The 72089-nt window shown below is 37.5% G+C and overlaps 2 protein-coding genes, 1 long non-coding RNA gene and 1 pseudogene across 3 annotated transcripts; 3 read left to right on the top strand and 1 right to left on the bottom strand.

The window, feature by feature from the left end:
• Nucleotides 1-36307: 36307 nt before the first annotated feature.
• Nucleotides 36308-37525, top strand: LOC127135425 (uncharacterized). The gene is made up of 3 exons (XR_007808548.1): nucleotides 36308-36370; nucleotides 37047-37269; nucleotides 37434-37525. It is a non-coding gene; the product is annotated as an uncharacterized LOC127135425 (long non-coding RNA).
• A 4228-nt stretch (nucleotides 37526-41753) lies between these two features.
• Nucleotides 41754-44971, top strand: LOC127136971 (uncharacterized). The gene is made up of 11 exons (XM_051063471.1): nucleotides 41754-42041; nucleotides 42136-42453; nucleotides 42537-42653; nucleotides 42755-43072; nucleotides 43166-43423; nucleotides 43668-43963; nucleotides 44056-44238; nucleotides 44326-44436; nucleotides 44511-44592; nucleotides 44682-44728; nucleotides 44878-44971. Exons 1-11 carry the CDS (start codon nucleotides 41754-41756, stop codon nucleotides 44969-44971), a joined length of 2112 nt encoding a protein of 703 aa, XP_050919428.1.
• Nucleotides 44972-52563: 7592 nt separating this feature from the next.
• LOC127135424 (UDP-glycosyltransferase 91A1) lies at nucleotides 52564-54293 on the bottom strand. The gene has a single exon (XM_051062140.1). It carries the CDS (start codon nucleotides 54278-54280, stop codon nucleotides 52871-52873), a length of 1410 nt encoding a protein of 469 aa, XP_050918097.1. The 5' UTR covers nucleotides 54281-54293; the 3' UTR covers nucleotides 52564-52870.
• Nucleotides 54294-55796: 1503 nt separating this feature from the next.
• Nucleotides 55797-58242, top strand: LOC127136970 (uncharacterized; annotated as a pseudogene).
• Nucleotides 58243-72089: the final 13847 nt, after the last annotated feature.

Genomic DNA, 72089 nt, shown 5'->3' with positions numbered 1-72089 from the left:
GTTAGAACAAGATCTACAACTTTCATGTTGAACAAATTTTCATTTGAAACTTCCTTGGACATGTAATTTTGAGGTCAAAAACTTTCCATTTTTGGAAACTTCCATTACAAGTCACTTTCTATTTTTGGCAGTTTTTGTCCTGACTTGACTTTCTTCATTCTTGAGCTTTGACATGTCAAATAACACTTGTTACAACATGAATGAAGTGTATCCAACTCATTTTCACCTCCAAATCCATTAAATCATGCACAGTTGACCACAATTGTCTTTTTCAACTGATAGATGAATTTGGCAATGCATAGATCAAACTGAGTCCCAATCCTCTAATGAAATGACTCAAGGGTGAAACCCTAGCCTCAATAATCTCCATACAACCAAATAATGATCTCCATATCCATCATAAACCCCATCTCCTGATCATGCCCTGATTGGCCCAATGCAACTGATTAGGGTTGACCAATGGTCAAAACCCTAATCTCAAGGAATCCTGATCCAACACTTGATTCTGCTGATGATAACAAACCATGATGATGATGATGTATCACTTCAATCAAGATGAAGACCAGTCTCCTTTGAGAACTATGAAACCCTAATTTGAACCACCACATCCTCAGATGATCAATGACCAGTCCAATGAAACCCTAGCTTGCACTTAACCTTCTCATCTTCTGATCAAGACTTGGGAGAATGGCTTGCACCATGTAACCACATGATATGCAATATGCAATGCCTAATGACCTAGAAATGATATGCAATATGCTATGCTAGTCCCAAGAGAGGAGGGCAAATTTTGAGGTGTTACCATTGCCTTAATTTTGAGGTGTTACCTTGCACTGTAGCGGATCAAACTGGAAAAATTTCCAGAATTCTCATCGTCTTCCTCGCGTGGCTCAACCTCCATGTCTAACAATGATTTCGCTCAAACTTCAACCAAAACTCACAAACTCATACTCGTTGGAAAGGTCTAAGTCTCAGGATCTCAAATATGTAACTAATTCCACCTAACTCCTAACACAGCTCACGGATCGATCGAATTAGGTTTTGCTCTCAAATCTTTGAATCAACATAACTCGAGCCACAGTTCACTATTTCTAAAACTAATTATATCACGATGCTCTACGATAAATGATCTATACAACGCACATAAGCATTAAGGCAATGGTGAGATTCGATTTCTAACCTTGATTTGAAGGCAGTGTTGGAATTGATGTTCTTTGCGCGTTTTGATCTCAAACAGATGGAGAATGATGATGTGTGAGGTGTCTGGAATGCTCAGGTTCGATTGAAACAGCTTCTAATGGAAGAATTCTTCAAAAGCCATGGATGCACCTTGTTTGGACAGTTGCGAATTGTGAGGATTTGGAGGTTGATCTACCAAAACAGTCCAAGAAGAAGTTGAATAGAGATGGCAGCAAAAGGAATTTTCGAGTTTGATGAAGAATTGGAAGAGATTGAAGGATTTTTGCTCTTTGTGTTCTTGAGGGATTTTGATGAATTTGGAGGGAAAAGATTGTGATTTTGGTGAATTGTGAATTCTGTTACAAGTTAGTTATGATTAGGCTTTTGTATCTCATCTTAATCAAGCTCTAATCACCTTAATTAGCATAATGCAAAGTGTTTAGCCAAAGTGTCACTTTCAAAGCAAGGGCAAAAATGCCATTTCACCACAGGCCAATGACAGCTGTATTGACAGCTCATACACTCTCAAAATATCTGTCATGAGCTGTTGCAACTTGTCTCATCTTCATTGGATGTGTATTTCTCATTTTCCACATGTCATGGCACTTTTATGCATTTTCAAGTCCATTTCAAAAGTGAATCCTTCAACCATGAGGCCTTGACATGTTATGATGATTCAAACCATTTCCAAATAGCATTTGTGAGGTGTTGTAAAAATCCCCATTCCAAAATTCCCATTATTTCCCAAGTTGGACCATTTTGCCCCTGGTTTTTTAACTGTACACTCGAAATTTGACTTTTTGCATTGACCATTTTTGAAGAATTCCAATTATGCACCATGAAAGTACATGTCAAATGGAGTTTGTGCATAAAAAGATCACTCAATTTGGACACTCCATGTGGAAGTTATGCCCCTCTGATTATGGGTCATTTTTGAAATTGACTGGACCATAACTTGCCAACCATACATGGGATTTTCAAGTTCTTGGACTTTTTGGAAAGGTTAGACCAAGATCTACAACTTTCATGTTGAACAAATTTTCATTTGAAGCTTTTTTGGACACGTAATTTTGAAGTCAAAAACTTTCCATTTTTGGAAACTTCTATTACAAGTCACTTTCTATTTTTGGCAGTTTTTGTTCTGACTTGATTTTCTTTATTCTTGAGCTTTGACATGTCAAATAACACTTGTTCCAACATGAATGAAGTGTATCCAACTCATTTTCACCTCCAAATCCATTAAATCATGCACAGTTGACCACAGTTGACTTTTTCAACTGATAGATGAATTTGGCAATGCACTGATCAATCTGAGCCCCAATTCTCTGATGAAATGGCTCAAGGGTGAAACCCTAGCCTCAATTATCTCAATAAAACCATAAAATTATCCTCATATCCATCATAAACCCCATCTCCTGATCATGCCCTGATTGGCCCAATGCAACTAATTAGGGTTGACTAGTGGTCAAAACCCTAATCTCAAAGAATATGCTCCCACACTTGATGAAACCAAATCATGATGACGATGATGAATCATTTCAAACAAGATGAAGACCAATATCCTTTGAGAATCATGAAACCCTAATTTGGACCCCCACATCCTCAGATGATTAATGATCCAGTCCAATGAAACCCCAGCATGCACATGACCTCTTCATTTTCTGACCAAGACTTGGGAGGATGACTTGCACAATGTAACCACATGATATGCAATATGCAATGCCTAATGACCTAAAATGATATGCAAATATGTTATGCTAGTCCCAAGAGAAGAGGGCAAATTTTGAGGTGTTACACTTTGGTCTGGGCTGCTCGCCGGCTAAGGCAGTACATGTTGGTTCATACCACTTTGTTGATTTCCAAGATGGATCCAATCAAGTACATTTTTGAAAAGCCAGCATTGACCGGACGGGTTGCGAGGTGGCAAATGATTTTGACGGAATATGATATTCAGTATACCTCTCAGAAGGCGATCAAGGGGAGTGTATTGTCTGATTACCTCGCTCAGCAACCTATTGATGATTATCAACCGATGAAGTTTGAATTCCCTGATGAGGACATCATGTTTCTCAAATCGAAAGATTGTGAGGAACCAATCCCGGAGGAGGGGCCTGACCCTGAATCCGAATGGATTTTGATGTTTGATGGGGCCGTTAACGTGAATGGAAGCGGTGTTGGTGCTGTTTTGGTTACGCCGAAAGGATCCCATATTCCTTTTGCTGCCCGGCTAACATTTGAGTGCACCAACAACGTGGCTGAATATGAAGCTTGCATATTGGGGATTGAGGAGGCGATTGATTTGAGGATCAAGAACCTTGTCATATATGGAGATTCAGCTCTGGTGATAAATCAGGTTAACGGAAAATGGTATACGCATCAATCTCATTTAGTTCCGTATCGAGATTATACGAGGAGATTGTTGACGTTTTTCACCAAGGTAAAGTTGCATCATGTGCCTAGAGAGGAGAATCTGTTGGCAGATGCTTTGGCTACACTGGCCGCCTTGATTAAGGTGCAGTGGTGGAATCAGTTCCCCAGTGTTGAAGTAGGTCGTCTAGATAGACCGGCTTATGTGTTTGCTGTTGATACAGCGCCTGGTGATGAGAAGCCGTGGTATTATGATATCAAGCGCTATCTAGAGACTCAAGCGTATCCTGAGGGAGCATCGAAGAAAGACCGAAAGACTCTGCGGAGGTTGGCTATGGTGTTCTACCTGAATAAGGATGGGGTTTTGTATAAGCGGAATTTTGATTGGGTCTTGCTCAGATGTGTTGATGATAGAGAAGCAAGCCAATTGATGAAAGAGGCTCACGAAGGATCGTTCGGTACCCATGCCAGTGGGAATGCGATGGTGAAGAAGCTGCTGAGAGCAGGTTATTATTGGATGACAATGGAGGCTCAATGTTTTAATTACGTGCGGAAGTGTCATAAATGCCAGATTTATGCTGATAAGGTGCACGTGCCTCCAAATCCGTTGAGTTTAATGTCGTCTCCATGGCCGTTTGCTATGTGGGGCATTGATATGATCGGAAAGATCGAGCCTACAGCTTCGAATGGGCACAGATTCATATTAGTGGCTATCGATTACTTCACCAAGTGGGTAGAAGCAGCCTCTTATACGAACGTGACGAAGCAAGTCGTTGCCCGATTTCTCAAGAGAGACATCATTTGCCGATATGGGGTTCCCGAGAGAATCATTACTGATAATGGTTCTAATTTGAACAATAAGATGATGGCAGAATTGTGCCGGGAATTCAAGATTGAGCATCACAATTCTTCTCCCTATCGTCCGAAGATGAATGGGGCGGTTGAGGCAGCCAACAAGAATATAAAGAAGATTGTGCAGAAAATGGTGGTAACCTATAAAGATTGGCATGAGATGTTGCCGTTTGCGTTGCATGGGTATCGAACGTCGGTGCGTACATCTACTAGGGCAACTCCTTTTTCATTGGTATATGGAATGGAGGCTGTATTACCTGTTGAAGTTCAGATTCCCTCTTTGAGAGTCCTGATGGATGTCAAGTTGCAAGAGGCTGAATGGGTAAGGACCCGGTACGAAGAATTAAGCCTGATCGAGGAAAAGAGGCTAGCAGCCATCTGTCATGGGCAGTTATACCAGCAAAGGATGAAGCGTGCTTTTGACAAGAAGGTGCGACCTCGGGTATATCACGTGGGTGATATGGTGCTGAAAAGGATCCTTCCTCCTCAAAACGATCGAAGGGGCAAATGGACACCCAATTATGAAGGTCCATTCATGGTCAAGAAGGTTTTCTCTGGCGGAGCCTTGTTGTTAACGACCATGGATGGCGAGGATTTTCCATCCCCTGTGAATGCGGACGCAGTTAAAAAATACTTCGTGTAAAGAGACCCGCTGGACGAAAAGAATAAAATAGTCCAGGCAAAAATGGGCATCCCGGCGAACCGAAAAGAAAGAGAAAAGGTTCGGGCAAAAATTAGGGATAAAATATAAAAAATTGTACACCCGGCAAGTCGAAAACCTGAGAAGGCGACTTGGGCAAAAAAGGGTATCCCGGTGGACTGAAAACCCGAAAGGGCGGTCCAGGCAAAAGAGGGATTGAAACGAACAACTGTGTCTGGCATGATCGTTTGCGCTTTGGTTAAAGCATCATGGACAATACCCGGTAGGGATCAGTCAGAAGCGTCTTGTTCAGAAGGCAGAAAGCACGGAGAGTCGGAGGACATATGGGGTGTAACTGAGTTGGAACTCGATGAGATCACGGGTTTCACATTGCCATTAGGATAGATTTTTTTCTTTTGTGCGCAATTACCTCTTTTCAGGAACTGCTTCCTTTGTATTGCTCATTTGAGCCACACTTTTTTTTCAATCAATAAAATGCATATTCAGTCAAATAATTTTGTTTTTGTTTTTCATTACCGCTTTGATTGCAAAAACATCCAGATTATTGTGATAAAGAATTTTGCATTTTTAAGACATACAGGTCCCTTCCAATGCATGTTTATAAGGTTGAAAACTTGAAATCTTATTTGGAAGGTGGAGTGACCCAAGTGTTGAAATCTTGACACGCCTGGGGCACGGTTTTATCTAACGATCTGTTTTGCAGGAACTGTTAGATGTTGTCACTCACTTGCAGGTTGTGATGTGGAAGCTGTTGCAAAGCCAATCCCCATGGAGTCCGATCAGGGACGAATGAATGGGTAGAGAAGCGATGAGAGACGTCGAGACGTACGACGATCCTTGAATGATATCAAGAAAACTCTTCAAAATCGGAAAATTGGAAAGTCTGTAGAAATTCCCCGCAGGGTCCAATCAGGGACGAATGATGGGTAGAGAAGCGACGAAGAGACGTTGAGACGTCCGACGACCCTTGGAATTAATCAAGAAGACTCTTCAAAGTCGGAAAATTGAAAAGTCTGTATAGTCCCCAGGAGTTCGCTCTCCGTCGAGCACGGAGCGATTGGGAATACAAGATGATGGAGCAGAAAAGGTCCAGACGGGTCTGGGAGTTCTCAAAAGTGGAAAACTGATGCGAGATTGGGAGGTGGATACCAGGGTTCGACGAGTCGACGGGTGTTCTGTACCAACTTTTCTCATTTCCCCTGCGAGATCCCCAAGCAGAGTTGCGAGGACTGAATCCCCAGCAGATCCAAGGTCTGCATCCCTAGCTGAGTCAGGATGGTTATCCCCGGCAGGTTTAAAACGGTGTTTCCTCAGCAGCCAGGCCTGGAGGTTGCTATTCCCCGAGTGGAGCGGGTTTCAATGAAATATATCTCCAGCAGTGTTCATTCTACCAGTGGATTGGATGAGTTTTTGTAGCGGACTGATATTTGCATCCCCAGCTGAGTTGATTCTACCTATGGATTGCATGGGTTGTCCCCAGCGGAGTGGCATTTGCTTCCCTAGCAGGGTCAGGATGGTTATCCCCAGCAGGTGTCAGATCGATGCTTCCCCAGTCACCAGGCCTGAAGGTGGCTGTTTCCCGGCAGAGTATCTGTGAGCATTTTCCCAGTGAAGTCGACAGGTATCTGTGAGGGTTCTCCAAGCAGAGTCGGGATTGATATCCTCAGCAAGTCTAAGACTGTTGTATCCCCACAGGGTGTTGGTGGTTGTTATCCCCGGCAGTTTCCCGAGCGGATTGGGTGCAAAGGAGATTTTCCCCAGCAAGGGTTGCCTTATCCCAGCAGCAGTATTATTCCCCCAACGGGGTGGAGAGCGGAGTGTTGACGAGTTCCTCAGCAGAGTGTCTCGTGCTCCCCAGCAGAATCCCTTGAGGGGGATGCCTTTTATGCATTCATCATGTAGAGTAAGCATAGCATATTGCATAGAAAAATAATAAATCGCGTAGCATTTCCATAATTATGGAGCATTACGCAGAAAAATCAATCATGCATCATATTGCAAGCATGAAGCTAGTCTCAAGCTGTGGTTATTGTTTAAGAGGTGGGTTCGACAGAAGTTGGAAGATGTTACTCTGATGGGTTTAGCATCATGATGTCAGATCAGCAATATTCCCCAGTAGTGCGATGCTGGAGGAAACTTTTCCGTCGGACAGAGATAGAAATGTTACGCGATCAGCGCGACTCGAGCCGTGGTTACCGCTTGAGATTTGGTTTTGCCGGACAGTGAAGACGATACTCCGAGGAGTTCAACATTGTGAGTTTGGAGCAACAGTATTTCCCAGTCATCAGTTACTGTCTGGTCGAGCTTTCTTTGGTGTCAGTAAACATCATCATTCGATGTCCAGTAAACGTCGAGTTATTTCCCAGTCATTGTTTAATGTCTGGTCGATCCTTGTTTGATGCCTGTCAACATCATTGTTTGATGCCTGTAAACATCATTGTTTGATGTCTGGTCGATCCTTGTTTGATGCCTGTCAACATCATTGTTTGATGCCTGTCAACATCATTGTTTGATGCCTATAAACATCATTGTTTGATGCCTGTAAACATCATTGCGTGATGCCTGTAAACATCATTGTTCGATGTCCTGTCAACATCCTTGTTCGATGTCCCGTCAACATCATTGTTCGATGTCCAGTAAACATCGAGTTTTCTCCCAGTCATTGTTTAATGTTTGGTCGAGTTTTCTTTGGTGTCCTGTAAAACATCATCGTTCGATGTCCAGTAAACGTCAAAATTTGCCCTCCTCTCTTGGGACTAGCTAGCATATTGCATATCATTTTTAGGTCATTAGGCATTGCATATTGCATATCATGTGGTCACATTGTGCAAGCCATTCTCCCAAGTCTTGATCAGAAGATAAGAGGTCATGGTGCAAGCTAGGGTTTCATTGGACTGGTCATTGATCATCTGAGGATGTGGAGGTCCAAATTAGGGTTTTGTGATTCTCAAAGGAGATTGGTCTTCATCTTGATTGAAATGATTCATCATCATCATCATGGTTTGTCATCATCAGGTGTTGGAGCACATTCTTTGAGATTAGGGTTTTGACCACTGGTCAACCCTAATTAGTTGCATTGGGCCAATCAGGGCATGGCAAGGAGATGGGGTCTACAATGGATATGGGGATCATAATATGATTTTATTAAGCTTATTGAGGCTAGGGTTTCATCCTTGAGCCATTTCATCAGAAGATTGGGGCTCAGATTGATCAGTGCATGGCCAAATTCATCTATTAGTTGAAAAGTCAACTGTGGTCAACTGTGCTTGATTTAATGGATTTGGAGGTGGGAGAGAGTTGGATACACTTCATTCATGTTGGAACAAGTGTTATTTGACATTGCAAAGCTCAAGAATGGAGAAAATAAAGTCAGAACAAAAATTGCCAAAAATAGAAAGTGACTTGTAATGGAAGTTTCCAAAAATGGAAAGTTTTTCACATCAAAATTACATGTCCAAAAAAGCTTCAAATGAAAATTTGTTCAACATGAAAGTTGTAGATCTTGGTCTCACCTTTCCAAAAAGTCCAAGAACTTGAAATTCCCATGTATGGTTGACAAGTTATGGTCCATTCAATTTCAAAAAAGACCTATAATCAAAGGGGCATAACTTTTACATGGAGTGTCCAAAATGAGTGATCTTTTTATGAGCAAACTCCATTTGACATGTATTTTCATGGTGCATAATCAAAATTCTTCAAAAATGGTCAATGCAAAAGGTCAATTTTCAAGTGCACTAATTAAAATCCAAGGGCAAAATGGTCCAAGTTGAGGAATAATGGGAATTTTGGAATGGGAGTTTTTGCAACACATCACATATGCCAAATAGAAGTGGTTTGAACTGTCATGAGTTTTCAAGGATCAATATTTGGCTAGGCTATTTTTGAACCTTCACTTAAAATGCATTTTTGGCATGACATAGTGAAAATGAGAAATACAAAGCCAATTAACATGAGACCAAAGCCAACACACTCCAAATGGCATTTAGAAGGTGTCTGAGCTGTCACATTGCTGTCATATAGCCTAATGTGAAAAGTCATTTTTGCCCTTGCCTTAAGTTTAACATTATGCTAATCAAATGCATTTTTTGCTAATTGGTGATTAAGAGGTGATTAAGGCATGAGTATTTAATCCTAATTGTAACTGAATTGCAAAGGTTAATCACAATTCTCAAGATCCATAACAGAATTTCATCAAATTCTCTCAAACTCTCCAAATTTTCATCAAACTTTTTTTCACCAAAACTTCATCAATTCTTGATCAAATTGGAAAATTCTTTTTGATTCATCTTCTATGAACTAGGATCTCCAACTGTTTCATCAAATCCATTGCTAAAGGCATCAAAATCGTGACTGTTCGTCATGAGCTCATCCATGGCATTTTGCTGGTTCGTGTAATTGGAGCATCCTTGAGCTAGTGAATCCTTTCCATTCAACTTCTTCATCAATAAACTACTTCTGTTTTGGCAATTGGAGCGAAAAGCATCAAGAACAACAACTGTCTTCAACTTAAGGTGCAAAATCGAATCTCACCTTTTCTTAAATTGTTACATGCTTATTGTAGATCATTCAATGTAGATCAACGTGATATGTGTAGTTTTTGGAATGATTGACTGTAGAGAGAGATATCGCGATTTGAAGATTTGTGTTCATAACTTTAATCGATCGATCCCGTTTGTATGTTAGGAATTAGGTTAAAATAGTTAGGTATTCATCATGTACATGTTGAGACGGTTCTATTGACTATAATTTTGTTGATTTTGGTTGAGTTTCATTGTTCTTCATTTTTCTGAAATTTTCTGGAAATCGTTTGCTCAACTTCGTTAATATTACAACACTGCCATTGCTTCATTTAATTTATTATTATTTCATTTTTGTTTTTCATTTCATTTTCAATTTTGTTACATGATCTTCAATAAATCATAGAGGCTTCATAATTCATCCAATTTTTGTGAAATTTTTTGTGCCATGCTCATGAGGATGTGTGGAATTTTATGATGATTTTTGTGAAATTTTTGCACGTGTGGAAATTTAATTGGCCTATTGATTTTGTTCATGTGTACATTTTGTATACACCTGGCCAAAACCTTCATGAAATCCTTATACTTGCAAAGAAATGAATGAAAATTTTTGTGCTTATTCTGGACATGTTGATGATGATTTTCATGTAAAGTTTGTGATTTTTGGATACTTGGTTGATTAGATATGATTTTTTGAAGTAAGGTGTGACAATTTGTGTCACACCAAGCTAGGTCAACTTCATGATTTTATTTGCCTGGCCTAGGATTGTTTGATTGAGCTAATTTTTGGTGTGAATGAACATTGATATGTCAAGATTACATGTGATTTTTTCTGGAATTTTTGATGTTATTTTCTAATTGATTGATAATTTTATTCTCTGTGTGCTTATTTTGTGACATTGTGTGATACATGTTGGCATTTTGTTTGTGAAATTCTCATATGGTATTGGATGAAGGTGAAATTTGACATGAGCATTCTAGACACATGGTAGGACATCATGGTTTTGATCCCATTCATTTCTAATATGTTGTCACTGTTTTATGATTTTTGGAATTTGATGCTTGTGTTGTTGCCTTGTATTGGCTTGTATAATTGTGTCTGGATTTCTTGATTTTCATTGACCTACTTTCTTTTGTCCAATTGAGCTGAAAATTGACATGCTATACATTGAATGTGTCCTGTTTAGGTGAGAATTTTTATGGATTTAATTGAATGGTTTTGATATACTTTTGATTGAGATAGTTCTGTTTGGTCTTTTGAAGTTGCAAATTGCATGATTGATGCTAAATTGTGCATGAAATGATAATGGTGAATGGTATGAGCATGGGACCAATTGCATTTGCTTTTGATTTGTTTGAATGTGATTTTGGTTGGTTTGCACTTGCTGTTTAGAACTTTTTATCCCCTTTGGACCCTAGGCTTGGCCTAGTGGTCTAGTTTCTCACATTTGGTTTGGATTTTCAGGTTGAAATGCAAAAGGCTTAAGGGAAAAAGTGCAAGTTGATTAAATTGAGTTTTGTTTGATGTTGTGAACTAACATTGGCTTTGTGTTGTAGGTTTGATGCTTAAGCTTGAGCTCATGGCTTGCACTTATGTGCATTAATTTGTGTTGTCTGTATAGATTGACTTTTGCTGTTTACTGTTGGTTTGTCTGAGTACTGATGATACTTGATTGATTTCAGGTACATTAAGTTGCTTACAGTTCTTTAAGAACTTGCTTGCTGCTGCTTGGTTTTTAAACCACTTGAGGTAGGACTTCTATTCTCCATGTAGTCTGGAAGACCTGGCCTGTTACTTGGCCAGGCAACTGTCTGAAGTCCTCCTTAAGAGGCGATGTTTGTGGTTGTTTACATTTGTGCCCAAGCAGGTAAAGACCTCTATGAGGCAATTGGCGGATCATAGGGATATGCAATCTATCCCCCGCTATTCTGTTGAGTCGTCCCTCTGCTCACACGGCTGTGTGTTGATGCATTGGGACATAAACCCAAGATCTTGTGCTGTTGCACAATCGAGTCAGAGTCTTGAGCGTAGAAGGGTCCCTCCATTCTGGACCCACGCTCCTTTGTCTGAAGCTCTCCCTGGTCAGTGATAAGAGCTGTGAAGTCTAATCTTCACTCACCTTTCATCTGCTTCACCTTAGCCCCGCAATGGCAAGGTTAAGAGCGAATACTACCCATGTACAAATGACTTGCTTCGGCAGTCAAACCCATTGTTTGAGCCTCACTTGACTGGTTATAGTGTGTGCTTTGTGAATACTTGTTTGCTCTGTTTGCTTGTATGCTTGTTTTCCTGGATAGGATTAGCTTGTAGTTGTGCAAGTAGGTAGAAACCATAACGTAAGGCAATGATGCATGATAACACTAGGCTCGAGTCCAGCTCCCTGGTAGTGTGTCTTCCCTTGGTTTCTGGCTAGATTTTCTTTCCCTTTCAGGGGAACTACATCGCCCTGATCCTCGTTCCAGACGAGGTATGTAGGCAGGAGACCGTGCGAGGTCTCTCCGGGCACTTTTTTTCTTTTTATGTGTGTTTACCTGTTATCTTCTTGTGTGTCAGGATATGGACGTAAGCCCAGCGATTGGCTGTACGTATCCTGATTGTGTTTGTTTGGTTCGGAAGCTGACGTAATTCCATCGAGTGGTTGTCGGGTTCCAGGTTTGCCTGTGGGTGTGTGTGTCTTGTTTGGCGTGCGTGAGCCGAACTACAGCAGCTCTGATTCTCGTTCCAGACGAGATATGTAGGCATAGGATGCGATGTCCTATCGAGCTCCCTTCTCTTAACCCCACCTGCGTTCCCTGTGTGTGTGTGTGTGGTGTTTTAGAAACCTTTTCTTTTCTTAGAGCGTGGATCCCGTCGAGTACGACGGACGTGAGGGGTGCTAATACCTTCCCCTTGCGTAACCGACTCCCGTACCCTTTCTCTTTGGTCGCGAGACCATGCTTTTTCCAGGTTTCTCTGAGCGTTTCCTTTCCCTATTTTGGGATAAATAACGCGCAGTGGCGGCTCTGTTTGTTTGTTTTGTTTTAGCCCGCCGGTTGTTTTTCGCGGATGCGACACATGGCGTAAAGCAAATTGACAATTCTACTAATCCTAATGGCATCGTTGGGACTAGTAAAATTACTCGAAGTGGAAGGATCTTCTCTCCAGAAATCTCACCTCCTGTCCTTGAAACTCGGGGAAAGGAACCAGTCAATCCTTCTCAGTCAGAGGCACCGGTCGAAGTTACTCCCGAAGATGTTGCCAAACAGGAAATGGAAAAAGTGCTGAAAATCATCCGCAAGAGTGATTTCGATGTGGTAGAACAGTTGGGGCATACCCCGTCTAAGATCTCGATGTTATCCTTGTTGTTATCTTCTGAACCTCATGCCAATGCATTGATAAAATTCTTGAAGACCGCTCATGTACCTCACGAGACATCTGTCGATCAGTTCGAACATTATGTTGCTCACTTGGCTGTTGACAATGGCCTAGGTTTTTTCGACGCTGACCTGACACCAGCAGGAAAGAATCACAATAAAGCCCTGCATATCTCCATTGAGTGTAGGGGAATCACTTTGTCTCATGTGTTGATCGATAATGGCTCTTCCTTGAATGTGCTGCCGACAACTGTGCTGGATAAGCTGGATTGTAAAAGCATTGAACTGAAACCTAGTGACATTGTGGTACGTGCTTACGATGGTGCGAAGAGTGTTGTCCATGGCGAAGTAGTCCTTCCTATCAAGATAGGACCTCAAGTCTTCAACACTACCTTCCATGTAATGAACATTCGTCCTGCCTATTCCTGCTTACTGGGACGCCCTTGGATTCATGGGGCAGGCGCTGTAGCCTCGTCTCTCCATCAAAAGTTGAGGTATCCCACAAAGGGCAAAATTGTCACCGTGTGTGGAGAAGAAGAGTACATTGTCAGTAGTGTGCATACCTTCAGATACGTCGAGATGGATGGTGAATTCATTGAGACTCCTTGTCAGTCATTTGAAGTAGTTCCTCCGACCAATCCTGTCCTTAAGCCAACTTCCTGTGTACCCAAGGTTATTCGTGCTCCTCCTGCTATGATTTCTCTGAAGGACGCTCAAGCTGTGGTTGAAGATGGTGGCTGTACTGGCTGGGGTCAACTGATCGACGTACCGTACAAGTCTGACAAATTTGGCCTGGGGTTTAGCTCTGAGAAGGTAGCCAAGAGTCAAATTAATGCTGTAGAAGACGCTGACAGCGATTGCGACCTGGATAGCTGGATTTTCCCAACAATTGGCGACGGACTCAATAATTGGAAGGCTGAAGACACTATCCCGATTTCCTTTAGTCAGGAGTAATTGTTATTGTCTATTTTGGTGTTGCAAATTTTTGTTTTTTACAATTGAACTTCTCCAAGCGTTGTGTCTATGCCCGGGGCACAATAGCTAATTTGTTAAGGGTTTTGTCATTTCCATAAGCATATTCATATTCAATAAATCAATGGACTTTTTGCATTCAAATATTGCGCTCTTTATCTTTTCTGTCATCTTCCAAACGAGCTATGTTTTCTTACACACACTCACGTAACGAGTTGCAGATCCATACCCACTCTGGATCCTGTTGACAATAGTTCTACTACTGTTCATTATGACTTTGAAAATCCGATCTACCAAGCCGAGGATGGAAGTGAGGAAGATTGTGAAGTACCTGGAGAACTTGCCAGACTGTCACTGCAGGAAGAAAGGACTATACAGCCACACGAGGAGTCAGTTGAGATTGTAAATCTGGGTACTGAAGTCAAAATAGGAGCAGGCTTGGAAAACAGTGTCAAGAGAAGGTTGGTTCAGATGTTGCATGACTATGTAGAGATTTTTGCTTGGTCTTATGAAGACATGCCAGGACTGGATACCGATATAGTAGTGCATCGACTGCCAACGAGGGAAGAATGTCGTCCTGTTAAGCAAAAGGTTCGTCGCATGCGTCCTGAAATGTCTGAGAAAATCAAAGCCGAGGTGATGAAACAATTTGATGCAGGTTTTCTGGCTGTTACTTCTTATCCTCAATGGGTTGCTAATGTGGTACCAGTGCCAAAGGAGGATGGTAAGGTGCGAATGTGTGTAGATTACCGAGACCTGAATAAAGCGAGTCCCAAGGATGACTTTCCGCTCCCGCACATTGATGTTCTGGTAGATAACACCGCTCAACACAAGGTGTTCTCATTCATGGATGGATTCTCAGGTTACAACCAGATTAAGATGGCGCCTGAGGACATGGAGAAAACTACGTTTGTGACGCAATGGGGCACGTTCTGTTATAAAGTAATGCCATTTGGTTTAAAGAATGCAGGGGCAACGTACCAGCGTGCTATGGTGGTTTTGTTCCATGATATGATCCATCATGAAATAGAAGTATATGTGGATGACATGATAGCCAGATCTCATACTGAGGAGGAACATCTCGATCATTTATACAAACTGTTCGAGAGGTTGAAGAAATACAAGTTGAGGTTGAACCCGAACAAATGCACCTTTGGGGTAAGGTCCGGCAAACTCCTGGGCTTTATTGTCAGTGGTAAAGGGATTGAGGTTGACCCGGCCAAGGTGAGAGCTATTCAAGAAATGCCAGTTCCCAGTACAGATAAAGAAGTCAGAGGTTTCTTGGGACGCTTGAATTACATTGCCCGATTTATCTCCCATTTGACCGCCACCTGCAAACCCCTCTTCAAGTTACTGAGGAAAAATCAAGAGATGATATGGAATGAGGAATGTCAAGAAGCTTTTGACAAAATCAAGAAGTATCTTCAAGAACCTCCAATTCTGATGCCACCAGTTGAAGGAAGACCTCTAATCATGTATTTAACCGTGTTAGAAAATTCAATGGGGTGCGTGTTGGGACAACATGACGAGTCTGGTCGAAAAGAGCATGCCATATACTACCTTAGCAAAAAGTTTACCGACTGTGAAACAAGATACTCACTGCTCGAGAAAACTTGTTGTGCTTTGGCCTGGGCTGCTTGCCGACTGAGACAGTATATGTTGAATCACACCACTTTATTGATTTCTAAGATGGATCCTATCAAATACATATTTGAGAAACCCGCTCTCTCCGGAAGAATAGCAAGATGGAAGATGATCTTAACAGAGTATGACATCCAGTATACTACTCAGAAAGCAATCAAAGGAAGCGTGCTAGCTGATCATTTGGCTCATCAAGCGGTGGATGATTACCAATCTATGAATTTTGAGTTTCCAGATGAAGATGTCATGTTTGTTACCAATCATGAGGAACATGGACCGGATGAAGGACCCGCACCGGGATCCCGATGGACTATGGTTTTTGATGGATCTTCTAATGCGTTGGGCAACGGTGTTGGTGTCGTAATTATTTCTCCCAGGGGTTGCCATACGCCTTTCACTGCTAGACTATGTTTTGATTGTACCAATAATATGGCTGAGTATGAAGCATGTATTTTGGGACTCAGAGCTGCCATAGACCTAAGGATCAAGTTTTTGAGTGTGTACGGAGACTCAGCATTAGTAATCAGTCAGATCAAAGGAGAATGGGACACTAAACATCCGAATCTCATCCCTTATCGAGAGAAGGTGTTGTCACTAATCCCATACTTTGGAGAGATTACATTCGAACATATCCCATGAGAAGAGAATCAGTTGGCAGACGCATTGGCTACCATGTCATCTATGTTCAGAGTCAGATGGGACAACGAAGCTCCCATGATCACCATTGAGCGATTGGATGAACCAGCACATTGTTATAAGCTTAATACTGATGAAGTGGAAGAGAAACCTTGGTTCCACGAAGTAAAAAGATATTTAGAAACTCAGGAGTACCCTGAGGGGGCATCTATCAATGACATAAAATTCCTGAGGAAGTTCTCTGCTAAATTCTTTTTGAGTAATGGAGTATTATACAAACGTAACCACGATTCGACTTTGCTTCGCTGTGTGGATAAAAAGGAAGCAGAAAAGATTATGGGAGATATGCACGACGGTATTTTTGGGACTCATTCTAGTGGACATACGATGGCCAAGAAGATTCTGAGATCAGGGTATTATTGGTCTACCATGGAAGCTGATTGCCACCATCACTCCAGAACCTGTCACAAGTGCCAGATATATGCGGATAAAGTACATGCACCTCCTGCTCCATTGAACGTGTTGACCGCACCTTGGCCCTTTGCAATGTGGGGCATTGATATGATTGGGGAGATTAAACCTACTGCTTCTAATGGACATCGCTTCATCCTTGTCGCTATTGATTACTTTACAAAGTGGGTAGAGGCCGCCTCATTTGCTTCTGTCACCAAGAATGTGGTGGCACGGTTCATCAAGAATAGTCTTATTTGTCGGTATGGTATCCCTGAAAGGATTATCACCGACAATGGTACTAATTTGAACAACAAGATGATTACTGAACTCTGCACGCAGTTCAACGTAAAGCACCATAACTCTTCTCCGTACCGACCAAAGATGAATGGCGCTGTAGAAGCTGCTAATAAGAATATCAAGAAGATCATACAAAAGATGACGGTGACATACAAAGACTGGCATGAGATGTTACCGTTTGCTCTTCACGGTTATCGCACTTCAGTACGCACTTCGAAAGGAGAAACTCCTTTCTCTTTAGTCTACGGAATGGAAGCCGTTTTACCAGTGGAAGTTCAGATTCCCTCTCTAAGAATCATGAAAGAGGCGGGCTTAGATGAAGAGGAATGGATTCAGACTCGACTCGATCAGATAAACTTGATTGATGAGAAGAGACTTGCGGCTGTTTGTCATGGACAGATATATCAGAAGCGCATGACCCAGGCATTTAACAAAAGAGTCAAGAGACAGGTGTATCAAATTGGCGACTTGGTGGTAAAGCGCATCACTCTACCACAAGGTGATCCCAGAGGCAAATGGATTCCCACGTACGAAGGGCCGTTTGTAGTTAAGAAGGTATTCTCTGGTGGAGCCATGATACTTGCTACAATGGATGGCGAAGACTTCCCACATCCTGTGAACGCAGACATAGTTAAAAAATACTACGCATAAAAGAGACCCGCTAGGTCGACGTACCTAGGAAAAAATAAGGGCATCCCGGCGAACCAAAAGGGTTCGGGCAAAAATTAGGGATAAACATATAAAAATGTACACCCGGCAAGTCGAAAACCTGAAAAGGCGGCTTGGGCAAAAAAGGGTATTCTGGTGGACTGAAAACCTGAAAAGGCGGTCCAGGCAAAATTAGGGATTAAAGCGTATGACTATGTCCCGTTCTCTGTCAGCTTCAACCAAGTTCAAGGGACCGAACAAGCCAATCACTTCTATCCGACAGCAGGAGATGCGATGCTTGAAGATATAATGACAGTAGTGGAATTAGAATCGATAGGACTTTTTCTGCATAGCTTTCTCTTTGTTTGCCTGACAATTTCCTCTTACTAGGATTTCTGTCTCCTTGTACACAAATTGCCTGTTTATAGGCCCTCTTTCAAAATCAATACAATTTTATTTCCAAAAAAGATGCTTTTGTTTACTTTCTCTGTTTTGTTTGCGTAAACGTCCATTGATTTAATTTGAATTGATTTATGCATTTGAATATGATCAAGGTTTACAAAAAAAATTGCATGCCTAAAATAGAAATAGCAATCACTACAAGACTTCAGGATCGAGGAAAAGGTCTAATCATGCTTTCCAATGAATCCGTTGCTAATCCTATTCCCCAGCAAAGCCAGTCATTCCCAGAAGAGAGTGGCATTACTAGACAAATGGGTCATCTCTTCCACCCCCAGCCGGGCTTCTGTTGAACATTTCTACCATCAGACAGAAATCAAGCATCCCCGGCTAAGAAAGGGTCATCGATACCAGTATCTCCCAACCAGAAGATTGAGATTTATTTTCCCCAGTAGAGTCCTCAGGAAGAACTTTTCAGATGCATAATTCATTCATTACATCATTTCACAGCATACGCATGCATACATCGTTCGCAGTTATTTTCGAAAGCATAAAACATCTCATGCATCATGACATGGCATGAAGCTAACTTTATTTTTCAGGTTAATTATCTTCCTGATACAGTCAAAATAGAGAGCCATTCAGACGGACATCCTCATCAATTACGTTCAGGATTCAACTACATCTTTCAGATATACTCCATGTCAACATTCATTCTGACATCTTCCTAACGATGGCATCTATAAGTCCATCCCAGACATTTATTGCAAATACAACATATACAAATACTATCAGATATAGCCTAGCGTACGGTTCATTCTAATTCAGCTCTACATATGACTCTTTCAACTCAGATGCGATCTAACGTACGATCCATTCCGACCTTCAACAACTCCAATACGGTCTAGCATACGACCCAGTTGGACCTTCAAGGCCTCAAATGCTACCTAGCGTACGGTACATTCTGAAGTGTAGTCTGGCGTATGACTACCCCCTTCATCATCAGGTACAGCCCAACGGACGGCTCGTTCCGCAACTCAGATACGATCTAGCGTACGATCCATTCTGATCCTTTATCCCCAGCAGTGTATGACTCATTCGGATTCTTATCTCATTTTGATTCGGCACAACATATTACTCCTCCAACAATACGGTCTAGCGTACGACCCATTCGGATCTTCATTCCTCAGATACTACCTAGCGTACAGTACATCCCGAGGTGTAGTCTAGCGTACGACTACTTTTCGTCAGATACAGCCTAACAGACGGCCCATTCTGCAACTCAGATACGATCTAGCGTATGATCCATTCTGATCTGTTATCCCCAGCGGCGTATGACCCATTCTAACTCCCCAGTGAAGTCGACGGCCTAATGAATGACTCACTATACGGTCTAGCGTATGACCCAGTGACACCCATGACTTCAGATATCTTCTAACGGACGACGTACTCTGAAGCTCTCATCATCAAACTTCCTAGATGGCATCTTTAAACCCATCTCCATCAAGACTAACTAATTGACAAGTGCAAAATTTTGGGGCGTTCTAAGTGTTCAATAATCTTCCACCTCCAGACCACGAATGGCGTACATACCATTCTGACTCTCTCGGTTCAAGAATATTGAACAGGGGCAGCTGTCATACCCCAAAATTTGCCCATTAATATTTTAAGACATTTTTCAGGGCACTCCGACTCATTTTTATGACACTGATCTTAAAGGAACAAAGGCCCAGCTCACGAATGGCCCAATCCAGAAAATGGCCCAAACTGGCCTGCTCGCTAGGCGAGCAAATCCTTCGCCTAGCGAACGTTCGCTACACGCTCGCCTAGCGAAGCTGACAGATAACAGAAAATTCGGGGCTTCACTCTGAGCCCATTAGGTCATGAAAAAAAGGCATTATAAATACCACAACTCCAGTCAGAAAGGGGACGAAAAAGGACGGAAGGAGAACCCTAGCAAGCAAACCCTAGCGCTCACAGACGGCAAACCCTGGAGGCTAACCCTGAGAATTCCGAGTAACCCTAAAGGAAACCCTGAAGGAAAGCCGGCGGCAGCAAGGTCACTTCCGCTCAATTCGATCCGATCGGCCAATTCAAGGTTACAATTCGATTACAAACAGGTTGGCATTGCTATTACTATCTTATGTTCTTAATATAAATATGGTATCATGATTGAATTTATGAAACTATCTTAAGTTTTACACATGAATTTAAGTATGCATGAACATCTGAATGTCTAACCACATAATCTCTGTAATGGATGCTATAAGGTGTGAAGCTTGCTGACATTATGCTGTTATCAAAACCAGAATCCGCAGCCGCTCGCTAGCACATCGCTAAGCGAGCATGCAGCGAGTATTCGCTAAGCCTTCGCTAGGCGAGGCAGCGGCGACCGGGACAGTCGCTGATTTTTCTGTTCTGTCCTTTGCTAACTTGTCATGTTTTTATCATAGCCATGCATTGTTTATCTGACCCTACTGCTGTTCTGGTTTCTTTTGCGGTGCAATCCTTGATTGCATCCTGACTTGGTACTCTAACCCGTTTGCTGAATTTTGTAAAGGTTCACCTTTCCCAGGAAAAGATTGCTGTCTAGGTCTTCCACTTTATTTGTGGGATACCCTTGTGGAGTTTCACCCTAAATTACCTAATTAATTTTAATGTATTAATTTTAATGTATTAATTTTAATGTGGAGATTCATCCTAATTACCTAATCGATTGTAAAATACGGCCTCTAAATATGTGATCCTGGACCTCTCTTTTGCCTTACGATATTACGGTACCACGGTCATGTCGCGCGAATGTGGGGATACACTTAGCAATGGCCCTTCGATTAAATCATCATAAAATAAATCATAGTCCCTCGGATGTTGCCTTCGAATATATGATTTCGTCCCTCGATGACCCTTCGGTGTAGCCTACGGTTAAATGATGATCGTCCCTTCGAATGCTAAGGTATCCTTACAACTGTTGCCTTCAATGACCTATCGATGACCCTACGATGACCCTTAAACCTCCAAAGGGTAAAATTACTTACTTCTCAATAGTAAGGACAATTTTACCCTCATAAGGATAGGAAACGTTCATAACTACCTTAGGAAGGTATAACTCTCAATTGCTGGATCATAATCTAAAACATTTCCCACCCCTCACACTTTGCAAATCCTAGAAAATCACCACTTGGTATACATTCATACTAGAATCATTACCAAGTTACATTTTTCTAAACCGTTTTCAAAATCAAACGAGATAAATACTTTGTATACATTCATACGAGAATCATTACAAAGATAAACTCTCTTTTCGAAACATTTTTTAAACAATTCACGAACACTTTTCAGACAAAAATATAAGTGATCCAGCAATTAAGAGCCCATGGATAACCATGGATACAAAGGGTGCTAACACCTTCCCTTTGTATAATGTACCTCCCGAACCCAAAATCTATTGAGATCTTTCCTGTTCTTTTCCACCTTTCCTTATTGGATAAAAGAAAAGTCGGTGGCGACTCTTGCTATCCGCGACATTGCGATAAAAAGCAAAACACCCCAAGTCAGTTCACCGTATGACAATAGGATCAGTCTCTTCATCTCCTCCCCATTTCTTTAATTTCAAAATCTCTCCCTCCTTTTAAAAACTTCTTTGCTTGAACTTGTTATTTTCTAAATTTTGATCACTTTGCAAAAGATAGAAACTTTGGCCTTATGCTATTGCATTTTCAAACTTCTTTTCTCAATCAAACTTGTAAATACACTTAACTATACTTGACCTAAACTTTCAAAAGCAAAAAAAGAACTAACTCATGCAAACCATTTTCAGGCCTTTACGCCTTTCAAACTTAATTTTGTTAAAAGCAATGCATCCACTTTGAAATTTGTATCACGAACTACGAGGTTTTGAACCCTCATTTTTGTATTGGTACGTAGGTACAAGTCCGAAGGTCTTGTCAAATATAAAAATATAATTAATGAATTCTTTTCTCATCCCCTCACTCTATTTGTTTATAAACATCAGTTTGTACAAAATACATATGCACACAAAAAAGGGCTCCCTAGGAGTACGTAGGAAACTTTGGATGCTAACACCTTCCCTCTATGTAACCAACCCCCTTACCTATAATCTCTGACATTTTATTAGTTTTGATTTGAAAACATCTTACTTTTGGGTTTTGTTCGCACTTTTTCCCTTTTCCTTTTGGAAACAATAAAAGTGCGGTGGCGACTCTTGTTATTTGATGTCTTGCTTATCCATAGCTTGATGATCATGAATTTACCGCTACAGATACCACTGAAGGAGAATAGCGGTCCAAAATGCAGTGGAAATAAAAACAATTTTGTCCTTTAGTGATCCTTATGAGTGGGCATGATCAGTGATAAAATCGTTACCTCTTATGGCGATTGAAACCTTTGAGGCAGATCCAAGGAGTGATCACGAACGTTGAATGGTGACAACGCCTCTACTCAGTCCACACGAAAAAATTCCTTCAATCTCAGTGCTAGCTGCTATGAATGAAGGCTTTGAGTGTGAGAGAGAGAGAGAGAGAGAGAAACGAAATTTTCAATTACACAAGGGTTCTATTTATAGAACCACTTGTGTGGGCTGCAAGCTAAAAAGTCCACTTAAGTGTATGTGGACCATATCTTATGATATGCCAAAATCACTTAAGTGAGTGGTGTCTTACCATATTTCGTATTCTACTTAAGTACACCGTACCTTACGATATTCTACAATTCACTTAAGTGCATCATACCTTACAGTGTTCCTTCTTTACTCTATCTCTCATCAATCCGCCCTTTTGTGTGTGACCCTGTAGGTTTTTGTGACATTAACAATTATATTAAATCACGTATTAACATAATAAACAGTGAGGGGTATCTAGCAACACATCACTGCTACCCAAGACACGAAAATGTCATGTGATCTGACAAATCCTTTTGTGATAATACTTATGTGTATAATTACCCTTTTGCCCCTATTTCTATATTGAACACAAGGCATAAACCGTGTCATCCTTGTCCAGTTCAATATTGGGCCCGTAGACATTTATCCTGTTACGCAGGATGGGCAAATCCCATCTAGGTCACTCATGTCCCTCAGCATGCTTCGTGGAGTACCCATCAACTGTCTTTATGGTCATCCAGTTACAGATAATGTTTGATCAACAATAAATCACTCGACTCTACATCTAGGGTCCATAGTGGTTTCAGGTCGAAGGGTGGTATACATCACTATCACCATGAGAATAACTTATGACACTTTACATAACATTCTATATGGTATTCTCATAGCGGGTCAATCTAGTAAAAAATATTACTCCTAATGTTCATACCTATGTTTAAGACTTGATAACTCCTTATCCATGATCCATGAGATGTGATCATCAGTCTATATACATAATAGTCTTAATGCTTTAATGTTATCCCACTTCACAATAAAGCTCGACTACGGATACTTTTAAGAATAGTGTTCTTATGTTTAATAGGATCTCATGATTAAGTCACACTTGATACATTAAACGAACTATCTATTCTAGGGACTTTATTAAACAAACATAATAAAGAAAAAGCCTTTTATTATTAATAAATAATTTGATACAAGTACCAAATGTATTGGCCTCTAGGGCTTACACCAACAATATCGTCTTTAGAGAATTTATAATTTGATGGATCAGTTAGTTGGTGCTTGCGTGTTCAGTAAGAATGGTTTGAGATCGGGTTATCATCAGATTCGTGTGAAGCCAGAAGATATCTCGAAGACTGTGTTTAGAACTCAATATGGTCACTATGAGTTCTTAGTGACATCGTTCGGTGTGTCTAATATGCCAAGTGTATTCATGGAGTATATGAATAGGATCCTCCATATTTACTTGGATTAGTGTGTGGTTGTGTTCATCGATGATATCTTAGTGTATTCCAAGATAGATGAAGAACACATTGAACATCTGAGAGTTATGCTACAAACCTTGCAAGAGAAGAAGTTGTATGCAAAGTTGTCCAAGTGTGAGTTCTGGTTGCGATAAGCGAGTTTCCTTGGTCATGTGATTTCTAGTGGTGGAATATAAGTTAATCTGTCAAAGGTTGACATTGTGTTGCAGTGGGAGGCTCTGATGTCTGTCACAAAAATCAGAAGTTTTCTGGGTTTGGATGGTTACTAGAGAAGGTTTATAGAAGGTTTTTCGAAGTTAGCTTTCCCTTTGACTCAGTTGACTTGAAAAAGTCAAGCTTATGTATGGGAAGATCATTGTGAAGATAGTATTCAAGATTTCAAGAAGAAATTGACGTCGGTTCCAATTTTGATTTTTTGGAGTCCAGGTGAATCATTTCTTGTTTATTGTGATGCTTCGAAGATGGGTTTAAGTGGTGTGATTATTCATAATGGTCAGGTTGTGGCTTATGCTTTGAGATAACTAAAGGTTCATAAGAGGAATTATCCAACCATGATTTAGAGTTGGCAGTTGTGGTGTTCGTGTTTAAAGTTTGTAGACATTATCTGTTTGGCTATAGATTTGAAGTGTTAAGTGATCATAAGAGTTTGAAGTATTTGTATGATTAGAAGAAAATAAATATGAGGTAAAGGAGAAAGCTTGAATTTCTGAAGGATTATGATTTTGGTTGAGTTACCATCCGGGTAGAGAAAATGTTGTAGCAGATGCGCTGAGCAGGAAGTCCTTGCATGTGTTGACAATGATGGTTAGAGAATTAGATTTGATTGAATAGTTTCGAGATCTTAGTTTGGTATGTGATATGACTCTTAATAATGTGAAGTTGGGTATACTAAAGTTTACTAGTGGTATTCTTCAAGAGAACATAGAAGGTCATAAAGTCGACTTGGGATTGCTTTACCGGTTGGTGTTGATCAATCAAGGGAAAAGGTAGATTTAAGAAGTGATGAGAATTATGTTATGAGATTCTGAGATAGAGTTTGTGTTCCATATGTGCCAGAGCTTAAGTAGAGAATTCTTAGAAAGCTCATATGAGTGGTTTGAGTATTCATTCTGGTGCTAGCAGGATGTATCAAGATCTGAAGAAGATATTTTAGTGGCCTGGTATGAAGAAGGATGTCGTTGAGTTTGTTTATTCTTGTTTTACTTGTCAGAAGTCGAAGATTGAGCATTAGAAGTCATATGGACTGATGCAACCATTGGGTATTCCTAAGTGGAAATGGGATAACATTTCTATGGATTTTGTGACAAGTTTGCCTAAGACTTTTATGGGAAGTGATAAAATTTAGGTTGTTGTGGATAAATTAACTAAATCAGCTAATTTCATTATGATAAAGATTAATTATTCATTGCAAAAGTTAGTGAGGTGTATATTGAGAGATTTAAGGTTCACTTTAAGGTTCTGGGAGAGTTTGCAGGAAGCCTTGGGACTAATTTGCAGTTGAGTTTTGCTTATCATTCACAAACGAGCAGTCAAATAGAGAGGACCTTCCAATCATTGGAATATTTGTTGAGAGCTTGCCTGTAGGAGAAATGAGGTAGTTAGGATACTTACTTTCCGCTGATAGAGTTTACCCACAATAAGAATTTCCATTCTATCATTGGAATGACCCCTTTTAAAGGGCTGTATCGCAGAAGGTGTATGTCACCTCTGTGTTGGAATGATTCTGGTGAAAGTGTGGTGCTTGGGCCAGAAACCATTCAACAGACTACTAAGAAGATCAAGATGATTTAGAAGAAGATGAAAGCACCGCATATCGACAGAAGAGCTACCATGATAAAAGGAGAAAAACACTTGAATTCTGATAGGGAAATCATGTGTTCTTAAGAGTCACTCTTGTGACTGGTGTTGGTCATGCGTTGGAATCTCGAAAGCTCACGCTGTATTTTATTGGTCCTTATCATGTTTTGAAGAGAGTTGGAGAAGTTTCCTACAAAGTTTCTTTACCATCATATTTTTTGAATCTTCACAAAGTGTTTCATGTGTCTCAACTTTGAAAGTACGTTCTAGATCCGTCTCGTGTGATTCAAATGAATGATGTGCAAGCGAGAGATAACTTGATTGTAGATGCATCACCATTGTGAACCGATTATCAAGAGGTGAAACACTTGAGAGGTAAAGAGATCATCTTGGTAAAGGTTGTTTGGGGAGGACCTGCTGGAGGAAGCATGATGTGGGAGATGGAGAGTCTTATATGGAAATTTTTTCATTCAGGTAATTTTCGAGGGTGAAAATTCTATAAATGGGGGAGAGTTGTAACACACTGAATTCGATTAATTAATATAATTGAATTTTTGTTGCTTTTATTTAATTATTTAAGTTATTTAAAATTCTATTAATTATTTATTTTGGTGATAACATGTGTTATGTGATTATTTGATATTTGTTGGAGTGGTTGGAATTTAGTATAGTTTATTTGATTATAATAATAAAATAATAATTTAATAAAGAAAATAGTAGAATAGTGAGATTGGGGGTAGAAAATAAAGTTTTGGTGAAGTATGAAGGGTAATGAGAGAGTGCACAAGAGTTGAGGGGTAAAAGTGCAATAATTACTTTAAATACAATTTTAGGTTAAAATAAATAGAGTATGTGATGGGAGAAAAAGGAGTTGATATGTAGAAGTTTTGGAATTGATAAAAGGAGGAAAACCTAGGAAACTCTTGAAGGGGTAGAACACCATAGCCAAAGACCTTGATTGTTTTGCTGCTGGAAATTAAGGTAAAGGGGAGAACTACTATAATATAGGTGCGTTGCATGAAGGATAGAGAGGGATCTTCACCCTCATCTAGGGTTTCTTCATCATTGTTGTGATTTATGAGTTTTGATGATGATTGAGTTGTTATCCATGCTAATTGCCATGTTTAATATGTAATTTCGTGTTTTGAATATTACTGAAATTTATGCATGATGGATGGGTAATGACCTAAATATTATGAATGTCATTGTTCTATATTTGGAGTTATGAACATAACCTTGAATTTCTTATTAAATGGTGAAAATGGATGGTAATTGATGTGAATATGATGTTTTGATTATTATAAATATGTATTTATGGTTTACTGTGAAAATTAGGGTGTTAGGGGTCGAAATCGGAGCTTCGAATGAGCCCCCATGGTCAAAATGCAGAAACTTCCTTCTGCAACAGTGTGACGGGTGTCACGGGAGTGACAAACTACTTGTCATGCATCAGGAACGGATGACGGTCATCAGTAGGGTGCCGGGGAGACCGTCATGGGTGATGGGTGATGATGGATAGGGATGACGGGATGGGTGATGGTTGTCACCCAGGTGACATGCTGCCCATCATGATCGTCAGGGAATATTTTGGGCAGTTGGCTCGGGTTTTGATGTTGTTTTTGCATGTGGTGGATGTTTAGCTACTGTTTGGGATGTTTTGCTGAGATTAAATTGTTGTGATGGAATATTATTATGAGTTAAATAATATCCTACTTATTTATATAATTGTAAGTAGGAAAATATAATTATATGTGTGAGTTATGATGTGTCGTATAAATATGATATACATATGAGTTATGAAATTGTGATTATAATTTTATGTTTTTAATGTAATTATAATGGTATGTGTTTAGGTGAGTAGTTCAAAAGCGGGGACTACTATGAATTCCGTATCACATGTTATTTATGGTTAGAAGTGGAACCATAAATGTCGTTGTTGTTACATAACTTTGTATGTCATGCATCATTGTGTGCCAATTTGTTGAAAGAGGAAAGTCATGGGTTAAGAAGTGGGGATCTATGATCGACCGGGGTTCAGAAGTGGGGACACGGAGTTCAGAAGTGGGATCCTGGTTTGAATGAGGAACCATTGTTGAGTGGACGAGATCAGTAACAAAACTCTGATGTCCAAATTGGTAACACACGTATAAAGTTGAGTTGTGAGTTACATTGTATACATAAGGGTTATGTGAATCAAATTATTATGTTGTTATGTAAATTGAATTTGTGTTGTTGATTGTGTGATTTAAGCTACCCTTTCATTCATTTACACCGTTAATATATTTGAGTTTATTCTCACCCCTTTCTTGTTTGTTTTGTGTTATTCTATACGTTGTTGTACATATACTCAGGATGAGTAAGTGTTGTTGTGAGTTGGAAGATGGACTTGGAGCTTTTCTTTGTTTATTATATCGTTTATTGCTATATAGTTGGTTTAATGCTCTGATCTGTAACATCGGGGAACATGGCGTTTATTTGTTTTCGAGTTAATCATTAGATTATGTTAGTTTGTACATATTTTCGTTGATGAGATAATTGAAGTTTATGTTATTTATTTTGAGTTCCGCTCTGAGTTTTGAAATTATTTAGAAAGTATGGATATTGTGTTTGAATAGCATCCTAAAATGTGGATTTTATCCTTTCAATTGTGAGTCGAGGTTTTATGGTGTTACAACCCCCTAAACATATTTTCCATATAAAGAAGTATATCTTGCAGAAGCTGCCAAGAAAAGACCATTATCTTAGGAAGGACTCAACCAGGCCTGATTAGAAGGGGGGGGGATCTAGTTCTCAACCAGCTCAAAACACAAAGGAGGGGGTGGAGGCCCAATAGAAAATGATAAGAAGAGGCAACGAGAAAATAATGTTTCGTGAAAGATTCCACTTCATTATCTATGTCATAAGATAAAGTAGAGTTATGGATCACATAGAGAAGGTTATCAACCACAGGTAACTCACAGAGGAAAAAAGTTTGCATCCCCTTAAGATTCTAATTAAGGTTTCCATTCTCCATCATACTTGTAACAACCCGTATAATATATATCTAGAATAATATCATACAAGTGTTAAATCTTGGTACTGTCACAACATAAGTGCCTAATGGCATCAATATGTATACATGTCCAAACTAAAACATCAATGGAACATGTTATACAATAATGCCTAAACAATAAAAAATCTAAGAACTATGTACAATATCTTCATTGCACACAACCCCACAGCGGAAGATCATAATGAACAGCAATCCTTGAAACATCCATAACAGTTTCTCTTAGATCCAACCTATAAAGAATACCTGAAAAATAACAACAATGATGGGATGAGATAATAATCTCAGCGAGTTCTCCTATCCTATGGGTCCACTCGGCTCTACAGGGTATTCTAATCAATGTTCAACTCATATCCAACTCAACTCAACAAGGGAACGAAGACTTGAGCGATGGGGAAACTATCTCGCAATTGTATGGCAACATGCATCTGAGTTCTCATAACTCAACCACGATCATTATTCAGATTCACGCAACATCGATCCCCAACCGGACCTACGTCTAGGCCAAGGCTTGGTTCACGCATGTCCGTATGATTCGACTTTCGCGGTGGATATCAGGTTCCCCTATGGGACTCTATCCCACTTTTAAGAACCATCACTCGTATGGGACTCTAACCCACTTTGAGTATCTTTCACCGTATGGGACTCTAACCCACTTAGGTGTCCACCTTTCCCCCATGTCCGCCATGGTTGGGGCTCAAACCCAATTGAGGCTCGAATCATTGGTCCCACATCCCAATGCTTACACGTTTAAGCATACCAATAGAGATGTGTACCATCATAGAAAAACACACATTCTGAATACATGATCGGTTCCACAAAACATTGGTTCCACGAACCATAACAAATTCATCAATCATAGGTGACTTCATTCACCATAATACACAAATAATAATAATACACAAATAATAACATGGCATGTTCCATACAATGCGTCTCATTCTCAATCATGGCAACAATTCGTCCACGACCTCACATAAGCGTCGTACGAATGAATACCGTATTCTCATACATGTATCTCACATGTTCCATAACCTAGATTATCTTTCTAAGTTATTAATCAAATTATTCTTCTAGGTTTCCTCACTCATCTTTGTAAGGTTTTTAATCGTGTTATTTCACCTTCCACATAACAACAATATTCAATTTTCATCATGATAAAATTCATGGCATTTATAAATCACATAATATTTTATAACATGGAACAATAATAATAGCCCTTTACGTTATCTTTCTAACGCATCCGGTCGTGTCCAAAACGGAGGTATAATACTCAATTAATTCATCAATCTATCCTAATCAAGATTTAGGTTAATATTTATTCATTGCATAAGCATTCAACAACAACCTCTCTAGCCTAGTGGTAAGGCATGTACAGTTCAAAGAAGGTCCTGGGTTCGAACCCCACTGGTGACAAATTTCTTCCCTGAACTTTCGAAACTTCTTGATTTCCATCACAATCTCATTCTAATATTGGATTAACATTTAAACTTGCTTCCACATCATTCCTCTTATATACCGCTCAACATCAGTGGGTCACTTTCTTCCCGGAAACCACGACTTCCCTTCCTTTCACTAAGTTACACAAAACATAATTACAACATCTCATCTGGACTCGGTTAATCAATACTCATTAATTCTTCATAAGAAATGTGACAAACTTGTATTCCTTAACCACACACAATATTGACTACTCTTCCCTTATTATTCCTTCAACAAATGTGACAAACTTGTAATCCATCTACCGGTAATCTCATGAACTTCACTTGATCTGATAATGTATGCTACAAGCCCTTACTCCTACTGCTTCCCTTCTCTCGTACTACTCCAAAAAGATAGAACCATTAGCACAAGATTATCTTACTCTCATCCTTACCTCCATTCTTACGAGTAACTATCTCTCTGATCCCCATAGACTTGATTGAGCTCTTTCATCCATCACCTTCCAGTGTGATACCCTGATTCCAATAGTGGAACACTTGGGATTCCTAGGCACTACTGTTTAGCTAATAATCTTCAAAGGAACACACTTACCCTCAGAGTGCCTACTGTCCAAAATGGTACTAGAACCTTACCGACTCCCATTAGTAGAATAACTTCCTTGATGACTCACAAAAGTGTAGAATAAGACCAACACTCTTCAGAAGGCAGGTATCCAGGAATTACATTGCTACAACCATAAAAACATAGAACATCCAATTTCATCATGTGTTTGGTGCAGCTAAACCAAATTAGTTTGACAACATCCGGTTCTGGTTACTATATTCCATATCAAATCCTCTCATAGGGTTTTGATTCATTCAAGATTTCTCCTGGCACATGATCTTGACCAAAACAACATAACACCATTAAGGAACTTTAAATTATCAACAAAACACCACTTCTAAGGAACTTAAGCAATCTAGAACATAACTATGAGTGTCCATACACCTCATAGAGTCACACAAAATATACTTCACACATATCTAGAGATGACATCACTTCGTATCCAAAATCATTCATCTCAATCATCCTGTCCCATCTTCCATAATCTTAGCTCATGCCCTTACTAACATACAGTCCGAGTTACATGTTTAACTTTAGGAATCTAATTCTCGTTCCATCTTGGAAGTAAAACTTCACAAATCCTTCCAATAGTCTAGAGCATCATTGTACACATCCATTACCACTCTCAGGGAGTCTACATCTAAGGCTATGAATCCGAATGTATCAATCAATTTCATACCATGACCAACCGCTTCACACCTTATCAATATCTATACCACATACCTATATAATCCCTTCCAGATCACCGCTTAATAGGTCTCTTCCAAGTCTGTTCCTTATAGTTATTCATAATCATAATAGTGGTACTTCCCCGACTTACTTAAATTGAGTATGGTCTACTAAGTTGGTTTTCTCACATGTCTGACTTCCATGGTATCTCCTCAGATGACAAACTACGCACTACACCTTCAGAAATCCCAATCTCAAAACTACCAATCTGACTTGTGGTGACTTGCAACTCCATCCTCAATTTGTACATCCACAACGGTACACTTATGACATTTAGGACATCCTTAGCTCCAACACGGTGTGAACGTTTATACTCCGCGACTAACCAGCCAACCAAATACTTCTCAAGCAGATAAATAACAACCAGACTTCCAATAAGCCAATATTACTCTTTCAATCCAAATAAAATGCACTTAAGATGAACCTTATCATTGCCAGACAATTATGACTGGAATTTTCTTCTAAACTAATACCTACTACTCCCTTCATCATACTGGGGTTACTTGTCTAGATGACTTGCTATGGACAATCCTCATTGTCTCCCAATAAGCTCTTACATCATAACATATTTCAAATCCTACACTTAGTCCATATGCTCCAGCTTAGCTTATCTTCCATTGTCTATCATCAACTCAACTTCTTAGAATACAAGACTCACTGCTCAACAAAAGGTATGTTACTTACATCCATCTCAAGACAAGGAATCCACTACACTTACTTGTGACCATAATACTTCTATCACATACTTCTCTTAACACCAAGGTCTAACTTCCTCTATTCCACTATGTAACACTCCAGACTGCTTTCAGGATTATCAACTAACCCCACAAATCAACACGGGCCTTTTTCAACATGTTTTGTCCTCACTCGCACGCTTTTCAGGAAACTTCCCAGAAGGTCACCCATCCCAATACTACTCCAAGTCAAGCACGCTTAACTATGGAGTTCTTATTGATTAGGATACCGAAAAGAAGATGCATCTTGTTGATATAGGTAGTACCAATTAATCCTTATAAGCCTTCTTTCAACCATGTAGTCTCATACCTGCACAGCCTCAGGATCCCTCTCATTCCGATGTGAATTCGGTTTTTTCCCCTAGGAGTTGCTAGGAGTGTCTCATTGTCATGCATCATGCATCGACAACCACTTCATCGCCCTCGGATGTTACATGTAACCACTCTTTGGCCTCTCCGACCTCGAGTGTTACACACTACATACTCTAGAAATCCTCGATGTGAACAATCATCAACTACACGCCCATAACTTTGTCTTAATGAATCTTAATGGTCCCATTGTGCCTCTATCTAAAATGTGCCCCATTGCAACAGTTGTATTGCAACATCCACACTACTTCCGCACTCGGTGTTCACTTGTCTCCCTATGGTAATTCTCTCCGTTCCAATTACAAAAACCATTCTACTAGAAGTCCTTAAATCCAACTTAATTGCCCTTATCCTCAATCAGTTCTCATACAACCAAAACCCACTGGAGCTTCCATTACTATATAATGGGCGTTATCTCATTCCAACACAAACTCTTATAATTGATCCTTAGGTAACTCATCATTCCATTATAGTTGCTCACTAACACTAAACCTCTGACTAGCTATCTTGAACCCGATCTCCCTTCTAAGATTGGATATACTTGGTTTATCTTCTAGCTTCCATTTGGTCCATACATGTTTCACTTGGAATAGGCAACCATGTCCTCGAGTCTCTTCTTAGACTTCACCACTACCTTAGGCTCCCAACAAAACTGAACGTCCTTATCCCTCAAGTCTTCAACCACTTGCAAGGTACCATTCCAAATATATATTCCATTAATTACTCTTGTCCTTCCAAAATATTTTAGTGGCCTTAGAAGCTGAAACACTAATACACTACCTCACTTCCAGACCTTATGACATATGCGTAACATAACCATTCTTCCTCCTTTACCATACAGAATCACTCGCAATACTATTCCACATTAGTGAGTATATCTTACTCCACTAGCAACTCACACCTCTCTTAAAGCTCTGACAATTTATCCAATAGAGATCCTTAACTTCTTAACGCTGTTAACACCGCAGAATCGCTTGGATGATACACTACTCTTCAATTCCATAATACCCAAATCACAACGCCTCTGAAACTTCAACTGGGCCATCTAGTTCTCCTTACTTTCTAACTCTTGGCTTGAGCCTATTCTCAAAGCACAAGTTCAACCCACACTTCGGAGTCCTCGTGGTCGCTCAACCATGATCCTACCTACCATGGACATAGCATTAGGTTGATCAGGCCCAATACTATATACAGTGATATTAAGAATCATGTTGGCTATACACACATATGAGGCAGGAATAGATTTACTTATGATGTTTCAAGGCTAGGTCGAGAATCGACCTGCTCTGATACCAACTGTAACAACCCGTATAATATATATCTAGAATAATATCATACAGGTGTTAAATCTTGGTATTGTCACAACATAAGTGCCTAATGGCATCAATATGTATACATGTCCAAACTAAAACATCAATGGAACATGTTATACAATAATGCCTAAACAATAAAAAATCTAAGAACTATGTACAATATCTTCATTGCACACAACCCCACAGCGGAAGATCATAATGAACAGCAACCCTTGAAACATCCATAACAGTTTCTCTTAGATCCAACCTGTAAAGAATACCTGAAAAATAACAACAATGATGGGATGAGATAATAATCTCAGTGAGTTCTCCTATCCTATGGGTCCACTCGGCTCTACAGGGTATTCTAATCAATGTTCAACTCATATCCAACTCAAGTCAACAAGGGAACGAAGACTTGAGCGATGGGGAAACTATCTCGCAATTGTATGGCAACATGCATCTGAGTTCTCATAACTCAACCACGATCATTATTCAGATTCACGCAACATCGATCCCCAACCGGACCTACGTCTAGGCCAAGGCTTGGTTCACGCATGTCTGTATGATTCGACTTTCGCGGTGGATATCAGGTTCCCCTATGGGACTCTATCCCACTTTTAAGAACCATCACTCGTATGGGACTCTAACCCACTTTGAGTATCTTTCACCGTATGGGACTCTAACCCACTTAGGTGTCCACCTTTCCCCCATGTCCGCCATGGTTGGGGCTCAAACCCAATTGAGGCTCGAATCATTGGTCCCACATCCCAATGCTTACACGTTTAAGCATACCAATAGAGATGTGTACCATCACAGAAAAACACACATTCTGAATACATGATCGGTTCCACAAAACATTGGTTCCACGAACCATAACAAATTCATCAATCATAGGTGACTTCATTCACCATAATACACAAATAATAATAATAATACACAAATAATAACATGGCATGTTCCATACAATGCGTCTCATTCTCAATCATGGCAACAATTCGTCCACGACCTCACATAAGCGTCGTACGAATGAATACCGTATTCTCATACATGTATCTCACATGTTTCATAACCTAGATTATCTTTCTAAGTTATTAATCAAATTATTCTTCTAGGTTTCCTCACTCATCTTTGTAAGGTTTTTAATCGTGTTATTTCACCTTCCACATAACAACAATATTCAATTTTCATCATGATAAAATTCATGGCATTTATAAATCACATAATATTTTATAACATGGAACAATAATAATAGCCCTTTACGTTATCTTTCTAACGCATCCGGCCGTGTCCAAAACGGAGGTATAATACTCAATTAATTCATCAATCTATCCTAATCATGATTTAGGTTAATATTTATTCATTGCATAAGCATTCAACAACAACCTCTCTAGCCTAGTGGTAAGGCATGTACAGTTCAAAGGAGGTCCTGGGTTCGAACCCCACTGGTGACAAATTCTGCACAGTGTTTCAGTGTTAACCGGTTAACCTATACCGTTAACCGGTTAACCACTCATGAAACTGCCCAGAAAGTGAGTACTTATTAATATTGGTTTGTCTCTTTATTAATTCGAACCCCACTGGTGACAAATTCTGCACGGTGTTAACCGGTTAACCTATACCGTTAACCGGTTAACCACTCATGAAACTGCCCAGAAAGTGAGTACTTATTAATATTGGTTTGTCTCTTTATTAATAATTAATCCCTTCAGAGTTCACTGGTTACTCTATTGGTCCCAATTGACAACATTTAGAGCATAAACACTACGCCAAAAAGTGCTTTTGGCAGCACCAAAAAGAAAGCGCTTTTTAAAAAAAGCGCTGTAATAGCTTGAAAAAAAATTCGCCTATGTAAAGAAAGCGCTTTTAAGGTAAAAGCGCTCTTATAAGTCTCCACTTATGAAAGCGCTTTTAAGGTAAAAGCGCTCTTATAGGTCTCAGTCTCACATCTATGAGTTTCACACTTATGAAAGCGCTTTTAAGGTAAAAGCGCTCTTATAGGTCTCATGGGTTTCACACTTATGAAAGCGCTTTTAAGGTAAAAGCGCTCTTATAGGTCTCAGTCTCACATCTATGAGTTTCACACTTATGAAAGCGTTTTTAAGGTAAAAGCGCTCTTATAGGTCTCATGGGTTTCACACTTATGAAAGCGCTTTTGAGGTAAAAGCGCTCTTATAGGTCTCATGGGTTTCAGACTTATGAAAGCGCTTTTAAGGTAAAAGCGCTCTTATAGGTCTCAGTCTCACATCTATGAAAGCGCTTTCATGGTAAAAGCGCTCTCATAGGTCATTTATAAAAATTATAATAAATCTAATATTACAAAATCCCTGACTTTCAGAAATCCCTCTTTCACTCTCTCTCGTTCGAAGCTCTCGCTGCCCTGGAAAAAATTCCACAGAGTACCTGGAAATCTCAACGATAAACACTGCAAATTTGAAAGAGACTGCATTCGAAAGAGAAGGATTCAATACCTGGAAATCTCATTGCGTTTTAAGGTTAGGTTTTCGTGTCTTTCTGTTTTGCCCTAGAAGTCAAAGAATAGGTGGTCGATTTTGGTTTGAATGGACTTGCATTGCTACATTATGGGTTATTTATTTGTCAGTATCGATTATTAGAGTTTGTGACTATGTTTGCTTAATATTCTGTAACTTACCGAAAGTTTCATCTTGTTCTGATATAAATGATATTCTGTAACTTGCATCGCCATTGACTTAGAAATAATGTTGGGAGTTCTAATAGAATCAGTGCCTTTTCAACATTTGTTTAAATTTGCTGAGAAAGTAGGAAGGAATGAACTGATATGTTTGCACCATTGTATCCTCATATTCTAACTATTACTGAAACTTCAGAAAGTGATTTTGATGTTAAATGTTGGATACTCAAATGGAATAACTTTGTCTGCTACAGTGATATATGTGATATGGTTTCAAGAACTTAGAGCAATGTCTCATATTTTGGCAATCCTATTACATGTTGGTTTGAATGAACAGTTAAACTTCAAAATGTACATTCATATTTTGGCATAACTTTGTCTGCTACAGTCATATTTTGGCAATCCTATTTAATGTTGTAAAATGATGTTTTAATATTATGTGAATTTTAAGATGGTCACTGTAGTGTAAAATGAACCCTGATGGACTATATGTACATTTTTCATGTGCTTGTCTGCAGGTTGTTGAGTATCGTGGTGAGCAAATAGGAGGTCTTGAGGATCTGAGGGAACCATATATGTTGTTTTCTTCCTTTATAGATAAATTCTTGCTTAGCTTTTATTACATGGTTTGCGTCTAATTGAAAACTTCACGTCTTTGCCCATTTCAGGTTCTTACAAAATCGGTACTGCGTCTGAATCTGTTAATGCAGCTTACATATTTTCTAGAAAAGATCTTTCTCGGTATGTCTTTCAGCTTAGATATTATACAAACCCAAAGCATGTGTTTAATCATTTAGTATCTAGAATGAATCATTATGTTCAATTATTCATGTTAAGCTAATGAATCAAGTTACCAAAATATGTTAGTTATGTATGTTGCTTTATTATTTGACCTTGATATGCAGGCCTGCTATACAGATTCCCTGCGCAAGCAAAGCTGTTGTAGCTGTCCGGTTCTGTCCTATATTTTTTAATCTCAAAGCGACAAACTCAGGTACTTGTGCACTTAGTATAGTTTTGTTTACAACCAGTAACTATGTACAACCAGTTATATGTGGTACTGTTCCAATTAAACTGCCTGTGTGGGATGTATTCCGTCTTAAATCTATATGACCTCTTACTAGTAAAGATCATGAGTGGTGGCCTAGAGGTTCAAAGTGATTGGTCTGAGCTAATTAGACAGTTTTATATTATTTAGCTCTAGTTATGCATTAGGAAGCAGTTATGATATTTGGAACTGTGTTTTGGTCGCAACAAGCTCTTGAGTTCTTGGAAAGGAGACAGACAAAAGACTCAAAATAGTGGGACTTAGACGAGTTTCACCCAATAAAAGAGTGTTAGAGTTGGTATTGTTAGCACTCCTTTTATTAATATTAGTCCACGTAGTTTAACTATTGATATACCGGTTCGTCCATTGACACACTAACCTTATATCCCCATCGAGTTGATAATTTAATAAAATTGATAATGTGAATTGAATTTCTTGGTTCTTGAATTTCTTGGTTCTTACTTGTGAATTGAATTTCTTGAATGATCGATTACTTGGTTCTTGAATTGTTCATGTGCATCATATAAGTTTCTTGAATTGTTTTATACGTTATGACTTATCCTTGATGTTGTTTTATATGTACAGCGCTCATTCCCTGTGTTTCCGTGAGTTTGACCTTCTCGACGTTGCTGTTCGGTAAATCCGAGGTAAATTTCTTCCTCAAATTACTGGTACACTGTGATGAATTTGTCTGAAATTGCGTGAATATGTTGTGTTTTCTTGCTCCGTATTCATTCCGTGTATACTTTGGGTTTTGACAGAAACGCGTTATACCGTTTTGTACCCTAATTACTTTGCGTTAAAACCATGGATAAGACATGGATGTATTCCAATCGATTGTCGAAAGAGTACGAGAATGGGGTATCGAAATTTGTTAAGTTTGCTATTGCGCACGCCAAAGACCCCAATCGAATGACATGTCCTTGCTTGAGTTGCTGTTATGGGAGTCAGGTTGACGCGGTTCAGTTGGCATCGCATTTACTACGGTATGGAATTGATAGAAGTTATACATGTTGGAATTTGCATGGTGAGAAAAGTAACGAGAATGTTGAATCGGGGTATAATACGACCTATGCTTCAAACGACGATTGCACAGATACATATGATTATGATCGAGTCGAAGAGATTGCAGAAGCGCTTGAAGAAGATCTTAAGGACTGTCCCAAAATGTTCGAGAGGTTGGTAAGCGATGCAGAGAAACCGTTGTATAATGGTTGTACAAAATTCACAAGATTGTCTGCGTTATTAAAGTTGTACAACTTAAAGGCGGGCAATGGATGGTCGGATAAAAGTTTCACAGAGTTATTAGCTCTTATGAAAGATATACTACCAGAGGATAATGTTCTTCCCAATCGAACGTATGAGGCCAAAAAGATGTTGTGCTCTATTGGCATGAGCTATGATAAGATACATGCCTGTTCAAACGATTGCGTTTTGTTTCGAAACGAGTATGCATCGTTAAATGAGTGTCCTAAATGTGGTGCCCCTCGATATAAGAAAAAGTTGTCTCCAGCAAAAGTCTTATGGTATTTTCCTATAATTCCGAGATTTAGACGCATGTATCGTAGTGAAACCGATTCAAGACACTTGACTTGGCATGCAGATGAAAGAATTATTGATGGAAAGTTTCGACATCCGGCAGATTCACCCCAGTGGATGAAAATTGATAATGATTATCCTGAATTTGGAAAAGAAGCAAGAAACCTTCGCTTGGCATTGTCTACTGATGGAATGAACCCACATGGTATTCAAAGTATCTCGCATAGCACATGGCCTGTGATTCTTATGATTTATAACCTACCTCCATGGCTATGTATGAAGCGTAAGTACATGATGTTATATATGTTAATTTCTGGGCCTAAACAACCAGGGAATGACATAGACGTATACTTGACACCCTTAATCGAAGATTTAAAGTTTTTGTGGGAGAACGGTGTGGAGGTTTATGATGGGTATAGGAAAGAAAGTTTCAACTTGAGGGCGATGTTGTTTGGAACAATTAATGATTTTCCAGCATACGGAAATCTATCAGGGTACAGCATTAAAGGTGAAAAAGCGTGTCCTGTTTGTGAAGACGGAACCGATACGATGCGATTGGACCTTTGTCATAAGAATGTCTTTCTCGGTCATCGTAGATTCTTAAATTCTAATCATCACTACCGTGGGTGGAGAAAAGCATTCAATGGAAATACAGAAGAAGGTAGAGCTCCAACAATGTTGACAGGTGATCAAATTTTTGAAAAGGTGAAGGACGTAAGTACTAAGTTTGGCAAGCCTTTTGCACATACACTTGTCAAGAGTGGGTGGAAGAAAAGGTCAATTTTTTTTGAACTGCCATATTGGAAGTCTTTGTATGTAAGACATTTCCTCGATGTTATGCATATTAAAAAAAATGTATTTGACAGTGTTATTGGTACGTTACTCAATATACAAGGAAAGTCTAAGGATGGCCTTAATGTAAGGAAGGACATGGTAAACATGGGAATGAGAACTGAATTGGGACCCGTGAAGAAAGGAAAACGAACATATCTACCACCTGCTGTTTACACTCTATCTAGAAAGGAGAAAAAAATATTGTGTAAGTTCCTAAGTGAAGTTAAAGTTCCAGAAGGCTACTCATCAGATATTAGAAGACTTGTGTCTATGAAAGACCTTAAGTTAAAGAGTTTAAAGACGCATGATTGCCATGTTATAATGGAACATTTTCTACCGATAAGTATACGTTCTATTCTGCCAGAAAAAGTAAGAAGCGCAATAACTAAATTGTGTTTTTTCTTCAAGTCAATTTGCAGTAAGATGATCGATCCTGCGATCTTACCAACATTGCAAAAAGAAATAGTTGTTACTTTGTGTGATCTTGAAATGTATTTTCCTCCCTCGTTTTTTGACATAATGGTCCATCTAGTCGTTCATCTTGTGAAAGAGACACAATTGTGCGGACCATCTTATATGAGATGGATGTACCCTGCTGAACGTTATATGAAAATATTAAAAGGGTATGTGAAAAACCGAAGTCGACCAGAGGGTTGTATTGCCGAACGATACATTGTTGAAGAAGCGGTTGAGTTTTGTACAGAATATTTGTCAAATGTTCAATCAATTGGACTCCCCAAATCTCATATTGTTGAAAAAAAAAGAAGGTAAACAGCTAATTGGAAATAAAGTTGTGACAGTATCAAGGGTCAAACGAGATCAAGTGCATTTGTATGTTCTGCACAATGAGATTGAGGTTGAGCCGTATGTTGAAATGCACAAGGGTGTTCTTCGAGGTTTAAATCCGAATAGAAATGAGAATTGGATAGTACGAGAGCACAATCGAAGTTTCATACCATGGTTTAAGGAACATATTTATTCAAAGTATCGTTCAGATCCCGCTTCAATAACAGAAAGGTTGAGATGTTTAGCATATGGTCCAAGTTTGGTTGTGTTTTCTTATAGCGCATACGCAATTAATGGATACACATTTTATACCAAAGAACAAGATGATAAAAGTACTATGCAAAATAGTGGTGTCACCTTGGTAGCTGAAGCAATGCACATATCAAGTGTGAAGGACTTAAACCCGAAATTTGCAAATCTGTCATATTTTGGGGTTATCGAGCGCATTTTGGTGTTTGATTATGAGAAGTTTCAGATTCCTATATTTGGTTGCAAGTGGGTTGAAAATAATAATGGCATACGAGTGGATAAGTCAGGATTTTTGCAAGTTGATCTTAATAGGGTGGGTTACACAGATGAGCCTTTCATTCTAGCCTCTCAAGCTAAACAAGTATTCTATGTCACTGATCCGACAAGTACGAAATGGTCTATAGTGCTTTTATCTAACAAAGTAATTGATGAAAGAATTGGAGATCAAGGTGATATTGATGTTGAGATTGAATCTTTTACCATAAATGATCAAAATGAGAATGAATCATGTATTAGAAATGATCATAATGAGGGTATTTGGATCAATCCAACCGTCCGCGTTGTTAAAAGAAAAGTAGAACATATTCCTACCAAGAAAAGAAAGAGACGTTACTGAAAAAGGTAATAGTATAATTATAGCCTATGTCATTCAAGAAAATTTAATTATAGCCTATGTCATTTTATATTATTCAATATATATATGGATTATTGATTATGGATTTTTATATTTTTCATTTCATTTTTATATTTTTTCTTTATTACAGGTTAAATGGCTAGTGATCAAGAAAACTCACAAGATGCAAATGCTCCTGATGATACTTCAGAAAAAGAAACTACACGAGGCATCACTATTATGAAGAGTATCATTCGTGATAGAGATAAAGCAGTAACATATAATGTAAATTGGAATGCTGATAACCAACTAATTGGGTCTAATGCTGCAAAGTTGGCAAGCTACATTGGTACACTTGTTCGTATGCACATTCCAATCACTGCTACAAGATGGAGTAATAAAGAGTTGGGTAGCGCTAAAGATAAGATTTGGACTGAGATACTGGTACAATATATGATTGTTTATATTTTCTTTATATTGACGATAATGTGTTTAAATTACTTATACTAACACACTCTATTCCAATATTTTTTCGTAGAGGTCTTTTAACATTGAAGATACAACTATCCGAAAAAAGTATATACTTCAATTGGCCGGAAAAAGACACAGAGGGTGGAGAACGTTTTTAACAAACAAGTATCTTAAGGACAAAGAAAAAAATTTTGTTGAATATGATCCGGAATATCCAGTGAAGTATGCGATCTTCATTACAGAAGAAGAATGGGTTGCTTTTGTAGCCCAAAGAAGAGACGAAAATTTCAAGAAAGTGAGTGCCACAAATCGCGAGAGAGCGTCAAATCCCACGTATGCATACAAAAAAGGGCGTTTGGGATATGCACGCTTAGAGGAAAAAATTGTAAGTATACAAAAATGCTACGATCTTATTAATTGTCTCAATGTGTTATAATTGATTATCTTATTATTTGTGTCAATGCGTAGTTAGACGAGACGAAAAGTGACGCAACATCACTTCCGCCACATGTTTTGTGGAAAGAAGCTCGTGTGGGAAAGGATGGAACTGTTAGGGATGACGTTCAACATATTTATGATGAATGTGTAAGTAGAACATTGTGTCTTTAATTAAATCAAAAGTTTAATAATATATAATTAATTTTTTTATCTCCACTAATAATTTCCGATATGTAAATGAATTTCAGGAGACCCTATCTCAATCGATAAGCACAGCTGAGGACCAGGAGAACAGGAGCGTACTTAGTAGAGCACTAAATGTTCCTGAGTATCCCGGTCGGGTGAGGGGTAAAGGGCATGGTTGTACTCCAACTTCCTTGTATAAGAATCCAAGGAGAAGAAATCCTAGCAATCAAGAAGTGATGGAGACGTTGCAGGCATTACAAGCGCAAGTTCTTCAATTGCAAAAGGATAATGAGAGATATAGGTGTATGGAAAAGTGCAGTTCACAGTTGAAAGAAACTAGTGAGAAAGCCAGTATCAATTGTCAAAATAAATTTCCCGAGGTAATTATATATGTTATTTTGAAATTAAAATAGCACATTTATGTTAATTGAAATATATACACATTAAAAGTAACATATTTATTATTGGTTTAGGGCATTTCATCTTGTCAGCTATACTTATCGTCACCGACTTATCGCCTAGTTGGCAAGGGAAAAGTGCACAACACTTCGGGAGATTTACTTCACCATAGACCGCTCCCGGATGGACACCTTAAAGTATCGGTTGATGTTGTATTAGATAAGGATGCGTTGCTACCGATACCTGACATTGTTTCAGAGACAACATTCCTGCGAGATGCAATAGGATCATTTGTTGCATGGCCCTTGGATCTCATTTTCATTGATGATGAGGTATGTTGAATTCAAAAACCACTATGAATCTTTTAGTATTCAAATGTCAATTCTGAACCGTTAAGTTAATTTTTTTTACATGGTAATTTTAGACGCCTACAAAACCCGCATCTAAGTATAAAGGGATTTTGCGGCACAACGAGTCTGTTGCATCACAAAAAGAGGTATATTGAAAGTGTTAATTATATGATCCGAATCAAAAAATGCATGATTTTATAATTTACCTATGTTATATGATTTATAGGTATTTGCTCAAGGGTCACAACAACTGAGCCAGAAAATTGGTAGTCGACAGAAAAACAAAAGGGATCTTCCAGTGACTTCTTTGCCAAAAAAAGGTGCTTTTGTGCCTCGATACCAGATATCTCTTGAAACACTTGTTGACTCATCAGATATGGCAACAGCTGGTGCTATTCGCTTACTGGATATGGAGGAAGATATCTTTGGTTATTCATGCACTGAAACAATCGGAAAAGAAGATCTGGAACATATTTTTCGGCATCAAGAATTAGGCGTCGGTGTTATACACACATACATCCGGTAATCCGATCTATATATTATTTAATTACTTGAACAATTTATTTACACATTTCAATAAAAATAATCTAATGTTTATTATGTTTTTATTGAAGGTTCTTGTATGACAATTTCATGCGCGGGAATGATCAATTGTCAAACAGATTCCGTTTCGTGTCTTCCTCCCTGGTCAACAAAGCATTAATTTGTAGGGAACCGGATTCATGTAGAGAGTACTTAGTCAAGAGATTCATGGCCAGCAGTACAAACAACTTGTATCTTTGGCCGTATAATTCAGGGTTAGATTTTAATTCTAAGTTTATTCTAATCTTTAATTGTTTCTTTTACGTAAAAATTTCCATATAAACTTTTGTTTTAATTTATAGGTGTCACTGGTTGTTGCTTGCTATTGATCCTTTAAAAGAAGTGGTATATTTTCTGAATTCGATAGATGGTGAATGGACAAATTATCCGGATATGAAGCAATTAGTTGATACGTAAGTGAGACTGTTCTAAATATTCGTGTATATTTATGTGAGATTGTTCTAAATATATGTTTTTATTTTGTTAGATCAATAAAAGTGTTCCGATCTCAAAGACAAGCTCGAGTACCACGTACTAAATCCAGCAATATTACGTGGATAAAAGTGCAGGTACTTTAATTTTCACAATTTTGCTTATAATAGTGATGCTACTTGATAAGAAAAGATAACTATACATTCTTATTTATTTTTCTATGTAGTGTCCTCTACAGCGCAACGGTATCGATTGCGGATACTTTGTAATGAGGTTTATGAGGGAAATCATTAATATGAATCAAATAGAGATTCCAATCACGGTATGGATTTATAACTTAGGATTTGTTTTAATATTTATCGAATATTTCATATTATTTATTACTTTTAACTAAATCATGCATATTATGTTTTGTTATGTAGTACTTTGATGAATACAAGTGTGCTCATTACACGAGACTGCAGCTGGAACAAATCAAGGAGGAATTGTGTCAATATTTTATTGAGAAAAGATTAATTATATAATGGTTTCAAAATAACATGAATACTTTGATGAAGAATGGTTTCTGGTTGGCAAGTGTATAGTTCTTTATATTTTTAACAGATTAGTTATGACTCCAAATAGGCCGTATAACATATTAGTTTTGACTTGTGTATAGTTCTTTATAATTTTAGTGATATCTTTAATTTCATGGATAGATTAATGTGTTCATTCTTGTGTTGGTTTGCTTTAAAAAATTACAAATGCTTGAATTATGACTCCAAATGTGTTCAGTGCCTATCTATCCTTGTGTTGGTTTGCTTGAATTATGACTCCAAATGTGTTCATTCTTGTGTTGGTTTGCTTGTGTTGGTTTAAAAAATTACAAATGCTTGAATTATGACTCCAAATGCTTGAATTAGAGAGGCTTGATTTACAGGTTTATGGGATTATTCCCAAAAAATATTACAGGTTGAAATGGTAGGCTTAAACTGAAGGCAACGTTTTGTTATTTTACTAGAGGAAAAGACAGCGCTTTTTAGTAAAAAGCGCTGCTAAAGGTTGTCAATAGAGAGCGCTTTTTACTAAAAAGCGCTGCTAAAGGTTGTCAATAGAGAGCGCTTTTTAGTAAAAAGCGCTGCTATAGGTTGTCAATAGAGAGCGCTTTTTACTAAAAAGCGCTGCTATAGGTTGTCAATAGAGAGCGCTTTTTAGTAAAAAGCGCTGCTATAGGTGGTATATAGACAACCTTTAAGAGCGCTTTTTACTCAAAAGCGCTGCTAAAGGTTGTCAATAGAGAGCGCTTTTTAGTAAAAAGCGCTCTTAAAGGTTGTCTATATACCACCTTTAGCAGCGCTTTTTACTAAAAAGCGCTCTCTATTGACAACCTTTAGCAGCGCTTTTTAGTAAACAAAAAGCGCTGCTAAAACCTATAGCAGCGCCACCTACGGCAGCGCTTTTAAGCGCTTTTAAAGGCCAAAAAAGCGCTCTCATAGGTCTTTTTTGGCGTAGTGAAAGGAGCTCTAATTGTTACAACTAACAAAAGAAAGATATAGTACACAGGTACTCAATTGATCTCAACTGACAACTAATTGAGCATTTAAGGGAATATGGGATATTACATTCTCCCCCCCTTAAATTGAAATTCGCCCCCGAATTTCCTTCACTCAGCAAACCAACAAACCTTTCATCAACATCTTAGATCAACACTTGACTTCTCTTCGATTTCAAGTCTCGGACATACTTATTCTTCTAACTTATCTTTGCTGACAAATTTTCCTTCTTCCCTGAACTTTCGAAACTTCTTGATTTCCATCACAATCTCATTCTAATATTGGATTAACATTTAAACTTGCTTCCACATCATTCCTCTTATATACCGCTCAACATCAGTGGGTCACTTTCTTCCCGGAAACCACGACTTCCCTTCCTTTCACTAAGTTACACAAAACATAATTACAACATCTCATCTGGACTCGGTTAATCAATACTCATTAATTCTTCATAAGAAAATTTATTGATTCCTTAACCACACACAATATTGACTACTCTTCCCTTATTATTCCTTCAACAAATGTGACAAACTTGTAATCCATCTACCGGTAATCTCATGAACTTCACTTGATCTGATAATGTATGCTACAAGCCCTTACTCCTACTGCTTCCCTTCTCTCGTACTACTCCAAAAAGATAGAACCATTAGCACAAGATTATCTTACTCTCATCCTTACCTCCATTCTTACGAGTAACTATCTCTCTGATCCCCATAGACTTGATTGAGCTCTTTCATCCATCACCTTCCAGTGTGATACCCTGATTCCAATAGTGGAACACTTGGGATTCCTAGGCACTACTGTTTAGCTAATAATCTTCAAAGGAACACACTTACCCTCAGAGTGCCTACTGTCCAAAATGGTACTAGAACCTTACCGACTCCCATTAGTAGAATAACTTCCTTGATGACTCACAAAAGTGTAGAATAAGACCAACACTCTTCAGAAGGCAGGTATCCAGGAATTACATTGCTACAACCATAAAAACATAGAACATCCAATTTCATCATGTGTTTGGTGCAGCTAAACCAAATTAGTTTGACAACATCCGGTTCTGGTTACTATATTCCATATCAAATCCTCTCATAGGGTTTTGATTCATTCAAGATTTCTCCTGGCACATGATCTTGACCAAAACAACATAACACCATTAAGGAACTTTAAATTATCAACAAAACACCACTTCTAAGGAACTTAAGCAATCTAGAACATAACTATGAGTGTCCATACACCTCATAGAGTCACACAAAATATACTTCACACATATCTAGAGATGACATCACTTCGTATCCAAAATCATTCATCTCAATCATCCTGTCCCATCTTCCATAATCTTAGCTCATGCCCTTACTAACATACAGTCCGAGTTACATGTTTAACTTTAGGAATCTAATTCTCGTTCCATCTTGGAAGTAAAACTTCACAAATCCTTCCAATAGTCTAGAGCATCATTGTACACATCCATTACCACTCTCAGGGAGTCTACATCTAAGGCTATGAATCCGAATGTATCAATCAATTTCATACCATGACCAACCGCTTCACACCTTATCAATATCTATACCACATACCTATATAATCCCTTCCAGATCACCGCTTAATAGGTCTCTTCCAAGTCTGTTCCTTATAGTTATTCATAATCATAATAGTGGTACTTCCCCGACTTACTTAAATTGAGTATGGTCTACTAAGTTGGTTTTCTCACATGTCTGACTTCCATGGTATCTCCTCAGATGACAAACTACGCACTACACCTTCAGAAATCCCAATCTCAAAACTACCAATCTGACTTGTGGTGACTTGCAACTCCATCCTCAATTTGTACATCCACAACGGTACACTTATGACATTTAGGACATCCTTAGCTCCAACACGGTGTGAACGTTTATACTCCGCGACTAACCAGCCAACCAAATACTTCTCAAGAAGATAAATAACAACCAGACTTCCAATAAGCCAATATTACTCTTTCAATCCAAATAAAATGCACTTAAGATGAACCTTATCATTGCCAGACAATTATGACTGGAATTTTCTTCTAAACTAATACCTACTACTCCCTTCATCATACTGGGGTTACTTGTCTAGATGACTTGCTATGGACAATCCTCATTGTCTCCCAATAAGCTCTTACATCATAACATATTTCAAATCCTACACTTAGTCCATATGCTCCAGCTTAGCTTATCTTCCATTGTCTATCATCAACTCAACTTCTTAGAATACAAGACTCACTGCTCAACAAAAGGTATGTTACTTACATCCATCTCAAGACAAGGAATCCACTACACTTACTTGTGACCATAATACTTCTATCACATACTTCTCTTAACACCAAGGTCTAACTTCCTCTATTCCACTATGTAACACTCCAGACTGCTTTCAGGATTATCAACTAACCCCACAAATCAACACGGGCCTTTTTCAACATGTTTTGTCCTCACTCGCACGCTTTTCAGGAAACTTCCCAGAAGGTCACCCATCCCAATACTACTCCAAGTCAAGCACGCTTAACTATGGAGTTCTTATTGATTAGGATACCGAAAAGAAGATGCATCTTGTTGATATAGGTAGTACCAATTAATCTTTATAAGCCTTCTTTCAACCATGTAGTCTCATACCTGCACAGCCTCAGGATCCCTCTCATTCCGATGTGAATTCGGTTTTTTCCCCTAGGAGTTGCTAGGAGTGTCTCATTGTCATGCATCATGCATCGACAACCACTCCATCGCCCTCGGATGTTATATGTAACCACTCTTTGGCCTCTCCGACCTCGAGTGTTACACACTACATACTCTAGAAATCCTCGATGTGAACAATCATCAACTACACGCCCATAACTTTGTCTTAATGAATCTTAATGGTCCCATTGTGCCTCTATCTAAAATGTGCCCCATTGCAACAGTTGTATTGCAACATCCACACTACTTCCGCACTCGGTGTTCACTTGTCTCCCTATGGTAATTCTCTCCGTTCCAATTACAAAAACCATTCTACTAGAAGTCCTTAAATCCAACTTAATTGCCCTTATCCTCAATCAGTTCTCATACAACCAAAACCCACTGGAGCTTCCATTACTATATAATGGGCGTTATCTCATTCCAACACAAACTCTTATAATTGATCCTTAGGTAACTCATCATTCCATTATAGTTGCTCACTAACACTAAACCTCTGACTAGCTATCTTGAACCCGATCTCCCTTCTAAGATTGGATATACTTGGTTTATCTTCTAGCTTCCATTTGGTCCATACATGTTTCACTTGGAATAGGCAACCATGTCCTCGAGTCTCTTCTTAGACTTCACCACTACCTTAGGCTCCCAACAAAACTGAACGTCCTTATCCCTCAAGTCTTCAACCACTTGCAAGGTACCATTCCAAATATATATTCCATTAATTACTCTTGTCCTTCCAAAATATTTTAGTGGCCTTAGAAGCTGAAACACTAATACACTACCTCACTTCCAGACCTTATGACATATGCGTAACATAACCATTCTTCCTCCTTTACCATACAGAATCACTCGCAATACTATTCCACATTAGTGAGTATATCTTACTCCACTAGCAACTCACACCTCTCTTAAAGCTCTGACAATTTATCCAATAGAGATCCTTAACTTCTTAACGCTGTTAACACCGCAGAATCGCTTGGATGATACACTACTCTTCAATTCCATAATACCCAAATCACAACGCCTCTGAAACTTCAACTGGGCCATCTAGTTCTCCTTACTTTCTAACTCTTGGCTTGAGCCTATTCTCAAAGCACAAGTTCAACCCACACTTCGGAGTCCTCGTGGTCGCTCAACCATGATCCTACCTACCATGGACATAGCATTAGGTTGATCAGGCCCAATACTATATACAGTGATATTAAGAATCATGTTGGCTATACACACATATGAGGCAGGAATAGATTTACTTATGATGTTTCAAGGCTAGGTCGAGAATCGACCTGCTCTGATACCAACTGTAACAACCCGTATAATATATATCTAGAATAATATCATACAGGTGTTAAATCTTGGTACTGTCACAACATAAGTGCCTAATGGCATCAATATGTATACATGTCCAAACTAAAACATCAATGGAACATGTTATACAATAATGCCTAAACAATAAAAAATCTAAGAACTATGTACAATATCTTCATTGCACACAACCCCACAGCGGAAGATCATAATGAACAGCAACCCTTGAAACATCCATAACAGTTTCTCTTAGATCCAACCTGTAAAGAATACCTGAAAAATAACAACAATGATGGGATGAGATAATAATCTCAGTGAGTTCTCCTATCCTATGGGTCCACTCGGCTCTACAGGGTATTCTAATCAATGTTCAACTCATATCCAACTCAAGTCAACAAGGGAACGAAGACTTGAGCGATGGGGAAACTATCTCGCAATTGTATGGCAACATGCATCTGAGTTCTCATAACTCAACCACGATCATTATTCAGATTCACGCAACATCGATCCCCAACCGGACCTACGTCTAGGCCAAGGCTTGGTTCACGCATGTCTGTATGATTCGACTTTCGCGGTGGATATCAGGTTCCCCTATGGGACTCTATCCCACTTTTAAGAACCATCACTCGTATGGGACTCTAACCCACTTTGAGTATCTTTCACCGTATGGGACTCTAACCCACTTAGGTGTCCACCTTTCCCCCATGTCCGCCATGGTTGGGGCTCAAACCCAATTGAGGCTCGAATCATTGGTCCCACATCCCAATGCTTACTCGTTTAAGCATACCAATAGAGATGTGTACCATCACAGAAAAACACACATTCTGAATACATGATCGGTTCCACAAAACATTGGTTCCACGAACCATAACAAATTCATCAATCATAGGTGACTTCATTCACCATAATACACAAATAATAATAATACAAAAATAATAACATGGCATGTTCCATACAATGCATCTCATTCTCAATCATGGCAACAATTCGTCCACGACCTCACATAAGCGTCGTACGAATGAATACCGTATTCTCATACATGTATCTCACATGTTTCATAACCTAGATTATCTTTCTAAGTTATTATTCAAATTATTCTTCTAGGTTTCCTCACTCATCTTTGTAAGGTTTTTAATCGTGTTATTTCACCTTCCACATAACAACAATATTCAATTTTCATCATGATAAAATTCATGGCATTTATAAATCACATAATATTTTATAACATGGAACAATAATAATAGCCCTTTACGTTATCTTTCTAACGCATCCGGCCGTGTCCAAAACGGAGGTATAATACTCAATTAATTCATCAATCTATCCTAATCAAGATTTAGGTTAATATTTATTCATTGCATAAGCATTCAACAACAACCTCTCTAGCCTAGTGGTAAGGCATGTACAGTTTAAAGGAGGTCCTGGGTTCGAAAAGGAGGTCCTGGGTTCGAACCCCACTGGTGACAAATTCTGCATAGTGTTTCAGTGTTAACCAGCTCTTTCTCTTTCTTTCTGATTTAAGGGTTTTCATGTTGTCAAAGAGGTGAACAATAAAAATAGATGGCGAGTGCCTGATCGAATTGACCAGAGCACTCATCTTAGGGTGGGCTTACTACTTAGATGCTTTCAGCAGTTATCCGCTCCGCACTTGGCTACCCAGCGTTTACCGTTGGCACGATAACTGGCACACCAGAGGTGCGTCCTTCCCGGTCCTCTCGTACTAGGGAAAGGTCCTCTCAATGCTCTAACGCCCACACCGGATATGGACCGAACTGTCTCACGACGTTCTGAACCCAGCTCACGTACCGCTTTAAGGGAATATGGGATATTTACAATACTAATCTCTCCCATAAAACTGTCTTTTTGGGTAGAAATTGAATAGAGACCATGGAGCTTATTCTTAAAAGTTTAAGGTCATACCTAAGGATCCTTTCAAAAATAAGTATGGAGGCCCAAACCCACAATCCAAAGAATACTATCAGGAAACCACTAAGGATTGGTCAGCCTCTTTGATCCAAGAAGATAAACTTCTTTCCACCCCAAAGAAGTGAATTGAAAACTTGAAGTTCTTCTTCCACAAAGAGAGGAAACAATAGAGGTATTATATCTGAAAGTAAGAATCTCACACCAAAGACCTGAAGCGCCCTAACCCAATCTCCATCTCCATTTGCCAAGAGGGCTAGATTTATCAAGTGAAGATCCTTAACTCCTAACCTCCCTTTGTTCTTATGTTTACACACATTTTTCTACTTAACCCGAAAGATCTTAGAATCACCTTTCACACCTCCCCAGAGGAACATTCCTTGAGTCTTAACTAGTTTCTTGCAAATCTTTACATAAATTTTCATGAAAGACAAAAGGAAGACAAATATTACATTAAGCACATAAATAAGAAGGATCATTCTACCCCCTACTACCCGCCCAAATTGCCATATCTATGCTTTCAGGAATGAAGTCTCTTGATTGACTAAAAGGTTTCATGTAGACTCGGGCATAAGATTGACCCCTACACAGAGGCCTAAATACTTAAACGGGAGTACTTCAATCCTACAATAAAAAAAATCACCCCACATAATCCAAAAAAAAAACATGGTCTATATTAACTCCAATAAAATTGCTCTTGAAGAATTTAATATTAACCTTAAGCCAACTCAAACCCTCCGAGCATTTTCTTATTGTATACTCGGTCCATAAAGGAGTGTCATGTGCATACTAAACATAAGTGATCACCAATTATGTTGTCACTCTAAAACCAAGGAATAGTTGTCAACTTCAATTTAAAACTTGGATTCTAACGAGTTATTAACCTCGTTTACAAATTATCATCTAAAAGCTCACAATAAAAATAAAACATAACATGTAACAGTAAAATCAAGGAAATTGTAGCATCACAATCAACACGGCCATCAATGTTCCAAAAGACTTCTAAGATGGTTCAACAAGTTATCAATATATCTATCTTGTCTTTTTGGATTGACAAACAAGTCCTTCATCTCTTTGATATTTTCTCTATAGATCTTTCCTTCTTCTTCAACCATAACCAGCCTAATCGAGTTAGCCACGGAATCACTAGTGAATGACCCATCTTTCTCATCCCTCGGCACAGAGTATCCCATCTTCTTTTCCTCCAACACCCTCGCATTTATTCCCTGATCTGCAAGAAATGTCAACAGCACAAGTGGCTTCTCGTTCTGAATTGCTTCCACAACAGATGTCCAACCTGCATGAGTCAAGAACCCGCCCACAGCCTTGTGACCCATTATCTTCATCTGTGGAACCCAGTAAGTGCATACCACTCCACTCCCTTTGGTTCGCTCCTCAAACCCTTCTGGTAATTCCAACACATTCTTGTCTGTATGTCCACGTTGAACTCTAAGAACCCAAAAGAATGGAAGCTTCGATTTCTCCAACCCTAATGCTATCTTAGTGACTTCTTCTTGACTTGGTTTTGCTTCGCTACCGAAAGCTACATATACCACTGTGCCACACGGTTGCTTGTCCAACCACTCCTTCATCCACCACCATGTCTCATTTTCGTCACTGCAGTTGAACACCGTTGTGGGGAGTTCGCCGGCAGGGAGAACTGGTTTCTGGTGAATGTTTTGGATAACTCGAAACCACTCGGGTTCAAACTCGATGCAACCGCGAATCAAAATAGTGTCGCAGTTTTGTAAACAACCACCAGCACGATACACGTCAGAATACCCCGAATCATTCTTGGAGACAACATCAGCAATCTTCATAATTTCAAAATAACGGTATGCCACAGTGGTTTGAAACGGAACCCACGGCGGAGCAACCGTAAAATCCTCTGGCTTTATTCGACCAGGATCATTACCCATGAGAACCGAGACGGGTCCTAGAAAACCTATAAACGGTGGAGTGAAAATAGAAAAAAATACAGATTTTATACCCAGTTTGGATGCCACAGGAGCCAACCAAAAGTGAGTAAAATCATGGAAAATCCAATCAGCGTTAGAAGATTTAAGGAAATGAGTCAATGGTTGTTCAAGTTTGTCATGTGCATTTTTAAGGTGTTGAACAACATCATAAGAGACATCTGAGGTGGCTTCTGCATTTTCTGGAAGGTTATCAACTTTTGGCATGGGAAGACTTACAAATTTGATGAGAGGAGCCAAGTGTGGTGGGAGTTTAGGGAGGCGCTGTATGTTTCTTGGGGTAGAAGCATAACTTACATGGTGACCCTTTTGTGCTATAAGTTTGGCCAATTCAAGGTATGGAATCATGTGACCAAAGGCTAGCCATGGAAACATTACTATATGAAGTGGTTTTTCTTCATCTCTAATTGTATCCATGATGGAGCAAGCTAGCTATACTATGGAAGAGACGAGGCTAATATATATATATATATATATATATTATATATATATTAATATATATATATATATATATATATATATATATATATATATATAAACTTTAACCAGTGATATATACTTTTAGAATCATTTTTGAGGGATTTAAGACTACGGTGTTTAAAATTTATCACAATTAAATTGTAAATAAAAAATTATAAAATATTTATCATTGTTATTTTGTAATTAAATAGAATTTTTAATTATATTGCAATAGTTTAATAGTGACTAATCTACGTAACTCCAAAAAATTAAAATTGTTTTGTATATTTTAATGTGTGTTACTTTTAAATATAAAATAGGTATTATTTTCAAAATAAAAACTAAATTATAACATAAAATTTATAAAAGATAAATAAATAACTATAATTTATTAGAATACAAATAGAAAATATTAAAAATAACATTTACAATTCTATTGCCTTAAGTGAATTGTGCAAGGTGGGCAATAACACAGGGTCTCACTTTTGTGTGGTCTCAAATTAATTATTATCAATGAATATAAAAAAATTAATAAATAAAAATATTTTTGTATCATAGATAATAAATAAAATATTAAATACTAAAAAAAATAGGATATTTGGAAACCAAACGTTTTTTTTCTCCTTTCTCACACGTTCTCACTTCTCTCTCCTCTCAAACGTTATTTTCTTCTCTCTTTCTATGTTAGAGTTGTTTGAAACCAAAAAATAATCTTATTTTTCCTTTTCAATCCTCTCTTTTATCAGGTTAGTTTATTCAATTAGTTACTTTCCATTTATTTTTATTGTGATTATTTGATTTTGAAGGTAGAAAAAATAGTAATTTTAGATTTATTTTAAATTTTAGGGTGAAATCTTATTTTAGTTCCTGTATCAATATTGATTTTAGATTTTAGATTTTAGGGTGGAAATGAGGGTAACTTGTGTTCTTTATAAAATTATAATATATAAATAAATAAAATTTTAGGGTGAAATGGGATACTAGTATACTCTATATTCTAATGAGCAGTATCAAAATTCAAAACAAGAATATTGTTGGTGTTGGTGACGATTTGTATACCTACTTTTTCTCATACGACCAAATTGCAATTTGGAATCTTTCAAAGCAAAATTAGTATGTATTAGTATTGCTATTTTTTAGGATTAATTTATAATTTATTTAATTAAATGTAATTTATTTTCTTACTATTAATTTATAATTTGCTTTTAATTTATAATTATTAATTTTTTATGGTACTATATTAGAGAAGACAGCATAATAAAATATAATTGAATATTAATTAAAGTCTTTTCTCCATGATTTAATTATTAATATTTTTTTATGATTAATTTATAATTTCTTTTATTTAATGTAATTGATTTTTTTTTGTTATTGATGTAGGAACACAATTTCACAACAGGATAATTAGTAGATCATCGACAGACACAAAAGACATTGTGAGAAATTTCAGGTTTTTCTTATTATGCCTCCTAAGATGCCTCATAAGAATAGAAAATTTGAATGTGGAAATGATAAACGTAAGAAAAAGAAAAAAATTGAAGAGTTAATTCAATCTCAAGTAGTAGTTCTTGATAAATTTTTAATCAAGGAACCACAAGTTTCAAATGAAAGTCATTATGTTGATAATATTGATAGTTTGCCTATTGAAAATGATAATCTTGATAGTGTGCCTATTGAAAATGATAATCTTGATAGTGTGCCTATTGAAAATGATAATCTTAATAGTGTGCCCATTGAAAATGATAATCTTGATAGTGTGCCAATTGTTGATGAAGTTAATAATGATGATGATGTCGATGATGATGATGATGATAATGTTGATTATGATATATTTGATCCAAGAAATTGGGATCGTCTTCAACCTAAACTGATTGATATATTAGTTGTGAAAGGTCCTAAAAGAGATAATTCTATTGTGAAGGGTCCTAGAGATAGTTTGAATAGACGCTTTACGGTTAATTTGTATACTAGAGCTTTAGCAAATGGAGAGGTGTGTGATAGAGATTGGCTTGTTTATTCGAAAGAGCTTGATAGAGTATTTTTTTTTTGAAAATTTTTTAAAAATGCGATTGTTATGGGACAATTAGAAAATGAGGGTTATAGTGATTGGGTACATGTTGGTGAAAGAATTAAAGAGCACGAGTTAGGCATGGAACATGTTAAAAATATGACTACTTAGTATGAGTATCGCAAAAGGCTGCAAAAATTTCAAACTATTGATAAAACAACTCAAAGATTAATTGAGAAAGAAAAGGATCACTGGAAAAATGTTTTAAAAAGAGTTATTTCAATAGTGAAATTTCTTGCTAAACATAATTTAGCCTTTCGTGGTTCTAAGGAGAAATTGTACGAAGATAGCAACGGAAACTTTTTGGGTTTGATTGAAATGTTAGCTGAATTTGACCCAATCATCCAAGAACATGTTAGACGTGTTACAACTCAAAAAGTTCATATTCATTATCTTGGGCATAACATACAGAATGAGTTGATTTCATTGCTTGGTTCTGCGATTAAAATTGAAATCATTAGAAAAATCAAACATGCAAAGTATTTTTCAGTGATACTTGATTGTACTCCTGATGTTAGTCACCAAGAGCAGATGTCTTTGATAATAAGATATATGGATATTTCTTCAGCTTCTGTTAGTATTGAGGAATCATTTTTAGGATTTTTGAATGTGAATGATACAAGTGGTCAGGGGCTTTTTGATGTTTTACAAAATGAACTGAAAAAACTTGGTCTCTGCCTATTTGACGTGAGAGGGCAAGGTTATGATAATGGGTCCAATATGAAATGAAAACACCAAGGTGTGCAAAAGAGATTTTTAGACATAAATCTGAGAGCCTTTTATACTCCTTGTGGTTGTCATAGTCTTAATTTGACATTGTGTATATGGCTAACTCTTGTATTAAAGCTAGGATTTTTTTTGGAGTTGTTCAATGCATTTATACAATTTTTGCCAATTCTACTAAGAGATGGCAAATTTTGAAAGATAATGTAAAAGGGTTGACTCCAAAATCATTCTCATCCACTCGTTGGGAGAGTCGTGTAGAAGGTGTCAAAGCTATAAGAACTCAAATGTTAGAATTTACAGAAGCTTTGCTTGAAGTGTCAGAAAATGATCTTGATCCTAAAATACAAAATGAAGCTAAATCCTTAGCAACAAATGAGCTTGGTGATTTTGAGTTTTTGATGGCAATAATTATTTGGTTTGAAATATTATCTGCAATTAGTTATGTTAGCAAGCTTTTACAGGAAAATGATATGCTTATTGATGTTGCTATGCAAAAAATTAAGGGGTTGATTTCGTATTTTGAGGGATATAGAGAAACAGGTTTTATAAGGTAGTGATTAACGCTAAGGAAACTGCGGTGGAATTGAATATTGCCCCAATATTTCCTCAAAGGCGTATAATTAAAAGAAAAAGGCAATTTGATGAGAATTTGAGTATCCCATCAGTCGGGCTATCAGAAGAAGAATCATTCAGGGTTAATTATTTTCTTTACCTTGTTGATCAAGCTGTTGTTTCTCTTAATAAGAGGTTTGAGCAATACCAAGAGTATGAAAGTATTTTTGGTTTCTTGTTTACTTCTCACAAGTTACAATCATTAGATGATCCAACTTTGAAGTCTTGTTGTACTAACTTTGAGCAGGCATTGAAACATAATGAGCAATCTGATATTGATGGGAATGAATTTTTTGCAGAGTTGAAGTTACTAAGAGAAATGTTGCCTGAAGAAACCATAAGACCTACTGATATATTATTATTTTTAAAAGGCTTGGATTGTTTTCCTAATACAGTTATTGCATATAGAATCTTATTGACTATTCCTGTGACAGTTGCTTCTGCAGAAAGAAGTTTTTCAAAATTGAAGTTGTTAAAGACTTACTTGCGGTCTACTGTAACAACCCGATTTTGAGTATTTAATTCTTATATTATTATTATTATATTTTATTTATTTAGAGTGTTAATTAATTAATTGGTTGTTAGGTAGTACAATAATTGATTATGTTAATTAATTTGGTGTGTTAATTAATTATTTAGTGGATATGAGATATAATGAATAATTGAATTAATTAACTTGGTGTGTATATTGTGTTAGTTTAATTTAATTGAACTAATTAAAGATATTTAAATATTAGGTCTTATTGGGCTTATTAATCACATTAGAGGTATCATGCTTTAAGCCCAAATAGAATACTAGTATATAAGAGGTGAGGAGAGTGAGAATTAGGATTCATTTGATCATTTGACAACAATAGAGAAAGAGAAGAGGAAAAGTAAGGAGAAGAGGGGAAGAACGAGAGAAGAGCTAGGGTTTCCAGAAATCGAAGAGGTAAGGGGGGAATCCTTATTATTATGGGTTAGTATGATTGGGTCAATGGGTAGAAGTATGTTTAGGTTAAAATCCCTAATTTTGTATGGTTGTTTGAAATTGTTAGGTTTTGATGAGTATTCTTGATTTGTGGTGATTGGATTGTGTTAAAACTGCAAATTAACGTTATATACTTAGAGTATTGTATGAGTTATAATTTTCTGAATGTTTGGCTTTTTACGGAATCGAAATCGGAGGTCTGAAAGTCCTCCAACGATGAAAAACGTAGAAAATTCCGCATTCTGTTTTGCGTTAACGTAGGAATAGCATTCTGTTTTACGTTAACCGGTTAACCAAAGGCGTTAACCGGTTAACACTGTTGAAAATCTGTTAGGAATTGCATTCTGTTTTGCGTTAACCGGTTAACCAAAAGCGTTAACCGGTTAACACTGTTGAAATCTTCCACGAAGTGTATTCTGTTTTGCGTTAACCGATTAACCATATGCGTTAACCGGTTAACACTGTTTGAAAAGTGAAAAATTGAGATTTTAAATGTTGTATTCGTTTTGGAATGAAATCTAAGTGTACATATTTGATAATTAGCCTATATTTGTGAATGATATATTGTTATGAATGTGTATATGTACCATTGATGGATAATTCATAGAGTTGAATTATGGTGATATGTGGAATGTTAAGATGGTAGAGATGATCTTAATTGCATATGTGTTGGTATTTGTACATTCATTCATGGCATGGTCGGCTTCATAGTGGAAGCGGTGAAACTGTGGGTTCACATGGTAGCATACGTTGATCCTTAATTGGAAATAGGCGTAGTAGACGTTGATCCTTAATTGGAAATAGACGTAGCATACGTTGATCCTTAATTGGAAATAGGCGTAGTAGACATTGATCCTTAATTGGAAATAGGCGTAGCATACGTTGATCCTTAATTGGAAATAGGCGTAGTAGTGGCTTTGATCTTGTCCGGATCGGAAGCGTGGCTTGGATTCTAGATATTGAATCGGAAAGCGGTGAAACGTTGGGTTCACATTGAGGTACCGCATGCATAGAGTCACATGTCTTGCATTGAGTCACATTAGAGTTATGTGAAAAATGAATGTATGCGTTGATGTGATTGTGATGTGTGTATGAGATATGGTAATTGAATTTAGTGATGTTTGGATACATAACTTGGTAAATTATGGGATTATGTGATAATTGTAGTTATGTGTATAATTGAAAATATAGTATGGGATCTTAATATTATACTCCTTGAGTTTTGATGGATGTTTGAAACATGTGAAATAGATGTTGGTTAATATTATTGACATGGTTATACAAGGTGTGATGAATTTTGTTAATTGTTGATTTAATCATTGTGCCTTATTATACTTCTTCATAATGATTTGAATTCTCACCCTTTCTGTTCGAATATTGCCTTTACATGGGCATCGCGCAGATACTCAGGAGTAGTATTGCTGAAGTAAGTGGACGGTAGCTCACTCGAGATTAGCCGTAGAGTTTACGTATTTTAGTTTGAAGACTAGGTAATGAGTCAATGCTCTGGTCATGTAACACTGGGTAGATTAGTAGTATTGAACTCGTATCCTATTTGGATAAGTATTATGTTATTACTTGTGAACATGCTTATTTGCAATTGCTGTTGAGAGGCCATCGTGCCAAATATTCTGGATATGGTTTTATTTTATTTGAGGAGATTATTGAGAGATGATCATGGTATGGGACATGGATCATTCTATGAAATGCATGAGTATTCATTATTTTCCGCTGCGAACGCATATTCTTGAATATTCATGATAAGTGAAATGTGTTATTTTAAATGACCAGGTGTATTGTGTATTGATGATGAATGATGTTGATTTTTGAAAGCTTTTAGTTTTTGAAAACGTCGATGTGACGCCCTTTTGGTTATATGCGTGCTTATTTACTCTGATTATATGTTAAGTATTTTGGGATAGAAAAAGGGGTGTTACATCTACCATGTCACAAGAAAGGCTTAATGGATTGACATTAATAGCTATTGAAAATGATATTTTGGAGACAATAAAATATGAAGACTTAGTTGACGATTTTGCTTCAAAAAGTGTTCGTAGGAAGGCTCTTTTTATGTAGTTAGATAATTTAAGTTGTAAGAAATGGTGTTAGTAGTTTAAACAATACCTTTGAACTTTTTGGTACTTCATTTGGTTAATATATAATTTATCTTTGTTTGTCATTTTTAATCATTAAAATTAATATATATATTATATATATATATATATATATATATATATATATATATATTATATATATTATATATATATATATATATATATATATATATATATATATATATTATATATATATATATATATATATATATATATATATATTTAGGCCCATTTTTAAAATTAGAACAGGGTCTCTGAATTGATTGGGTCGACCCTGTGTAACAGTACTGTACTTTAAAAGAGATAAAAGATGCCACTTTTATATTAGATTGTGTAATAGTAGATCCATTTCTTTCTTTTCTTTTTGTTTAAAAAAAACTTATCGAAAATATACATATTATTTAAATGAGACATCTCAATATACTAATACTAATATATAATATTTAAAAGCTTATAAAATATTGATGGGGCATTTGCCTCATATTGGCCTAAAATATTCTCTCTCTCCTCTCTCCTCTCGCTCTCTCTCTCTCTCTCTCTCTCTCTCTCTCTCTCTCTCTCTCTCTCGCTCTCTCTCTCTCTCTCTCTCTCTATATATATATATATATATATAATATATATATATATATATATATATATATATATATATATATATATATATATATATTATATATATATATTATATATATATATATATATATATATATATATATATATATATATATATATATATATATATATATATATATATATATATATATATATATATATATATATATATATATATATATATATATTTGCTAAACACAATTTAGAGAAATTCTCATGAAGTTAGTCAAATGAAGTTGCAATCGTCCTTTTTTATACTCTTTTATCTCATCAATGATCTTTCAAAGGATGTCTCTTCATATTCCTCATTAAGGTGACTTCAGATAACGTCAGTCGCCCTATGTAATTATCAGATAACGTTTTTTCTCTTAGTTTATGCAACTCCCTTGCAATCATGGGGATATCTTTTAACCTTCAGATGTGATTGTTTGTAACACCCAATGGTATGAGTTGTGTGTAAAAGCTTTATCCCTTATGTGTCATGATTGCGAAGGTCTCTGATTCTCTGAGTTCTTTAAGACCTATTTATTTGTCATTATGATACACGTCTCATTATCTAGCTAAAGAGAGTAAATGAGAACATTAACACTATTCATTTAAAACAATTAAGTTATCTATCTTAGTTCCACAAACTACGAAGCTCTGATTTCCTTATTGCACTATGAGGATACGTAGGCACGAGGGCCCCAATCCTTGGCGAGCACCTTAATTATTAAAACCTTTTACCCCTTTCACGAGTAATCTTTAGATAGTAACACACGTTCTTACAAAGAACAATCAAAACAGTTCCTATTGAGTACAACGGATATGAGGGATGATAATACATTCCCCTTTCATAACCGATTTCCTTACCCTTTTTCTCTTACCCTGGGTTTATCGATGTTTTCTCTTTCATTTGAAAATAAATAAAGTTCGATGGCGACTCTGTTGTATCTTTGAGTGTGCGATGCACTCAGGTATATTTCGTGAAGCTTCATTAGGTCCTAGTAGCTAGTTATGGAGAAACTTGGAAGACTTTTATGTAACACCCCGTTTTTTATTAGATATTTTATTATATTTTAATTGTTTGAATTATAGATTTTGATGATTTATTTTATGGTTGGATGTTGGCGGAGTATGTATCCTTGAGTCAGGGGTACAGAGGGATGATAGAAGTAAGTAGAATAATTTAGAATTGTTCTGATAATTAAATATAATATTTTATTTATTTTCATTATATTAATTAGTGAAGATAGAATAACTGGGTCAAATATGAGAAGTTGAGAAAGTTAGTGGGAGGAAGGAATATGAGATAATTAAGTTTGGGTCAAGTTGGTGATTTGGAAAAGTTTACCCTAAAAATAAAAGTTAAGAGGAACCTAGGTTTAGGGAGATTTTCATAGTACGTGACATTTGAGAAAAAAGAGCAAAGAGGCAAAAGAAAAGGTGATCAAGGGAAGAGAGTGAAGGTTTCAATTTAGAATTTTTGCAAGGAATTCAGGTAAGGATGGGAACTTGTTCCAATAGTAATGTTTGCAAGGAATTCAGGTAAGGGTGGGAACTTGTTACAATAGTAATGAGTATGATAGGAGGGTAGAATGGAGGAACATTTAACCTCCTTAGGATTGAGTGTTTTGATTCATAATTTTGAATTTGGATGCTATGAAGGTTTATATATGATGATTATATGATGAATCTCGTGTCCCTTATGTGCATGTATTTTATATTTTTATGATTGAACATATATCTACCATTGTTGTAATTTCGAAGGTTTTAGGCATAATCTTAAAACTGTGATTAAATGATTTAATTATGTTAAAACTGTAAATTAACTTTATATAGTTAGAGTATTGCATGGGTTGTAAGTTTTTGAGCATTTAGTTTTTTACGGAATCAAAATCGGAGGTCCGGAAGACCTCGAACAATGAAAAATGCAGAAACTTCTGCATTCTGTCTGTCAAGATCGCGCTCAGCGCGGGAGCCTTTTTTGTGTTTTTCGGTCAAAATCATTTTGGCCATAAGTTTTAATCTATAAGTTCAAATTGAGTGCCGTGTGAAGCGTTGGATATCTGAAATAGAGGGAAATAATTTTATTTTAGAGATAAAATAATTCTGCTAATTATTTCATGGACGTTTTTAGGGTTGAAACAGATGAAAATTGTGTTGGAAATTTTAGAAAATAACAACTTATTAGTAACGCCTTTGTGCACGGTTTTGATCATAACTTTCAACTCGTGAAAAATTTTGGGTTAGGGTTTAAAGCATTAGAAAGATGAATATAAGAGATATAATATGATGGTGATAAGTGAATTGATTGAGTGTTATTCCTATACCTACTGTGTTGGTGAAGTTTTTGTTCATACATTCGGTTAAGGAATTGTTGACACATCCCGACGATTTTGGTCATAAGTTTCATTTTGTAAGTCCGATTTTAATGGCGTTTGAAGCATTAGAAAGCTAACGCTCATACCTATAACTTGATAGTGATTGTTGAGATGTTTTAATAATATTAATGTGCCTACTGTATTAATAAATGTATTCGTTTATACGTTTGGATGATGAATCATTGCATTGTTGTAATATCACTGTATGATAATTATGTTGTTATGTCGATGATGTTAAGATGTTGACGAGTTACTGTTGTTTGTTGATATTATTCATATGGTAACATGAATTGGTTGTTGCATGATGAATGGTGTGATGCATAAATGATGAGATATGTGTGGGGATCCTTTAGGTGAACCTTGTTGTGTTAATGCATGTTATTTGAGAGTCATGCATCTGGATGTACGGGCTTCCGTCCAATTTTTGTGAGCCTCGATTCTATGGTGATGGATCGGGTGAGAGTAGATAATTCTTATTGCAAGGAATTAGTGAAGCAATATCTATGTTGATGGTAACAAGTTTTTGTGAGCATCGATCCCATTGTGATGGATCGAGTGCGAGTAGTTAATTCCTATTAGGGGGTATTAGTGAAGCGCTATCTATGTTGATGGTAGAGATTTTGGTGTGCTCCGGTTCCAAGAGGGAATCGATCCTATGGTGGGGATCATGGAGTGAGATGAACCTGAGTGTTCATATTTGGAACCACATGCATGTCGAGTCGGTGTTAAGTATGTTGCATAAGAGTTGCATTTGTATTAGTTGTTATTGATGTGTTGTTGGATGATATGTTGTTGCATATGATGTTAATGATAATTGAGATGTGGTTTTGTATGATGTTGATGATAATTGAGATGCTGTCGTGTATGATGTTGATTATGATTTGGATGTAAGAATGTGATATATTGTTGTGCATGATTATGTAGGTGTTATTGTCTATTCTTCATTCTATATCATTATTATTGAAATGAATTCTCACCCCTTTTATTTGAATGCTGCCTTTACATGGGCATCGTGCAGATACTCAAGAGTAGTATTGCTGAAGTAAGTGGAAGGTAGCTCTTGGATTACTTCTTTATTTTGTCGCTTTTACTAGTGGTACCTTGCTCTGATCATGTAACATCGGGTTGGGTTAAACGCTTATTTTATTCCTTATGTCGGATTATGTTGAAGTCATAAGACTAATTTAGTTGTTGAGAATTCTTAAGATGTTGAGTTGTTTGATTACAACTCTCTTATTTTGTTATTAAAATTGAAGTTAAGACTAGATGTTATTACTTGCTTTATCTTCCATAATCGTGATGATAATTCCACTGCGATGATACTTTAAAATGGAAGTGAGCATGTAGTGACAAGTTATGAATGTCTTATTGTGTGAGTACATAATACCGATCAGATGAGAAGGATGTCGTGTAAACAACCCAGGTATGATTCAGATAAGTGGAATGTCGTGTAAGCATCCTTAATACAAATGTGTGTATTGAAATTTACTGTTGAACCCCGTGTTACGGAGCAGGTAATGTGTGTTATGAATGTGTGACACCCTACGTGGTTTTATTTTATATTTAATTTACGTGATAAATTATGTATAGGGTTTAGGGTGTTACATTAGTGGTATCAGAGCAAGTCGGTTCATCCGGCCAGGTTGTTTAATTATGTTTGTTCCCTAGTACGCGACATGTGTGTGAGAACACTCTCGATGCTTGTTTTGTCTTCCATTTACAGGTTGGGAATGAAACAAGTGGGGGAGAAACGTCTGCCTCTCTTGGATGTTCCAACTATATAGAGCTTGGACATCATATTGCTGCATACTAGAGTGTAGTGTTGGCTAGTTAACTTGTTTTGAGAATGTTATGCTTTTCCTGGACCCAAAGAGAGGTTGCATTCGAAGATGGTGTTGGTTAGAAAAATGGTGTGATCCTTGAGGTAATACAATCTTGTGTTCTCGTTGGTTGCTTCCTTGTATGGGGGAAGGCGATGTTTTGGCCAGAGATGAGCCAATGGTGTGTTGAGTATCGTGATGTGTTCCCTGAGGATGTGTATGGTTTGTATTTTGTTGGAACAAGTTGACATTATTCTTGGAATGAATTGGTTGGAGTTAAACCAAGTGTTTACCAATTGTTTTGTTAAGTTGGTGCAGTTTGCCGCTGATTGCAAGAGCTCAGGCGATGTTAAAGTTGTGTTGTTCCTAACACTAAAGATGATGTGGATTCGATTGTCAGTCAAGTTGGGAAGTCTTTTGGGAAGACAATCAGGTATCATTAATGTTGTTTCTCAGAGAGTAGATAGCAATCTGACGACTAGTGTTATGCCAGTGGTGTGTGATTCCAGATGTTTTCCTAAAGATATCTGCGACTTGCCTCTAGAGCGTGAATTTGAATTTGATAGAGGTGAAGAGTTGACGTTCTATCAGCTAAGAAAGTGAGAGAATCTGTGAAGGATATGGCACAAGTGTTTGTGATATTAGCTTCGTTAGAAGCTATAGGACATGGAGTAGTTCATGATCTTTCTAGAGTGTGTGAATTTCCTGAAGTGTTTCATGAAGACACCAGTGATTTGCCTCTAGAGCACGAAGTGGATTTTTCTATAGACTTAGTACCTGGTACTAGTCTAGTGTAGATGACTCCTTATAGGGTGTCTGCTTCAGAGTTGGGGGAATTAAAGAAGCAACTAGAAGATTTGCTTGAGAAGAAGTTTGTTCAACCAAGTGTTTCTCCGTGGGGTGTGTCGGTGCTATTAGTGAAGAAGATGGATGGTAGTATGAGGTTATGAGTGATTTATGAATTATATTGTAGGCATTGAAAGAGAACCATTTGTATGCCAAGTTTTTCCAAATGCGAGTTATGGTTAAAGAAAGTGAGTTTCCTTGATCATGTGATTCTAGTGGTGGTATAGTTACGGATCTATCAAAGATAAATGTCGTGTTACTATAGAAGACACTGAAGTCTGCCATTGAGATTAGAAGTTTTTCTTGGATTGACTGCTTATTACAGGAAGTTCATTAAAGGTTTTTCAAATTTAGCATTGTCGTTAACTCATTTGAATCGAAAGGGCCAAGCCTATGTTTGGGATATGCATTTTGAAACGAGTTTCAAAGAACTCAAGAAGAAGTTGATGTCTGCTCCAGTTTTGATTTCTCCGAATCTAAGTGAGTCCTTGTTGTATATTGTGATGCTTCGAAGATGGGTTTGGGAGGTGTGTTGATGCAGAATAGTCAAGTTGTGGCTTATACTTAGAGACAATTGAGATTTCATGAAAGGAATTACCCTACGCATGATCTTGAGTTGACAACAATGGTATTCATGTTGAAGATTTGGAGGCACTACCTATTTAGCTCTAAATTTAAAGTGTTCAGTGATCATAAGTGTTTGAAATATTTATTTGATGAGAAAAGTCGAATATGAGGCAGGGGAGATGGATTGAACTTTTAAAGGGTTATGATTTTCATTTGAGTTACCATTCGGGTAAAGCTAATGTTGTAGCTGATGCGGTGAGTAAGAAGTCTTTACCAGGTCGATGCTTATGGCTCGAGAGTTAGAACTGATTGAGCAATTCACATATATGAGTTAATGGGTAGAGAAACTCCTAACAATGTGAAGTTGGGTATGTTGAAACTGACGAGTGGTATCCTTGAAGAGATTGAAGAAGGTCAGAGATCTGATTTGAGTTTGATAGATTGTCTCACATTAATCAACCAAGGTAATGGATGTGATTTCCGAGTTGATGAAAATGGTGTGATGATGTTCAGAGATAGAATTTGTGTTTCTGATGTACCCGAACTTAAGAGAAGTATTCTTGAGGAGGGTCACAAAAGTGGATTGAGTATTCATCCTGGTGCTACGAGTATGTATCAAGATTTAAAGAAGATATTTTGGTGGCCATGAATGAAGAAAGAGGTTGCCAAATTTGTGTATGCTTGTTTGACCTGTTAGAAGTCAAAGATTGAACATCAAAAGTCGTTGGGTCTGATGCAACCATTGAATATTCCATAGTGTAAATGGGATAGTATTTCTATGGATTTTGTAACAGATTTACCGAAGACTTCAAATGGATGCGATTCAATTTGGGTGATTGTGGATAGATTGACCAAATCGACTCATTTTGTACCGATGAGGATCAATTATCCTTGCAGAAGCTGGATAAATTGTATATTAATGAGATTGTGAAGCTGAATGGTAATCCTTCAAGTATTGTGTCAGATAGAGATCCGAGATTTACGTCGAGGTTATGGGAGAGTCTACAGGCTACTTTGGGTACTAAGCTGAAGTTAAGTTCTTATTATCTTACGTAGATGAACGGTCAAATAGAGAGGACTATCCAGTCTTTTGAGGACTTGTTGAGGGCTTGTGTGCTAGAACAAGGAGGTACTTGGGATAACTACTTGTCATTGATTGAGTTTACCTACAACAACAATTTCTATTCTAGTATCAGAATGGACCATATGAGGCATTGTACGGTAGGAGGTGTAGAACTTATTTGTATTGGTATGAGTCAGGCGAGAGTGTTGTGCTCGGACCTGAGATTGTTCACTTGACGACTGAAGAGATCAAGATGATCCAAGAAATGATGAAAGCATCGAAGAGTCATCAGAAAAGTTACCATGACAAGAGGAGGAAAACCCTTGAGTTCCTGGAGGGAGATCACATGTTTTTGAGAGTTACGCATGTAACTGGTGTTGGTCGAGCTTTGAGGTCTCAAAAGCTCACGTTGTATTTTGTTGGTCCGTACCAAATTTTACAGAGGATAAGAGAGGTGGCCTATCGGATTTCTTTGTCGACGCCGCTTGATAATCTTCATGATGTGTTTCATGTGTCTTAGTTGAGGAAATATATTTAGGATCCATCTCATGTGATACAGGTGGATGATATGCAGGTGAGAGATAATCTGACTGTTGATGTATCACCCATGCGGATAGAGGGTCGGGAAATGAAGCAGGTGCAAGGTAAAGAGATTACCTTAGTGAAGGTTGGTTGGGGTAGACCAGCTGGTGGGAGCATGAATTGAGAGCGTGAGAAGCAGCTGAGGGAGCCGTATCCGACTATGTTTTCCTCATGTAATTTTCGAGGGCGAAAATTTCTTAAGTGAGGGAGAGTTGTAACACCCCGTTTTTTTATTATATATTTTATTATATTTTAATTGTTTGAATTGTAGATTTTGATGATTTATTTTATGGTTGGGTGTTGGCGTCGTATATATCCTTGAGTTGGGGTATAAAGGGATGATAGAAGTAAGTAGAATAATTTAGAATTGTTTTGATAATTAAAAATAATGTTTTATTTATTTTTATTATATTAATTAGTGAAGATAGAATAACTAGGCCAAATTAGTGGGAGGAAAGAATATGAGATAATTAAGTTTGGGCCAAATTGGTGATTTGGAAAAGTTTACCCTAAAAATAAAAAGTTAAGAGGAACCTAGGTTTAGGGAGATTTTCATTGTACGTGACATTTGAGAAAAAAGAGCAAAGAGGCAATAGGAAAGGTGATCAAGGGAAGAGAGTGAAGGTTTCAATTCAGAATTTTTACAAGGAATTCAGGTAAGGGTGAGAACTTGTTACAATAGTAATGAGTATGATAGGAGGGTAGAATGGAGGAACATTTAACCTCCTTAGGATTGAGTGTTTTGATTCATAATTTTGAATTTGGATGCTATGAAGGTTTATATATGATGATTATATGATGAATCTCGTGTCCCTTATGTGCATGTATTTTATATTTTTATGATTGAACATATATCTACCATTGTTGCAATTTCGAAGGTTTTAGACATAATCCTAAAACTATGATTAAATGATTTAATTGTGTTAAAATTATAAGTTAACTTTATATAACTAGATCATTGCATGGGTTGTAATTTTCTGAGCGTTTGACTTTTTATGGAATCGAAATCGGAGGTTCGGAAGACCTCCAACAATGAAAAACATAGAAAATTATACATTCTGTCCGTCACGATCGCGCTCGGCGCGGGAGCCTTTTTTGTGTTTTTCGGTCGAAATCATTTTGGCCATAACTTTTGATCCGTAAGTCCAAATCGAGTGTCGTTTGAAGCATTAGATATCTGAAATAGAGGGATATAGTTTAGTTTAATGGATAAAATAATTCTAATAATTATTTCATGGACGCTTTTGGGGTCAAAAAAGATGAAAATTGTGTTGGAAATTTTAGAAAACAACAACTTATTAGTAATGCCTTTGTGCACGATTTAGATCATAACTTTCAACTCGTGAATCATTTTGGGTTGGGGTTTAAAGCATTAGAAAGCTGACTATAAGAGATATAATATGATGGTAATAATTGAATTGATTGAGTATTATTCCTATAACTACCAAGTTGGTGAAGTTTTTGTTCATACGTTCGGTTAAGGAGTTGTTGTCCCGACGATTTTGGTCATAACTTTCATTTCGCAAGTTCGATTTTGATGGAGTTTAAAGCGTTAGAAAGCTAACATTCAGACTTATAACATGGTAGTGATTGTTTAGATGTTTTAATAATATTCACATGTCTATTGTATTAATAAATATATTTGTTTATACATTTAGTTGATGAATCGTTGTATTGTTGTAATATCATAGTGTGACAATTATGTTGTTATGTCGTTGATGTTAAGATGTTGACGAGTTACTGTTGTTTGTTGATATTATTCATATGGTAACATGAATTGGTTGTTGAATGATGGATGGTGTGATGCATAAATGATGAGATGTGTGTGGGGATCCTTTAGGTGAACCTTGTTGTGTTAATGCATGTTATTTGAGAGTCATGCATCTGGGTGTACGAGCTTCGGTCCAATTTTGGTGATCCTCGATTCTATGGTGATGGATCGGGTGCAAGTAGATAATTTTTATTATGATGTATTAGTGAAGCGTTATCTATGTTGATGGTAACAAGTTTTGGTGAGCCTCGATCCCATTGTGATGGATCGAGTGCGAGTAGCTAATTCCTATTATGGGGTATTACTGAAGCGTTACCAATGGTGGTGGTAGAGATTTTGGTATGCTCCAAATCCAAGAGGGAATCAATCCTATGGTGAGGATCATGGAGTGAGATGAACCTGAGTGTTCATATTTGGTACGACATGCATGTCGAGTCGGTGTTGAGTATATTGCATAAGTGTTGCATTTGTATTAGTTGTTATTGATGTGTTGTTGGATGAGATGTTGTTGGATATGATGTTAATGATAATTGAGACGTGGTTTTGTACGATGTTTTGATAATTGAGATGTTGTCATGTATGATGTTGATTATGATTTGGATGTAAGAATGTAATATTTTGTTGTCCATGATTGTGTAGAAGTTGTACTCTATTCTTCATTCTATATCGTTATTATTGAAATGAATTATCACCCCTTATGTTTGAATGTTGCCTTTACATGGGCATCATGTTGATACTCAAGAGTAGTATTTCTGAAGTAAGTGGAAGATAGCTCTTGGATTACTTCTTTATTTTGTCTCTTTTACTAGTGGTACCTTTCTCTGATCATGTAACATCGGGTTGGGTTAAATGCTTATTTTATTCCTTATGTCTGATTATGTTGAAGTCATAAGACTAATTTTGTTGTTGATAATTCTTAAGATGTTGAGTTGATTGATTACAACTCTCTTATTTTGTTATTAAAATTGAAGTTAAGACTAGATGTTATTACTTGCTTTATCTTCCATAATCGTGATGATAATTCCACTGCGATGATACTTTAAAATGGAAGTGAGCATGTAGTGACAAGTTATGAATGTCTTATTATGTTAATACATAATACCGATCAGATGAGAAGGATGTCGTGTAAACATTCCAGGTATGATTCAGATAAGTGGAATGTCGTGTAAACATCCGTATTACAAATGTGTGTATTGAAATTTACTGTTGAAATTCGTGTTACGAAGCAGGTCATATGTGTTATGAATGTGTGACCCCCTATGTGGTTTTATTTTATATTTAATTTACGCAGTAAATTATGTGCAGGGTTTAGAGTGTTACATTTTACACCATCAAAAGGGTGCTTATTTCAATGTTCGAGTCATCAATTTTCATTTGAGTCATTCACCTCGATAATATCCATTTGTGTGTTGATAGAAATGATGTGCTCCTGAGAATCACTTTTAGAATCGAACATCGCTAGAGAGGAAGATTTGAAATCATCTAAGACTAGTGCGTCTCAAATCTCTTCCACTAAAGGTTAAGGTTTTTTTTATCATCAACCATTGGATGCAGTTGTTGTTGTTGTTGTTGCAGATCTTGTACATTGTTTTGCAATGTATCGTTTTAGAAACATATTTCCTCTATAGCCGCAAGTATCTCCACTATGGCATCTCA

Source organism: Lathyrus oleraceus, chromosome 4, assembly GCF_024323335.1.
Source record: "Lathyrus oleraceus cultivar Zhongwan6 chromosome 4, CAAS_Psat_ZW6_1.0, whole genome shotgun sequence".
In the NCBI taxonomy this organism is placed as follows: domain Eukaryota; kingdom Viridiplantae; phylum Streptophyta; class Magnoliopsida; order Fabales; family Fabaceae; genus Lathyrus; species Lathyrus oleraceus.
Note: the sequence above shows the minus strand (reverse complement) of the source record. Positions and strands in the feature narration are given on the sequence as shown.

What these genes read in the sequence shown, in the direction of transcription:
- LOC127136971 (XM_051063471.1), top strand. Translation starts at nt 41,754, where the DNA reads ATGGCTAGTGATCAAGAAAACTCACAAGATGCAAATGCTCCTGATGAT. An exon ending in CACGCTTAGAGGAAAAAATT is followed by an intron (nt 42,454 to 42,536) that starts GTAAGTATACAA and finishes GTCAATGCGTAG; the next exon opens with TTAGACGAGACGAAAAGTGA. An exon ending in ATGAAGCAATTAGTTGATAC is followed by an intron (nt 44,437 to 44,510) that starts GTAAGTGAGACT and finishes TTATTTTGTTAG; the next exon opens with ATCAATAAAAGTGTTCCGAT.
- LOC127135424 (XM_051062140.1), bottom strand. Translation starts at nt 54,280, where the DNA reads ATGGATACAATTAGAGATGAAGAAAAACCACTTCATATAGTAATGTTT.